Genomic DNA, 69,400 nt, shown 5'->3' with positions numbered 1-69,400 from the left:
TTGCCCAGCCCCTCCTTACATTTAAAAACTAGAGGCACGATGTGCGGGCACAAATTTTGAGTAAACCTGGTCGAACCACTAGGACCCTACGCCCCAGCGGCTATGACATTTTTTGCTCACTAGCTTGATCAGAGTCTTTGTTTCCACACTCTAAGCTTTATCCTCCACCTTCTCAGGAAGGGTTTGGAGGGGCCTACCCATGGAATCTCCATTGAGGAGAGGCTGTTAGGTCACCCAAGTCAATCGAATGGCTCGGGCCGCTGTCGAGAGATAGATACGGAAGACTGGGATGCTCGTGCTGGTTACACCGGCCCTGCCACGAATGTCAGATCAAGACCCCACATGGACATATCCGGTAAGAGCTCCCAGAACCCGTCACTCATGCCATCGAGGTAACATCACTGACCCCCACTTTTTCTTTATATGATCATTCATTCATCCATATTCATTAATACATTCATCCCATACATCAAAGCATTGTATATGCAATTGCTGCATCACAACGCTTTGCGTCGCGTCACAAAGCAGTAGTCGTCTCATTCGATATGAGTGGCGACCAACCGAGGTTCGAAGGCTGGCCCGCGAAGGGCTCGAGGCCGCCTCGCGTCAAACAGAGCTAGGGGAGAAAAACCGAGATGAGCCCCAGCGGCCTTGCCTGACCCCGCTAAGAAGTGGACAAGGATATCTCGACCTTTCTCGTTTGATTCTAACCTCGACCCAAGCCATAGAATCTCCATCGAGGGGGGTTAAGAAGTAGTGGAATGCCACATGAGGGCTCTACCGACCCCGTCAGCGGATGACGGACCCGGATTCCACTCGAACATGCCCGTTAGCGAGCTCACCGAGCGCGACACTCGAGCCATCGAGGCAAGTGTCGTTAGCTCAGCCCCTCCGGTTGTGGTAACCGAGGACTAGGTGACGCATGGAACATGGCCGACCCCTACCGAGACCCACTGGGTCTGGGGGCTCGAGCCACCTGACCCTAAATCAGGAGACCAGGGTTCGAAGGTTGGCCCGTGAAGGGCCCAAGGCCACCTTGCGTCGAACAAGAGCCAAGGGAGAAAATGTAGATGAGTCCCCGTGGCCTCATCTCGACTTTCTTGTTCGATCCTAGCCTCAAGCCGAGCCCATAGAATCCCCATTGAGAGGGAATCTATTGGAAGGCGGGTTAAGGAGCAACGGAATGCCATGCGAGGGCTTTGCCAACCTCGTTACGAACGACGGCATCGGATTCCATTCGAACATGCCCGTTAGCAAGCTCACTGAGTGTGTCACTTGAGCCATCGAGGCAAGTGACGTTAACTCAACCCCTCCGATTGCAGAAACCATGGATGGGGAGACAATCACAAAAATGAGCCGACCCTCGACCGAACCCCTGCTACGTGTGGGGGCTCGAGGAAAGTTCGACTTATAAGGAGACCGAACGCGCGGTCGCAAAACAAATAGCTCAAATCCTTGGGAAGGGGTACGCGCGAATACAAGAGATGCTTTCTCCTACTAGTTTCACTATCCTCTCCTCGACCTTCAGCGACATTCGACCCCAACAACGGCAAGGGGTCAGATCTCACTTGGGGGCTAATAAAAGTATAAATACACCCTTTTTTGAAACAGTCGCCGCGCTAGACCTCTTCCTCACGTTAAGTTTAGTGGTAAGGTTTGGGGAAACAAATAATTGAGCATGCCTGGTTGGACTACAAAAAACCTACGCCTTGGCGGCTATGGTGTCTTTGCTCACTAGCATGATCGAAGTTTCCCTCTTACACCTCGGGCCCTACGGTCTTAACGAATGGAAGGGTCGGAATACGTGAGCCCCTTTTTCGCATACAAAAAGGGAAGAAAACAAGTTCAATAAAACAAAACGAAGTTATGAAATTGTTTTTACGATACATAAGGGTCGGCACTTGTCCTTTGATTACAATAAATGATCATCCAACCTACTCGACTAACAACCCCCTCTAGCAGAGAACTATATCTTCAATTCTGTTCGCTAGGTCCTGCGCAAGAGGAGCCAATGTCGTCTCTATCTCATCCAGCTCAGAGGCTTCATAGCCAGGTGTGAAACCGAGGCTCATCATCTCTAAGTCAATGATGTCCGTGTAATGAGAGCGGGCAATTGCAAATGCTTGGTTGATCCCGATGCGAAGGGCGTTCCTTTCAAGTTGGTGCACTCGCACCATGATCTCGATGGCACGGGCCGCGAGAGAACTAGTCCCCTCCGACCGCACCACATCCAGGTCATCACAAACCACTCCAAGGGCGGTGCTCAGGATATTGAGCTCATTGCTCTCCACCTGAAGGTTCCTCCTTGCCTCGGTGAGCTCCGTGGCTAGCCCAGTAGAGATGCCCTAGGCCTCTAGCCTCCGAGTTGTAGCAGTTCCGAGCTTGGCATAGAGAGAGCCAATCCTCTGTAGCTCCTTATCGCACTCTCAGATGGCCTAGTCGTGCTCCTCGTGGGCCATGCCATGCTCCGAGCGGAGCCTCCCCATGGTTTGGTGTAGCTCGTCTCGCTCCTTGCACAACCAGGTGACCGCCTCGACATCCTGACTCACCCTCTGTTCTAGGGCTGCGAGCTTCTCCTTGGCTACTAGCTTCAGCTCTTGCTCCTTCTCAGCCTTGGCCAGAAGGTCGAGGATCCGCTGGTGGGTCTTAGCATCCCTCTAGAGTAGTTGGTCCTGCTTCCTCCTGACTCTAGCGGCCTCCTCCTCATCTTGCCGCACCCTCACCGACAAGGCCTCGAACGCCCTCTTGGTCTCCTCCTCATGCCGACGGGCCTCGGCCTCCCATAGTTAGAGATTGTCTACCTCCTCGTTAGGGGAGTCAGCTCGGCCACCCTCTGTTATGTGGTAGCAAGCTAGGCGGTCACATCCCCATGCAGTCGTGCCTCTTTAGCGAGGCGGTCCTAGTTCTCCTTCTGCTCACGAAGGAACCTGGATTTCTCCCAGCTATGAGCGATAAGGGACTGAAAAAAGATAAATGTCAGAACACCAAAATACATGAAGAAAGAAGAAAGTGAGAGGCAAGGTCAAGTTAATACCCAGCCAGTGGGAATGACAACTTCGTGCAGGGCACCCTTGGCATGGTCCAAGGCCTTCAGCACGGCCGCAATCCCTTTGTTGAGACTCTCCCGCTCCATGCTCTCAATGGCATCATCAAGGGCGAAGAGTGTCGATGTCGGGTCTTGTGGATTCATCCACCGGAGCAAGGGCTCATCCCGTGCAAGTGAATGCTTAACTCCCGAGGTCAGGGCCAAGGACGATTCCTTGTCGGTCCTCTCCACCACCATCGCAACATCCAGGGACCCCTCGGCCATGTCCCCCTCCATTCGGCCTATGTCGGGTGCCGTCACTTGGGCCGCTGGTGGCGTGGATCATGCCGCTTCCTCGAGCACCACCATGGTTGCTTCTGGTTGTGCCTGGCCTATCATAGTCATAGCCACCTCCATCTGTGTCAGCGGGGCCTCGACCAGAGGCGGCGCGCTCGCCGCGGTCATCGCCACAAGCACGGTCGGCAACTCTGTCTGCCCCATCGTCGGCAGCAGAATCACCTCCATCGCTGGCTCCTCGGTGACCTCCGAGGGCGTTTCTTCAGCCCCAGCGCCCGCTTGTCCCACCGAGGGCATGCATGCCGTCATGAGCGACGCCTGATCGACCAGCGATGCAGTCGCACCGGCGCCGCTCCCGCTCGAAACAGGTGCAACGTCAGTCGATGGCTGCCGCCTCACTTGAAGGGCGACGCTCTTTTTTGGCGCCAGCACCAAAAGATTGCGCCGCCTCAAGACGCTAAGAGAAAGAAAGGCGCGAGTCACGGTGAAAACAGAGAAAAATAGAGAAAAACAGGGGAATTGATGACTTACATCGATGTTGTTGGGCGACGGAGACATTTAGGGGGGTGAATCCCCAGACCCCTGCTCCACGTCATCAGGGCGGGGCTGTTTTGAGCCCGCCCCCTGCTCCTGGGTAGAGGGGCTCGCTTCCCTTGCATCCGGGGGCACGACGACAGAGCCACCCTCCTCCATTGGCACCTCGGGCATAGCGGTAGATCCACCCACCCCAGTTGGTTCTTGGGGCACAACAGCAAAGCCACCCTCTTCCACTGGTGCCTTAGGAGTAGCGGTAGATCTGCCCACCCCTGCTGGCTCTTGGGGCAAGCCGACGGTCTGGCCCGTCTCCACTAGTCTTGCGGACATGTCTTCCCCTCCATGAAACAGGAAGGGTCCTGACCCCTGCAAGGAAGAGTGGGTACCTGTTAGCATATCCTCGCTCTCTAGGTCACCACGCTCGGTGTCGTTGACTACCTCATTGTCATCTTCCTCATCGTTGTTATCATCACTCTCAGTCTCCTCTCCTCGCTCCTACGCCAACAATTTCCACTGCCTCTTCTTCCTCTCATCCTCCTTTGCCTTCCTCTACCACTCGGCCTCGGCGTGGTTTGCCACCCTCACGGACGGATCCCTTAACAATGGAGCCGGGTGATCCTTGAGGATGAGGTCCCTCGGCTGGTCCCCCAATCTCAATGTCAGTATCAAGGGGTCAGGAGTTCAAATGAAGAGAAGGCATGATGAAGGGAAAACTTACAAGGACAATGTATCCTGGTTTCGGCCGCATCAGGGAATGCCCCGACCCTGGGTACACAAAATCAAGGGGGGCGCTCGCGCTATCCCTAGAAGGCTCCATTGCCTCCTTGATGTGCTGTGCCACTTCAGAGGGGGAGAGCGCCCCCTCGGTGAGCACCGTCCTATCGAATGACGCCTAGGCGCCATCGCATATAGGGAAAGCGCGCGCCTCATCAGTGGCACCACCCTCCTCACATGGTAGGCGCCGATGATGCCTGACCCCTTCAAGCCCCTCTCCTTCAAGATTCAGATGGCGATGAGGTGGTCCTGGATCTTCTTATCCTTCTCTGGGACACCCCACTTCCTCCATGAGTCCGGGACCCCTTTGACTAGGCGCCTGGTGAACTCTGGTAGGAGGGCGGCTGCGTCGTTCTTGAGATAGAACCAATGCGAATGCCACCCCTTGTTGGAGGTTGACAAATGCATTGGCGGGTATTCGCCGATCCGGTTGTTCTGGAGTTGGATGCCGACGCATCCCATCGGTGTATTCAGCTCCTGCTTCTTCTCCTATTTCTTCTGAAGGGTGACGACAAAGAAGTGCCGCCATAGATCAAAGTGGGGACTAATCCCCAGGAATCCCTTAGATAGGGCGACAAATGCCGCCATGTGCTAGATTCCATTAGGATTGAGGTGCTGCAACTCAATTTGGTAGTAGTGCAGCAACCCCCGAAGAAATTTGTGAGCAGGGGTAGCAAACCCCCGCTCATGGAAGTGCACAAACGAGACGACATAGCCATCAGGCAGCGACGACATGCCCTCCTCACCAGGTAGCCGCCACTCCTCAGTGGCGGTCCGCGCGTAGAGAAGACCACGGTGGACAAGGCCCTCCATGCGCTAGAGGGTGATATCAGAGCGGCACCACGGCTCCATTAGAAAGATGGGGGTGGGTGGATGCGAACTCGATGGCGGCTGAGACGCTGATGCGGGGAGCTTAGGTGATTGGTGGCGGTGGTTGCAGATGTGAAGGCAAGGAGGCAAAGTATGAAACCCTATGGGCGAACCCTTTGGTTTTATAGGGGCAACGGATACGAGGAAACCAACCGTTCGCCTAGATCTCCATGCCTACCATGATCTGCCACAACGACACGCCACGGGATATACGCACGCAATCCCTATCCTTTCCTTCAGAAAACTCACCAGACGTTTCGCCTCCTCGGGTGGACCGGGACTCGTTATGAGTAAGAGGAATACAGATAAAAAAATGCATCTATGTCCCGTCTGGGCCTAGGAGTTCGACGGTTGGCCCATCAATGGGTCCAACAGCCGCTCCAAGCACCCCTACAATAAGGGACAGAAAGAGCTGGGTCCTGCAAGCGACCAGCGCCTAGGCGCACGAGCGCCATGGGCATCTCATCCCACGATTGAGTCTCAGCCAGGCTTACTCTGACCGAATCCCCGCGAATGGGATACTGGGACCCCAATCATACTATCCAGCTAAACAACCACCAAATCTCACGATCATACCCGCAAAGGGTCTGACCTTGGTGAAAAGAAATCACTATCTTCAAGACACGTTGTGGGCAACAATAGAGGGCCAGGGCCTTCAGAGTCCCCTCTTTTGAAAAAGCCTCCGAAGGAGTATTCTACTCCTCCATAGGCTCGGGGGCTACACCCACCGGGTGCGCTCGCGCACACCCGTTGGCAAGTTAGAAAATCCCCAGGCGATTCTACTCAAATCATCCGAGGGCTCGTAGGCTACTGTCGGGGACCAATACTAGGGTACCCGAAGAGGAGGAGCTAATGACCATCAACGTTGATTCATCCGCGTGATCAAGAGCGCGACTACACCGCTTGCCGGTCTCGCCTCGTCCGGCCACCGAGGCGGTGGGCCCTGCCTCATCTGACCCCCGAGGGTTGGCTCCGCCTCGGTGGGTGCTGCGGCTGCGAGCCCTGTCTCGCTCGACTCCCGAGGGATGGCTCCGTTTCGCTTGACCCTAGAGGGCTGGCTCTGCCTCGCCCGACGTCCAAGGGCTAGCTCCACCTCGCCCGATGTCAGAGGGATGGGTCTGCCTCACCCGACCCTCGAGGGCTGGCTCCGCCTCCTCCGACGTCTGAGGGCTGGCTCCGCCTCGCCCGACGTCTGCGCGTGACTCCTTTATAACGACGTGCGCAGATAAAGCAGGGCACTCAAGTCAACCACAATATCGAGGACCGTACCCTGCACGTCTATAGGAAAATACCGCCAGGCCCTGCCAGAGGGGTGCTTTGTGACCTTCCAGGCATGTCAGAGCCCAAACAGTATTATAGGCGTCGACATTTGCCTTACAGTGTTGTGGGCGCCGTCATTTGCCCTCGGGCTGGGTCCTTACGGAAGCTCACGACAAACACTACGGTTCAGAAGGAAACTCACATCATCCACAGTAACGGACGTGCGGTCACTATGCCGCCTGCTCCCTGCATGGCTGTTGATCAGCACCCTGGTCCGCTGCGCCGCCCGCCGAGGCAGGATGGGACGTGACAACTCGCTGACAATGCCAGGATATGGCATCATCAGCAAGTTGACGCCCAGCGCGGCCCTGTCAGGGTCAGCGGACATGTGCTCGGCGTGGAGCTATCCCTGGCACCGCCTGCCATGTCAGCGGGGCCCGCATAGAGGAAAAGGAAGACCCGGCGTCCTTGAAGAACTTCCTTTGCCTCTGGTTTTCCTTTTTTTCTCCCATCTGTAATCCCTGCTCTCTCTTGGTCTATAAAAAAGAAAGCAGGGCACCCCACTAAAGGGATCGATTCAACATATCACAGCAGAACCACTAGCATCGAACCTCGAACAGATAGCTGAGTAGCGACCTAGCTCTCGGCATCTACTCGATCTTTCCATCTAAGACTTGGGACATGTCCCTCTCTCGCCCGTTTGTAACCCCTACTATAAATTTTTCAGTGCTAATAACACGAGCAACGGCCATGAACTGGACGTAGGGACATTCTGCCCGAACCAGTATAAACCTTGTGTCTTTTTAGCACACCATCCGGGCCAGACACGCAATAACACAAATTTACTCGTTGGTGTTTACTCGAAACACCGACACCCTTAACTCTCCCTGTTGGCCAATAGAAAAAGATAAAATTCCCTTGACCAAATAGATTAAAATACTCTACCTTAGAAAAATTATATATATTTCATACAACGTCGGGTGAGGATGGTTTTACACAAAAACTTTTAACGCTCGGGGAGAACTACACGCTTCTAGTTTTGAGGTTTTTTTTTTCATTTTATGATGTTAAGATGCTCAAAAGAACAATATAAAGTTTTAGCAACATATTAATCGCGTATCAGGGCTTGTTGCTTTAGAAAAATCATATCTTTCTTATATAGCGCCGTGTTAAGATATTTTTATGCAAAAATTGTAGCTCGATAGGATCTACAACTTTTTAATTTTAAGTTTTTTTTATTTGAGATCATTGAGATGGTAAAAAAATACAAATTTTCAATAGCATATTTATCGTGTTTCAGGGCTTGTATTCTTAGAATTATTCCCGTAAGACATTTTGACTTTTTTTTAAATACATTATTTTTTTTAATTTAGACCCATCTTGCAATTTGAAATGGAGGAGTACAAAGTTTCGTCACGTGGAATGGTGCATGGCTTCCTAGTCCTAAATGAAATGAATTGGCCTCCGTAGCCCTCACGAAGTTGTGGAACGACTGATTATGGAAACATATAGTGAAAATGTCATTTTCCAACTAAGAATGCCGGATGAATCAAGTAAACGAATCGATATGCAATGCTTACAGCGACATAGGATCTCACTTTAATTGAAGTTGTTTTTAGCAAAAAAATCACGTAAAATATTTATTATATATCAGTATTTGGCATAGGGAGCCTCCAATTCCCGGGGAGGGTGGCCCTGATCAAAACACGTGAACACGCCCTGCCTTGCACAAAAGGCGCTCTGATCATATCTGACGGTGTCTGCAGAGCCACAGGCGAGTAGACCCGTCGGCCGTCGCCAACCTCTCCGGGTCCACACTGTTCAAACCGTGGCACTGCAGTGGGTTTAGACGCGAGTGCGGCCTGTGCTAGCATTGAAGTTCGTTTCTAGGGACTCTCCGTACCGTAGCCATGTTGCATCCAGAGTGGAACGAAAGGGATAGGGCTCGGATGTCCAACTGCATAACTTGGTCTCGTATAGTTGGCGAATTTTTTTTGAAAGTGTTACCGTAGTACTTTTATTGTTATTTGGTAATTAGTGTTCAATCATAGTCTAATTAGGCTTAAAAGATTCGTCTCGTGAATTTCGTCTAAACTGTGTAATTAGTTTTATTTTTTATTTATATTTAATGCTTCATGCATACGTCCAAAGATTCGATGTGACGGGGAATCTTGAAAAATTTTGCAAAATTTTGGGAACTAAACATGCACTTGTTTGTACGTTGCTTTCGTACATGTGCCCGCATCTCATCCCAAAGTCCCCCATGCCCCGTATCATATCCCATGCGAACGTCTGCGTCCGAACGCAACACCCTCGACGACCCTCACTCCAACACCAATGCCGAGGTGAGATGGAGGGGAGGGAAGGAAGGGGAGAGAGAGAGGACAGGAGAGGGCGAGACGCACCACGCGAGGGAGGAGCCGAAGCACTCCGACAGGCAGCTGTCCGTCAGCTACTGGCACCATTGAAATATGTGCAACACCCAATCTACTTTTAAAACATCCGGATGCAACACTTACAACATACGTTTGAAGACAGATGAAACATTTGAAACATGTGTTTGAACACACAATTGCAAAAACAACCGAAAACACATGAAAAACCGTTGTAAAACATACGCAACATCTAGATAAAATACTTGTAACATACATGTAAAGCATATGCAAACATCCAAATAAGGGCGCGTTTAGTTCGTGCCCAGATTCGGCGCCGCCCGAATCTGGGGCACTGTAGCGGTACTGTTGAACACTGTAGCGTTTTTGTTTGTATTTGGTGATAATTGTTCAATCGTTGACTAATTAGGCTTAAAACGTTCGTCTCGCAAAGTACAACCAAACTGTGCAATTAGTTTTTGATTTCATCAACATTTAATACTCCATACATGTACCGCAAGTTTGATGTGACGGAGAATCTTCTTTTTGCATAGTGTCAAATTCTGGAAAATGAGGGAACTAAACAAGGGCTAAACACAGTTGCAATATACGTTTGGAACAACATACATATGAAACATCTGAAACACTTGAAACATAAGGCTTGCAACATACATTTTTTACCCTTCTTCCGTATGACGCAGCGCAGAGCGGGGGAACGTCCGGTTCCGGCTAGCCGGTGACCGAGGATGGTTATGCGACCTCGTAGCGGCTAGCTGCGCCTGCGCATGGCCTACGGCCCCCTCTCCTGGGTGCATATGGTGCGACGGGGGACGGAGACGCCGCGAGGGATGGCAGCAGCGGCGCGGCGGAGCGAGGCGGGTGAGCGGTCGCACGACGAATGAGCGAGGAGTGTGGAGACGAGCACAGAGCGAGAAGATTTGATTTTCTTTTTCGGTCCGGACGGACGGGCGCCCGAGCACGAGCATTATCGAAAGTGGAACGTTTTTCTTCTTGCACTTGTGACGTCGGGGGTACCATTTTTTTTCTACTTCCTTTCGAACTCTTATTTGATCAGAGATCTGATCACCTTTCCCGATTATATTATGATAATAAATAACAATGACAAAATGGCCTATTGGAAGGTGATCGAAAAGTTCCCATTCTATATTTGTGTCAAATGGGTGTACTATCCTTGCGGCTGACTTGACTAGTCGGTGCCAGTAAACCTAAAATGATATGGCAGACGGCCTCTAAATGGCCTGAAGAAGGTTAATGTTTAGTGGCGTGCCCAGGATTGCGGGGCTGGGTATTCAAAAATGTATATTGAAATACTATTTTTTTTTCACAACCAAAAATCGATATTTGGCATGTACAATGCCGCCTACTTGAAATTGCATAATATGTAGGAAATACATAACACAAAATTGAGCATGATTTTATATATTTAAGAATTTGAGCATAAATTTAATCTGGAGAATAAGTAATTTAGGGTCTGTTCATAACTCGTTATCCAGGCTACTATAGTGCAACGTGTCTCTGTTTGGTTATCTGCACGAGCCAACACGCAGGCTAGCACTCTCCTCAAACCATCTTCAGGCTGCATCCACTATTCGCCCGATTTTCCCTTATCCACCTATGCAAAGGTTGCGTATGCAGCCGCACTGCAGCTTGTTGCATCCGCTGTGCAACATCTCGCGCCTTCCTAGGAGTGGGCTTCGCGCACGCGCAGGGGTGCGCGGGCTCCCTCGCGGCGGCAGCGGCTTCATCCTCACAGCGGCCGGTGAGATCCATGACGGAACGTCCTCCCCCTTGCGGCGGCGCGCGACAGCACGAGCCCGGCCCGGTCGCGGCATCGGAAGAGAGGAGGCCCGAGCCGAGGCCCCTGGCCAGGAACAACGGGTGCCCCTGCGAGTAGATGCTGCGACCTCCAGAGATGCCGGGGCGCGACCTTGCTGGACGGGAGGAGGTGGTGGTCGCCCGTGCGGTCGCCGGCCAGAGACGCGAGGTTGTCCTTGGAGCACGTGTAGCTCCCGCGTGTGCGTCCGGCGTGTGCTCTGGCGGTGCCCCGCAGGTTGACCTCCCGCGTGTGCTCTTGACGGAGGAGGCGGGCACGCGGGCACCCTGGTCACCATCCTAGCGTCCCGCGCCGCCACTGCCGGGGTTCACTTCCTCGTCTTCCACAGCGAGCAGTCCTCAGGGTAAGCCGCCGCCGTATATGGCTTCCTCACGGGCTGCCGGGCTTCCTCATCACCGTCTCCAGCCCAAGATGCGTACAGGCGGTACAGTGAGACGGAGGTCGGCGTCCTTGCTCCAGCAGCTAGGGTGTTTGATGAATTGCCAATGTCAATCTCAGATGCGCAGTGCAACCAAACACAGTTTATTAGATGCAGCTTGCCACTATGCATTTAACCAAACGGATGCACAAACAATACAACAGAGTAATGCAGTTCAACCAAACAACAACGGATTGTATTTTTTCATGCAGGCTAGCCTATAACGCATAACCCTTAATGCAATGCAAGTTTTATGCAAGCAACCAATCACTGCCCTGTTCACTTGGCTTATAAGCCGTACTTTTTCAGTCAACGAACAATATTTTTCTCTCACAACAAATCAGCCAACGGTACTTTCAGCCATGGTTTATCAGCCAAACGAACATGGCGCACACCCTTAGAGAAACTCAAGGTAAGGCGCTAAGCAATTCACAAATTGCTATCCTTATTCCCTAACAAATTGAATTTGAATTTAAACTTATACCACTAGAGAAGCAGAGAACTAGAGGCTCGGCCTGACTCACTCCTCGCTGCTGCTGGGGTTTCAGCAAAGAAGAAGGCCAAGGAAGCTGGGGTTATGTTATAAGAGATGATGAAGGGGAAGTCATTCATGCAGGGGCAGGGAAGATCAGAAATGCGCTGGAGGCATGGCAAACTGAATTGGTGGCATGTATTAAAGGAGTGATGAAGGCAGCGCAGAGTCTAGGCATACACAGGATGATACTTGAAACAGTTATCATGACGACTGTAAACGCTATGCAGGCTACTGATTTCAGATTATCGTCGATGGGAGGGCTCCTGCATGAGCTCAAGGAGATGCTTGCCAAGGAGTTTTCTGAACCCAAAGTTTCCTTTTCTCCACGTTCTTGTAACACAGTAGCACATGAATTGGCTAGAGTTTTTGTTCCTGGTACTCTATTAACTACTAGTTCCCAAGATTAATGGAAATGCGTGGTTCCCTTAAAAAAATGATATGAAGGCACTCTCCGCGCGAGTGGCTGCAGAACTAGAGCTTCTCAGTCTCTGTGTGGCACCGGCGTGCAATTTGGCACCATCTGAAATTCTGAATGCTGGTAGTTAGGACGTACTGCTAGGAGGCATAGGTGATCCAAGACTAAAGTTTATTATTATGTCACATCGGGTATCTAGATACTAATTAGAAATGCTAAATATAGCTTTAATTAAGCTTAATATGTTCGTCTTGTAAATTAGTCTAATTTATGTAATTAGTTTTATAATTAGTCTATGTTTAATACTTTAAATTAGTGTCAAACATCGGACTTGAAAGGGATTGAATTTTAGCAGTGGGAACCAAACACAGCGTAAAAAAACACGGCGCCGGAAGGGGTAATCATGCACAAGATCACGTGCACGCCTGGAGCCCGGCTCTGCACGGCTGGCACATGGCGGCCGGAAGCCCGGAACGGGTCGGACCGTCGGAGTCGGATTAGGCCACCACCCGTGCCATGCGTCTTTCTGTCAGGTCTCCACCAAACAGTCCCCGTCTGACGGCACCTTCCGCGGTCGCCCCGTAAAGCGTTACCGGCCGGTCGGCCTAAAGCAAGCTTATAGCGAACCAATAATCTCACTGCGCCGCGGCGATCCAGGTCAGTCGCCCACTCTCCGCTGGAAGTTGGAACTGACCCCAGACGTAGACCGGTGGCGTCCAGCGCGCCGACGGTCCGACTCCGGCGCCCGCCCGTCCATGGACATCGCGACCGGTTGCATGGAAATTTGACCGCTGTCCGATTAAATACATAGATAAAATGGAAATGGAAACTCCATACAGTTTGGGAAAACAAGTGGCAGATTTATAGTTATGTACATATATGAACCTCACCTATCTGTCCGATTAAATACAGTACTTGCAAGGTCAAGCTTGCGATGTACGCCCTACGTTCCATAAAGATTCTAGACATATTAGTGGCAAAGCAAAATGACTTAGATATACCACTCAAAAGCGCAGATGAATATTGCCGAACAGTGATGTAGTACAAGTGTGTACAGTATCGATAGAATGTCTTTTTTTTTGTAGGGACAAATCTTGAATTTTATAAGATCTTTTGCTATATTTATGTGACGGAGGGAGCTGAAAATTCAGAACGAATTCTTCTACGCTCCAAGAGAGGGACGCCGGATCGGAGGACGGAGGCCACACCACGGGCTGAAAGAGAAGATTCCTTCTTCACTTCTGGGACTCAAAGTTCCAGCGTCCATCCACGTCTAACCAACTGAAATGTCGCGGTAAGCGGCGGAGGTAGGAGTAGGAAACAAACATCAACGTCCAGCAAAGTCGTTACGTGAAAAATCACGCGAATTTAGCGAATTGTTTCCTAGTGTGATTGCAAATCAGTTGTCTGAGCCTACACACAATGCCGGGGAGGAGACCGTCGACCGGTGAGTCCAAGTCTAGGCGTATATGCGGCTCGTTAGTCCGTCACTGTTCAGCGTTTACTGTTTCAACGGGAGCATCCAGAGAGCTAATGGTGGAGCTCCAGCCGGGAAAGGAAGGGCAACGCAAGCTACTATCTATTGGATACTGATGTGACCTCAGCAAGCGCATCCCTGAGCTGGTTACTGGCTACAGACTACAGTACTCCACGAAGAATGCTAGAGCTGAGCTGAACAGCTGGTAGCTGCATGCATCAAAATGTCGAAAGCTTGGATGCTACAAAATCAGAGGCCATATATGAATTTCATTAAGGAAAAAAAGAAGTCCCAAGAACAGCGAAACCAGAAGGACAGTTGCAGTGCTCGAGGATCACCTTCTGAGTTTTGCTGTCTTCTGGACATGGTTATGCGAGCATGGTCAGTGCAGGTACTCATGGCCAGAGAGTGGATTCTGTGGTCATCAACAGCAACAAGCCTAACATTACACGTCACAAACAAGTTACAAGTTGAAGAACGCAAGGACCGCAATCCTTCCAGCACATCTGATCGCATGACAAGCCAATCATCCAGCTACTTTATTATTTTAACACGGAAGCAAAGTACCAGGAATCAGTGGAAACACACCCATCACTCACAGGAAGCATGTGATACGAAAGTAAAGAGGGCCTAAGTCAACCATAACAATGGCTCAAGTTGAAGTTGAGATTAATTTCAGAAGATATCCAATCGATTCAGTACGAGCTAAATAAAAGAAGGTATATGCTACAACTTACAAGATTACGACAGCCCCTGGACAGTCGATCGATTCTCTCTGTACAAGATGGTGCAAAAGTTGGTGATCCTACGGACTACGGTATAACTAAAAGAATAAACATACAACACACCGGTGGCAATGGCATGACGACATGACACTGACAGTCCTGAAAGCCACCCATTTCACCTACGATAACACCAAGAAACAACTCGCCCAGCATTGGGGGATTGAAACAGAAGTACCCAAAAAACACAATGAATGGCTCAGTCATATCAGTTCTTTTTAAGGAAATCACAGATGCAATTTAGTTCTCCACATGCACCCAACAACCTTTTTAGGAGACGGGTCTTTTGGTCCTTTGTCTCGTTGCCCAGAAGTGAAATACAGCCAGCCATCCCAGTATCCTACCAATGTACTCCATCCATTCCAAATTATGTCATTCCAAGAATCTAGGAGAGTCAAAGCGTCTCAAGTTTGACCAAAATTATAGAGAGAACTACAAAGATTTATGATATTAAATAGATATACTATGAAAATATAATTAATAAAGAATCTAATGATACTTAGTTGGTATCATAAATATTATATTAACATATAAATTTGGTCAAACTTTAAATACTTTGACTCTCCGAGATTCTTCGAATGACTTATAATTTGGGATGGAGGGACTAGTCTTGATTCGGAAAGGTAACCGCACAATCACACTCCATTCCTGCGGATGGAGGTTCAATAGTGTCACGATAGCATACCAAGGGCCACAACGATTTACAAAATGCGATTTTGATACATTCTTATGATCTTATCATGCTTCCTGTTACCCACCTAATTATGTACTTTTTCAGCATCATGGAAATGTAAATTTCAGCAATAGAAAGTTTAACGAGGTTAGTTGCTTTTGTGTTAAATACACAGCAGAATGCTGTTGCAATACCATCTGATGCTATTAACAAAAGCATGAAAATCCACTGACAAGAAACAAGAAATAGATCTGCAACGAGCATGCTCTTTTTCCTCCAATTTCCCATCCTTTTCTGAACTATCTTTACAAGAAACAGAAAACACAGAAACAAAGGGAACAAAATACGTACCAGCGTATCCAGATTGAACCGAAATACTTCACCAACCAACACCAAGAGAATTGTTGACATTCACCCAAGCAAATTCTATATGTGAATCTGGTTTTGGCATAGGTGGAAGTTCCTTCCAAGTCGTTCCATCATCAAGCATATAAACATTACTATACACAACCTGCACAAACAGATTGTAGTTTTTAAAAGACGGGCAATAACAAAGATAAACAAATAGTGCGAATAGGAAGGTTACTAAGAAAATAGTGAACTACTAGTACTTTTGGATTGATTCTGGTCTCAACTCAAAACCATCAATTATGGCAATGCTTGAACATATGCGATATATGATAGCTTCATACTTCAATCAAACTAAATGTCTTTAGCATTTGCTTTTTTTCTTAAAAAAAATGCAGTGCACATGATGCCACTCCACTTTCTGGTGAAATTAGGTACGCCATTATTTATTGAACAAAGTAGGTGCAGCGGGTGTCGTGCTTAGATGCTTATTTACTAGACTTAATCATGCTCAACATATGGTTAAGTTGTCTTTAACGCAGGGAATTGATCTCAGTTGATCTTAAAACATAGAGACCACATAATGTGCATCAATTAACTATATATATCAACATACCTCACTTCTTCTAACACATTTAAATATAGGAGACCCAGGCTTGGCCATGAAATCACATTTTTGACCACTGATAACAAGGAGTTTATCATTTGCAACAACACAAGCCCTGGTAGTAAATGAAAATATCTTTATAAGAACTTTAGCAACTTCTTATAAAGTTCTTTGTACGATGCAACCAAATATAGAAAACCATTTCCTAGAAGCATAAGAAAAGTGGAAGTGCAAAGTGCCAAAATGCCAAGACAGCCTAGGGCATAGGCATCTAGCAGCATGCTTTCCAATGAAAATGACAACTGCTGATAACATAGGAAGGGAAAGTTCGAGACCTATGAGGACCTCCACGCGGTATTGGTATCTCGCTCCTCCACTCTTTCTCCAATGCTTTCCCATCCTTTACCGCGAGACGCCAGTGTTCAAGCCCAGGTTCGTGCCTATCCTCCTTGCTGCCACCCATCACATGAAGTCTGCCTCTCCAAAGTTGTGTTGCTGGAGCATATCTACACAGAATAATTTTAGTTGGAAAGATATTGGGTTCAAGTTCTTTACAGCCTACAAGTTGATCAAATATTCAGACAGTATTTGCAATAGCAGGATCAGAGGCAGAGCTACGGTTAAAAATCTGGTGGTGCAAACTTGGATGCATCTAATACAAATACAATATTATATGGTGGAAAATGAAAATTTCTAGTAAATTTGTTCCATGGTGGTACCTGTGTGCCACCATGCCCTACATGGGACCAACAACTTAATGCATACATGCACAATGCTTGGATGCTCAATTTTTAAAAAATAAAAGAAGATAGTACCTAGGAACTGGCAATGGTGGCAGATCATGCCATTCTTTTGTTTTTGTGTCCAATACAAAATTTCGAGCTGTTGGTCCCCTACATTGTGGACCATACTGTCCAGTTACCACATAGATGAATCTTCCATCAGTAACCATCCCCAAATGTGAAATTGAATATATCAGCATGAGAATGCACCTAAAATAAAAAGAAAAAGGAAATTCCTTAAGGAACACAACTTGCTTAACATATTGAAATAACTCACATCTACCTGCAGTTTTTTTTTCAATTAAGAAAAAAAACCATGGAATAGAACACCAGGGTGACATTTGCATTCTGCTATTACTAAATATAATTGAAAGTCCAGCAATGTTAGTACTATCATAACAGCATGAAACTGCCATTTCTATTAATAAAGAAGAAATTTACACGTAAGTCACCTACATGGAAAAGGAAAAGAAAAGACTTTACAAAGGGCTGCCAAGCTAGGCTCCTACCACCAAAGAAGCTAAGAAAGACGCACCAAGCCACCAACAAGGCCCCAAGTTTAACCCTCCTCCCTAATTTTACTCTGATCCCATCTACATAACAAGAAGGGCGAGCCTGGTGCAAGCGGTAGAGTCTTACCGCCTGTGACCGGAAGGTCCCGGGTTCGAGTCGCGGTCTCCTCACATTGCACAGGCGAGGGTAAGGCTTGCCACTAACACCCTTCCCCAGACCCCGAACAGAGCGGGAGCTCTCTGCACTGGGTACGCCCATCTACATAACAAATAATAGAACTGCATAGAAAAGGAGCCTTCACAATGTTATTACTTGTTATGTAGATGGGATCAGAGCAAAAAATAATATATAGCCCACGTAATTCAAGTGTATTTCATTATGTAAGTGTATACTATACATGACATGAGTACATGACTGAATGGTCAGGACTAACTAGAGCTTGGCAATCTCAATAACTCACGTAACTTACTTAAATTGAATGAGTAGGGTATAATACTAGTACAATGAGTCTATTTCACAACTTGGCAACTTGGTAATACGTCCTTTAATGAATGCAAGAGTATATAAGTAGCTATCTTGAGCTATCATTCAAATCTATAGTGGCAAATCCTTTTTCTATTATGCCTTCCAAAATATAAAGTGAAATCATCATGTGCAAGAGGGTATGACTGCTCCATAGCATAAAGTGTAGAAAAGTAGATATCTTGAAACACAAAGCATGATGGTATAGGGTAATGGAAGATATCAGGCAGGTCTCTCACATGGTTAATGGTGCCATATCCAGCAAATACATATAAGAGATTCTTAATCTGTATAGCAGCGCCATCCACTCGTCATTGTCTCTTTCTTCTTCCTCTTTCTTCCTCCTCTGTACATGGATCGATCCATTTGCTGGCCGGTGGATCTCACCGCGCGGGGGAGGGAGACGGAGAGGGAGACACGCCGCTCTGGGGAAGGGGCCTGGCCGGGCGGCGAGCCGCGCTCGCGCTCGAGCCCTGGCCCTTGGCCGGGTGGCGCGCTCGCGTCGGGGCAGCGAAGGCGGCGCAGCGGGCGAGCCCCAGGTTGGCCTCCAGGAGCCGCTGCACCTCCGCCGCGTCGCCGTCCCTCGCGGCGGCCGCCAGCCGCTCGCTGAGCACCGTGCACCCCAGGGCGTTGCGCATGCGTCGTTCCCACGAGCCGGCCCGGGCCGATGCACAGGACCGTGCCTGGGCCGCTGCTCATGTGTGCCGCGCTCAGGTACGGCGGGCGGCACGGCATTTAACAGCAGGCCCGGTACCAGCCAGCGGGCTAGCACGGCCTGCTAAGGCCAAAGGCCTGCAGCCTGCTAAAAGCTCCCTGCGCCCTGTTTCCAAAAAAAAAAAAAAAAACTCCCTGCGCGCCTCCCAATCTCTAACCGGCAAACCCTAAAATCATCACCCCTCAGCGCCACACCTCCCGATCTCTAACCGGCTAACCCTAAAATCATCACCCTCAGCGCCGCAGCCGCACTCGCTACGCTCGGTGGCCTCCGACCCTCGTTCCTCGCCTCCCCTGCCCCCACTCACACGCCTTAGACTGTCCGCACCGCGCGCCTGGAACCGAGCCTGTACTAGAAATATACAGAGGAAAGGCTCGCACCGCTGCTCTCTATTTCATCCCCAATCCCTCCATTTGCTACAGGGCATCTCCAAACCTAGCGCAGTGGGAGACGAACGCTATCCTGTCCACCACACCAGCAACGCTCCTCTCGTGAGTTGGTGAGAGAGAGAAAGGGGGAGGGAGGGGAATAAAATATGGAATAGTGGGTATATAGTATGGAATAGAGATAACATGGGTGCGGAAGAAATGGATATAGAGTAGAGAATCTCGATGACTATGATAGAATATTCCTTTTAGAGTATGGAAATAGAGGTTGACGAGTACGGATAGCCTTAGGGCTTTCCCAACGCTCCATGCTGGAGTACTACCCCAGACGCCACGTCTGTGCGGCATAGCCAAATCACAAAAGGTAGTTTCATCTGACAAAAAGGGGAAGCAGTTGCTGGGGCGCGCATTGCAAGTATGGGGCAGCAACTCAGATGCAATATACGAGACTAAGGGGGTGTTTGATTCAGCTAGTAGCTACTAAATTTAGTAGCTTTTAGTCTCTTTAGTAGCTTTTTTACCAAACACCTCTACTAAAACCTCATAAACTGCTTACTAGACGCTAGTAACGAAATCGTTACTAGAACCTCCTAAAACCACCGCCGGACAACGCTTGCCCTTCATCAATGCGCACCGTACCCCTCACTCTCTCAGCTCGCTCACTCCCAGCTCGCTCACTCTCTCTCTCTCGCTTGCTCTCTCTGCTTTCCCCACTGTCGCCACCAGTTCGCTCCACGCCACCGCCGCTCCTCTCAACCCCTCCGCCGGCGTAGCACCTCCTCTGCTCACCGCTTCCGCCATGGACGACCACGGGTCCGAGTATCCGGACTATTACTCACAGCCCTCTTCTCTGGTGGATCTGAATGGCTCTGATCCGTCGCCCCCCCCCATCGCCGGCGACTTCGGCGTTTTCTCCCAAGGTTCATCATATGGGGCGGGCTCTTCCACTCGACGCGGCATGGAGGGGCTGGATCTAAACACCGACGCCACCAGCTTCCCCTACATGGGTTCTTACCAGGGGCTCCTCCAAGGTGACCTTGCTCCTAGCGGTAGAGGGATGCTTCCTCTTCGCATTGGCGCCAGATCCGGTGGTGGAGGGTTCGTTCCTCCTCGGCCGACCGCAGGAGTGACCGGATCTAGGAAATGCTCGGCTTCTCGCGCTGCTGTCCGTCGCTCCAGGGTGGGAACCGACAGTAGCCGTGCCCACACGCCGGCAGCTAGGCTACGTGGTTCAGTTGCTTCGGGCAGCTGGGCTCCTCCAACTGAAGGAATGGAGCCAGAAGATGACGACGACATCCCGCACGAGGTGAGCTTGTTCTCTGATCTGATTCGTACCTTACTCTGTTTATTATCTATGTTATGCATGTCATTTATGGTTCTGCATGTCTGTTTTTTTACTACATTCTCATACTTTTCATTTGAATTGATGTGTTAGGTTTTATTTGTTTGATGTTCAGATCTTTATTTGTCTAATATGTTTGATGTACATGTGTTTGTTAGGTTGTATTTGTTTGATCTACAAGTTTGTATGAACTACTACTTTTTACATGTTTCATTTGAATTGATGTGTTAGGTTGTATTTGTTTGATCTATATCTGTCTATATCTACAAGTTTGTATTTGTTCTCTGATATGCTTCTCTACTAGTTTGACAAGGCAAATTGGTCCGATGCAAATACATTTGTGTTTTCTTGTCTTGCTGTTGATGAAATGAGAAAGGGCAATTCAAGTAAGGGGACAATGACAAGGAGAGGGTATGATAATTTGAGAGATTTGTATAAGCAACAGACTAGCCTAAAGCATGATCTTAGATGTATGAAGAATAGATTTAGCCAGCTCAAGGCCATGTACAGTTTCTACAAGTGGGCACAACTACAAACAGGTGTTGGCCGCCAAGAAAACGGAGGGATAGATGCACCTCTATCTTGATGGGATAGGCATACCAGGGTAATCTTTGTGCCTGATAATTTGTTTGCTTGTTCTACTTTCTTGTTGGTTTGTGCTAACATTGGATTCTTGTGATTTTTTAGAAGAAGCCAGACTGTAGGAAATTCATGTATGGTTTGCCTAGATTCTTTCCTTAGATGGTTGAGCTCTTCCAGAACACTGCTATTGATGGATCAACCGCCACCATTCCTGGGCAGTCATGCCATGACCAAGACACAGGGATAGATGAGGATGATGAAGATGGTGCTGCTACTCCAGAGAACTATGACTTACAGCCCAGTTCACCAAGTATCACAAACAGCCGCAAGAGGGCAAGCAGCACAACTAACACAGCATCAAGCCCTGGCAAGAACAAAAAAGTTCCAATGAATGTTATCATGCAGGGACTGGTCACTCAATTGGAGATTGCTGCTGAGAACGAAGTCAATGCATTAGAGTGAATAGCACAGAGCAAGAGAGGGGAAGCTACAAAAGCAAAGCAAGCAAGAGCTGATGATGTTGCTAGGTGCCTCAGTTTGGCTGTTGAGGCTAGGGCAGACAAAGCTTCAAATGAATACTTTGCTGCTACCATGTTGTTTAGAAGTACCTACAACCGGTTCATCTTTAGTGGTCTTGATACAAATGAGCAAAGGATGGCATAGCTAAGGAGGGTTGCCAAAAATAAATGAGGACAATATGATAGAATGGCAGATGGAGTCTCTAGTTTGGCACCCTTAATTTTATTTTACTTAAGACTTTAAATTTATGATAAACTATGTAATCGTAATGAACCTTGTATTGCTTGGTGAATAATGTAATGGGTGTAGCTGCCATTGTTGTTGATGTTGGTGTAGGGGCTGCCATTTTTTTCATGTTAACATTCAATGCTCTTTTAACATATATTTCTTTTGATGACCAGGCTACTGCTGGAGTGGATGCTGGTGTAGGGGGTGCTGGAAGAGTGGATGCTGGTTTAGGGGCTTCTGCTGGAGTGGATGCTGGTGTAGGGGCTGCTGCTGGAGTGGATGCTGGTGTAGGGGCTGCTGCAGGAGGGGCTGATATTGATGCTGGTGTAGGGGCTGCTGCAGGAGGGCTGATGTGGACGCTGGTGTTGATGCTACTGGACTTTTTGATGATGATTTGTGGAGAACTACTGATGATGATTGGTCAGATGAAGACTCAGATGACAAGTGGACGACTGATGATGATTGGTCAGATGTTGATGATGAAGGGGACTTCACTGATGATGAGGAAACAGCGCTGCTGATGTATGTTGCTAGGTGTCAGTAGAAGAGGAGAAGGATTGCTACTGCTGTCATGCTGCTAGGTATGTACCACTATGACAAGTTCATGAACAAGGCTGGTTATAGAGTCCCACATGAAACTGGATATCAGTGGACTATGAAAACCCTAGGAAATAGGACACAATGCTATAACATGTTTAGGATGCACAGCGATATTTTTTATAGCCTTCACACTTTGCTAGTTCAGAGATATGGTCTGCAGTCCACTACAAAAATGACTTCTATAGAGGCTCTAGCAATGTTTTTGTGGATGTGTGGTGCCCCTCAGTCCATGAGACAAGCTGATAATAGATTTGAGAAGTCACTAGGGACATGTAGCAACAAGTTTGATAAGGTACTGTCTAGTGTGATCAAGCTAGCAATTGATATCATTAGGCCAAAGGATACACAATTTTCAACTATTCATAGAAGGTTACAATCTCCTCGGTTTACTCCGTATTTTGATAAATGCATTAGAGCTATAGATGGGACACATGTACTCGTCACTGTGCCAACTGAGAAGGTAGTCCAGTACACAGAAAGGAAAGAAATCACCACACAGAATGTGTTAGCCGTATGCGACTTTGATATGAGATTTACTTTTGTTCTAGCCGGATGGCCATGATCAGTTCATGATATGAGGGTGTTCAATGATGCACTTGAGAAATTTGGTGACAAGTTTCCACATCCACCTCTAGGTATGTGTCGATGAAATATGGTCGGCAGTCCACCGAGGGGGGTGCCCGTGGTGGTAGATTATCGGTAGGATGCGTGTAATCAGGAACCAGATGGTGACACAAGGCGCAGAGACAGCAATTTAGATAGGTTCGGGCCATCTGGTCGACGTAATACCCTACGTCCTGTGTCTTTGGTGTATTGTATTGAGATGTATCCTGATTAACCTGTCCTCTAGGGGACCCTTGTCTCTCCTTATATACTCCGAAGAGACAAGGTTATAAGTAAAGTATCCAATTTGGTACTATTACAATATTTAGTACAACTTGTAATCTTGATGTGCACGCCTTGATCTTATGGGCCAGGCCACCTCGGGATGGTGCGGCCCATGTACCATCTTGTGGTACCCGGGGGTATATCCCCCACAGCTAGTCCCCGAGCGCCATGTATTCTGATGCGACACGCCGTTTCAACCTTCTTCGAACAGTGAGGCTTGAGTTCTTGACATCTTCGACCACCGTTGTCGCCGGAGAAGTAGGTTGTCCGAAGAATGTATGGTGCTCTTAAGAAGAAAGAAAAAGATTTCCGTCCTGGGAAGTGTGCCCACTTGTATTTCTGAAAAGAAATGTAAGTGCATCTTGAAGCGTAGCGTCCTTGATCATCAGAGGCGTAGAGGTCAAAAAATAAACACATTCACCGCAAGGTGAAGTGTGCCCACTTAGTCCCCGAGCCTGGTGGTAGGTGATGTAGGCACGTGGTGCCAGGGTCTAAAAAGAATTCCCAGTTAAGTTGAGAATCCAACCGTCGTACAGGCGATACAAGATGCACTGGCAGGTGCATCGTACCGATGTAGTCCCCGAGCTTGCTGGAAGGTGAGGTATGAGCCTTGTAGCAAGGTCTAAGTGAGAAAAAATATCCCAACTGTATGCGAGTTGCCAGTCACATGTAGTCGAGACGCAAAGTCCCCGAGCTGTGGTCAGAGAGTGGTCGAGGCAGTCCCCGAGCTACGGTCGAGGAGCGAGACGCAAAGTCCTAGAGCCGTGGTCGGAGAGTGGTCGGAGCACAGGTCGAGGAGCGAGTGACGAAGTCCCCGAGCCATGGTCGGAGAGTGGTCGAGGCAGTCCCCGAGCACATGTCGAGGAGCGAGCGACGAAGTCCCCAAGCCATGGTCGGAGAGTGGTCGAGGCAGTCCCCGAGCACAAGTCGAGGAGCGAGCGACGAAGTCCCCGAGCCGTGGTCGGAGAGTGATCGAGGCAGGCAGTCCCCGAGCACATGTCGAGGAGCGAGCGACGAAGTCCCCGAGCCGTGGTCGGAGAGTGGTCGAGGCAGTCCCCGAGCACAGGTCGAGGAGCGAGCGATGAAGTCCCCGAGCCGTGGTCGGAGAGTGATCGAGGCAGGCAGTCCCCGAGCATAGGTCGAGGAGCGAGCGACGAAGTCCCCGAGCCATGGTCGGAGAGTGGTCGAGGCAGTCCCTGAGCACATGTCGAGGAGCGAGCGACGAAGTCCCCGAGCCGTGGTCGGAGAGTGGTCGAGGCAGTCCCCGAGCACATGTCGAGGAGCGAGCGATGAAGTCCCCGAGCCGTGGTCGAGAAGCGAGCGACGAAGTCCCCGAGCATAGCTCGAAATTCCTGCAATATAAATATGTAGAATAGTAGTACATGATGTATAAAATAATAAATTATGGAGAAAAAATCAGCGGTGAAGAAACAACGCTCAGCAATCATTTGCAAATGAGCATGATGTGATAAAGCAGTTGGTGCTTTGTAAACATCAGTGTTAATATGAAGTTTGTGTTTATACTTAATATAAACCGTCCGACCAGTTAGTATATAGCTGAGTCTCCAGCCCTAGTTAGCTTGTTAACCATAACGCGGGGCGCGGAACCCGTGCACGTGTAGGAAGAACAAAGCATCGCTAAGGAGCCGCTGCCGACCACCCATAACGCAGAGGGTAGACGCTCGTGCACGTGTAGGGAGAAGCCGGAGACAGGGCCGTCTCTGGAGGCGTTCGAGCATCAACGTGACTGGTCGAGGATTTGCATTCAGTATAGATGTATGTTATATTTAGGATGGTATACATGGACAAACATTATTGGAAGAATAATCATGATGAGGACGTTGTGGAGAAACGTCGTAATGAAAATTATATTAAATATAAATATTAGAAGTGTACTTATCTTTGGATAGAAATCTGATCGGTGGCGATGAAGTTGTCCGGTCCTCGAGCTTTCTGATCTGTCATCATGACCGTGGTCGCGGTTGTCGTAGCGCCGTTCTTCGCGGCGATCATCATTGCGACATGGTCTGGTGGTCGATGTGGTCGGAGCTCGGCGGAGCTGCTCGGGACGTGGTCGTCGTGGTCGTGGTCGGAGCTTGGCGGAGCCGCTCAGGACGTGGTCGACGTGGTCTGGTGGTCGGAGCTCGGCTGGTCGACGTGGTCTGGTGGTCGGAGCTTGGCGGAGCCGCTCAGGACGTGGTCGACGTGGTCCGGAGTAGATGCAGTTTAAAGAGCTCAGCGTAGCTCGCTTGACGGCTCGACGTGGCTCGCTGATGGCTTGTGCGGCTCGACGTGGCTCGCTTAGCGGCTCGCTAGTCGGCTCGATATGGCTCGCTGGACGGCTCGGCGATGGCTTGGACGGCTTTGCCTTCGGTTGTTCCACGAGCACGGTATGTGGCCTTGACGTTCCGATCTGTTCTGTGCGCCATCTTCTCCGAGCTCCGGCGGCAGGCATGCGCGCATCTTGCTAGCTTTTGGGCACGTTGACAAGTCGTGCTGGCTTTCTGCATGATCGGATTGCTCGCATGATGACGAGTACGTGCGTGTAGCTTGTACGGCTCTTGATAATTAGCTCCCTTTTTGCTCGCTGGCTGAGGATAACGTGGATGCATGTATGACCGTGTAGATGCATGCATACTCCTCCATGCAAATCCGTCTTTGTTTGCTTATTGATACGTGACTCTGAAAGCTAGCTTGCATGGCCTTGCAGATCGGACGTGGCCTTTGGTTTGATGAGTCTGATCAGTCGGCTCGGCTATTTCCGGGACGTGGAGGAGCGTGTTGCCGGCTGTCGTCGAGGCTGGTAGTCGCCTCTCATAGATGGATCACGACGACATGTTACGCGACACGTAGATGGATCTTCTGGCTTTTCTGCAAGATTGGTTGATAACACGCCGCCATGATTCGTAGTCTCGGGATGTCGAGCCCGTAGGGTTGAAGGGTGATCTTGAGATCCCATCTGGTTCGCTATAGATCAGCGCGCACAGACCCCTAAAGGAGCCCCCTACCTGGCGCGCCACTGTCGACAAAATATGGTCGACAGTCCACCGAGGGGGGTGCCCGTGGTGGTAGATTATCGGTAGGATGCGTGTAATCAGGAACCAGATGGTGACACAAGGCGCAGAGACAGCAATTTAGACAGGTTCGGGCCATCTGGTCGACGTAATACCCTACGTCCTGTGTCTTTGGTGTATTGTATTGAGATGTATCCTGATTAACCTGTCCTCTACGGGACCCTTGTCTCTCCTTATATACTCCGAAGAGACAAGGTTATAAGTAAAGTATCCAATTTGGTACTATTACAATATCTAGTACAACTTGTAATCTTGATGTGCACGCATTGATCTTATAGGCCGGGCCACCTCGGGATGGTGCGGCCCATGTACCATCTTGTGGTACCCGGGGGTATATCCCCCACAGTATGTATGGCCTTTTATATTTCTTCATTGTCTTTGTCATAGTATTTGTCATGTTACTTACACTAGTATTGTGTTGTGTAGATAAATTTTATCTTGTTGACTCGGAGTACCCAAATCGACCGGGTTTTCTTGCACTGTACAGAGGTACAAAATACCATGTGCCTGAATGGAGAGAAGGGCCAGCACCTAGAGGTAAAAAAAGCTCTTCAATTACACATATTCTTCACTTAGAAATGTTATAGAAAGGTCTTTTGGAGTCCTAAAGATGAAGTGGAGAATTTTATTGGATTTGCCTAGTTTTTCCATGGCAAAGCAAAGCAAAATAATAATGGCATGCATGGCACTGTACAATTTCATTAGACAGAGTGGTATGATGGATTACCTATTTGAATTGCGTGATCAAGATGAAAACTATATACCAACAGAGGAAGAAATTTCAACTCAAGCAACTAGAGGCACCGCACGTTTTGGAGACGAAGATGAAAACATGAATCAATTTCGTAATTGGATAGCAAATGGTTTGTTTACAAGATCATAGCATCGCTATGGTTTGTAAACCATTTGAACATTATTTGAACTTTTTTGTAAACCATTTGAACATTATTTGTAAACCTGGAATGGCGCTGGCGTGCAGCAAGGCTGTTTGCTAAGCAGATAGCAGAGCATGCCAGGCAGAGCAGCCAGCCGTGGAATTGGCGCCAAGGCCACACGCGGGCGGCGCTAGCAGGAGCCAGTAGCGCGGCACTGTTGGCGCAAAAAGCTAGGAGTACCCAATTAGCATTAATGAGGGATGTTTTGGTTCTTATAAACATAAACCTATCAGTTTTAGTCAATGAATTAAACATGATCTTACTAAATTTTAAGAGATATTTTAGTTGACTGATTTAGGGCACTCCCAATGCAGAAACCACTATAGTTTCTATGGGCATTAATTGTACTGTCACCTAAGCATTTTGCTGATGTGGCAAGGTAGTTATTGAAGAGAGAGAACAAAAATCATAGAAACCGGGTCTAAGTTAAAAACCATGTCTACACGAGAACTAAGACACGAAGGGATGTGATTGGTAGCGAATGGAGAGAGAGTATATGTGATTGGATAAAAAATTATTCTGTAGAAACTATCCATTAAAACCATAGTTTCTATACATAGTGTCTATAAAAATTAATAGATATAGAAACTATATATATAGTTTCAGCCAAGGTCCTGAAAATAGCAGGCTGCAGAGCACCAGCGCGTTGTGGACATTGATGGCTCTATTTTCTGTAGTCTACGTGGAGACCAACTTTTCCCTGGGGCAGTTAATGCGTACTGCCTGCAATGGTGGTGCCCTCAAGCGGGCCGCCCCATGCGCGCCCCTCCGCGTGGACTGCGCCTCCCCAGTCCCCAGCCGGCTAGCCCCATTCGCGTGGCGCCCCCCTCTCCGCTCCCAACCCCTCCGCAGCTACCGCCGTTGACCCCAGCAGGAGGCCGCCTGTAAGGTCGAGCAGCCGGCGGCGCCAGCGGAAAAGTCGGCCTGGCGAGAGAGGCGCTCCCGGCCTTCCGCTCGTCGTGCACGCCCGGTCGCAGCTCGATGCTTCACTGTAACGTGGCGGGTGGCGGCACTCCCCCAGGAGGCCTCGGCGACAGCTCCTCCCTCCGACCCTCCCGCTCGCGGCGGCGCCATGGAACTGGAGGCGCTCCCTCTCGTGGCCTCGACAGCTCCTCTGCGACGCGGCGGCGGCGCTCCCCCATGGGGCCACGGCCCGGCATGACCTACTAGATTGGTCGTGCTTACGCCCTGGCAGCACGGCGTACCCTTCTTGCCGGCCTGAATGGTCATCTATACTCCCACGCCCTCTGCTGAGACTCCGTCGCTGCCGCCGTTCCCTCTCGCACTCTGGTGTTGCAAAACATGGATCTGGATTCCGTTATTGATGTCGTCGTCAGTGCCGTTATCCTTATTCCGACAACACAGCCAATAGAAACATGCCAGCTGTCAGCGGTGCTCCCGTGGCTGGAGGCCTCTCCCACGGGTGGTCGTCAACCTTCCACAGCCACAAACCGGCGCAGCGGCCACGTCCTCCCCAGCTCTCCTCCTCCCGTCCACCGCACCGCACCCCTGCCCCTGGACGTCGCCGCCAGCAACACCACCAGCACCAGCAGCCAGACAGACGACCTTGCTTTGCTAGTTTGCTTGGAGGAGAGACACCGCAACCGCATTGCCATGAGAGGGAATGGGGCCTTGCTGCTCGTGCGTCGTCTGAATTAGCTCGCTCACGGCCGCCCCCCGGCCCAGGTATGCATGCCAGAATTCGGTCATCATCTGAATTGAAGATGGCGGCAGCAGCATTCATGGCGGCCCGTGGCGGCGCGCTCGTTGCGAGCAGCAGGCCGAGCAGGAGGATGGGTGGCTGCAGGGCGGAACCACCGCGTTTCTTGGTCGTCAGCTGCGATGTGAGGACAGCGGACGTCTACTCCTCCCTGGTATGTTTTGTTTTACTCTTCCCTAGTGAGTGCATTCTGATTGATTAAAATGGAGTAACTAGCAACTAGCATGCATGTCGATTTGATATCTGCAGGCTGCAAAGATTTTGGGACCTCCCATGACCTTCAATGCGGCAAAGCTCAAGGTGAAGTTCGCCGGAGAGGACAAGCAGCGTCCTCCTTTCCCCAGAGTCTACACTCTGACCCACTGCGACTTCACGGCGAACCTGACGCTGGCCGTGAGCGGTCCCATGACCAGCGAGCAGCTGCGCAGCTGGCAGTCGACGCTGCAGAGGGACGACGTGGTGGCAGAGTGGAAGGAGGTGACCGCCGCCGCCAGCGCAAACGCCGGGGAGAGGGAGATGACGCTGCAGGTGCATTGCTTCGTCAGCGGCGCCAACCTCCTGCAGGAGCTGGCCGCAGGTTTCAGATACTACGTCTTCTCCAAAGAGCTGCCGCTGGTATGTACTACGTTGCTTGCATTCCAAACAACTGGACCCTTAATAACCTTATCTGCTAATAAGCTGATGATGGATCTTAATTCTTAAGGTCCTCAAGGCGGTGGTTCATGGCGATGCGGCTCTGTTCGCGGAGCGGCCGGAGCTGATGGAGGCCAAGGTGTGGGTGCATTTCCACTCCACCTCTCGCAAGTACAACCGGATAGAGTGCTGGGGCCCGCTCAGGGAGGCCACCAGGAGGAACCACAACCACCTGCTGGGTCTGGATGGCCGCCGGTTGGACCAACAACTGCAGAGCGCCATCACCAAGAGCAAGCGGCGAAGGAAGTGGGCGACCCCCGAGACAGTCTTCAACGCCCTGCTCGCCCTTCTCCTCTGATTTGATTCAACTGCCTGCTGTGCCGCCTTTACACGGACTATAGAGTGATCGAGCAAAGCATTTGTGACCTGATTCATATATACGTACTCCTACAGACAACCAAACCATTGTCAAAGAATTTGGAAAGATTGTTCATACTTTGCTCTGCTGATGCTTGTATCATCTTCTGGTGTTTTTTTTTTTGGAAAATGTATCACCATCTTTTCCTTGCAGAAAATGTTTAGGTTGCCAATTTCTAATGCTAGCGTTACTTTGTAGTTCTGATGAACAGCACCGCGGCCTCTTTGAGCAGTACAATTGCTATTTCTTTTAAAAGGCGGGAGAAAAACATTCAGTTTCAGTAACAGGCAGCCTGGCTGGTTTCAGAAGTTCCACTACGTAGCACAGGGCCATCCATACGGCGCGCACAACTGCCGTTGCGATTTCAAACCTTGTGCCGTTGTGCGCTCCAATTTTAGGGTGGCTAGCAGTTGCAGGTAGAGGTAGGCCATGCGCGCAATCGCAAAAGCTAAGCAACAAACTTTTTACCAACATAATCGCTATATGTATTGAAACGCTCAAACGCACAAAATTAATTTGTTGATTGACTTTTTTTGTACAGCCTGTAGAGATTGACAGCGGGCACTTTAAGCTAAGCACGACTGCTTTGGTTTCGATTGCTTCTCTCTATATCTATATCTATATCTATATATATATATATATATATATATATATATATATATATATATATATATAATACACGCCTTCTCTCTCTCACACACTCTCCACAACAAGAAAGCAAGGAGGAAAGGAGAGAAGGCTTGCTCTGCTCGTTCTTTCACTGCATTGCTTCTCATCAGTTGGTGCCAGTGCCACCACACCAACATGGGCACGTGCGTGAGCAAATTCTACCCCTGTTTCCCCTGTCATCCTTGCAACAATTCCATTTCCACCGCCGACGACTCACAGGCTTGTCCTGCCGTGCACCGGCACCCATCGCCACCAACCACACAAACAAAGGTGGTTCCTCCTGCCGAGCATCCGCACCCATTGGTAGGGGAAGCAGGATCAACAGCTTCTCCCGTCCCACCACCTCCTTCTCGCTGTCACTAGTGGCGTCGACTTCCTTGTGCGCCTCCTCCTCTGGCTCCTCATCGTCTGCGGCTTCATCCTCCTCCTACTTGTGACAGCCGCGTGAGCTGGTCCTCTTACCCAACGCTGCCACCAGCAGCAGCAGCAGCATGTTGTCTCAGGAGTGGGACATTATGGTGCTGTACCCCAAGTTGAACGTTGAAGTCGTCCGACTCCGACCGTTGCAATCCCATCATCAGTGGCAGCGGCAGGCACAGACTTGCAACACCCACGCCCGAGCGCCCGCGGTCAGTGTCCCCTTGTCCACCCGCTTGGCACCAGGCTCCTACGAGAAGCAACAGCAGCAGCACAAGAAGGAGAGGTAGAACAACGGTAGGCGGAGCACGACGGCAACACAACAGGAGGTTATCGTGCTCGCGCAGGCCAGGACCAGGAACAAGGACAAGAAGACTAAGGGGGTGTTTGGTTCTTTAGTCGCTCCTAAAATTTATATCACATTGAATATTTAGATACTAATAAAAAGCATTAAATATAGATTAATTACAAAACCAATTACATAGATGGAGGCTAATTTACGATGTGATTTTTTAAGCCTAATTAATCTATCATTAGCACATGTTTACTGTGGCATCACGTTGTCAAATCATGGCTTAATTAGGCTTAAAAGATTCGTCTCGCAAATTAGTCGCGAGTTGTGTAATTAATTTCGTAATTAGTCTATATTTAATACCTCATGCACGTGTCTAAACATTCGATGTGACAGGAATTTTAGGAACGCCTGTAGAAACCAAACATGACATAAGGTGAGCCAGAACCAAAGCCTGAGGAGGAGGGGAGTGGAGACCAAGACCTCATCATCAGCTCATGCAAATTCTAATGTTAATGTTGCGTCCGCGCGGGTGACGGCGGAAGATGACCTCGCCAATCCCATCATCTCCATGTATTGTTTCATCTTCCTCTGATGACTGCTTCTCATTTCCATTCATGGTCCATGAGCATGGATGCAGTGCTTTTGCTTTTCTTCTAGGGACACCTTTTTCACTTAATTGTGATCAGAGTCTGACTGCCTGTCTATAATCGGTGATGATTGACTTGTTTGGGGATCTGTGCTATTGCCCCGATCTGTCGATACTCATCGGAAAGACAGAGAGATGTGAGAGATGGCATACAATAATGGGAGAGTTCGTTGCTGGATTGATGTTACTGATGTCGTCGTTAGTGCTGTTATCCTTATTCAGCCAGGACAACCAATAGAAACATGCCAGCTGTCGGCAGTGCTACCGTTGCTGGATGCCTCTCCCTCGGGTGGTCGTCAACCTTCATGGACCATGAACGGAAATGAGAAGCAGTCATCAGAGGAAGATGAAGCAATCCATGGAGATGATGGGATTGGCGAGGTCGTCTTCCGCCATCACCCGCACGAGCGCAGTAGCAGCAGTAGAATTTGCATAGAGCGACTGACGAGGGCTGATACAGTGATGCATAATTGCATAGACATAATGGGAACTCCACACCGTTTGCGACTGCGAGCGAACACAAGTGGCAGAATTAGGGTCTTGTACGCCGGATCGGAGGGGCCTGAAAGAAGGTTCCTTCTTCACGTTCTGGGATTCAAAGTTCCTACATCCATCCACGTCCAATCAAAATCAACCGGGCTTAGTCCAACTGAACTGTCGCGGTAAGCGTCAGAGGTAGGAGTAGTAGGAAACATCAACGTCCAGTAAAATCACCCGAATTTAGCGAATTGTTTCCTAGTGTGATTGCAAATCAGTTGTCTGAGCCTACACACAATGCCTGGAGGAGACCGTCGACCGGTGAGTCCAAGTCTAGCGCATGTGCGGCTCGTTAGTCCATCACTGTTCAGCTTTTACTGTTTCATCGAGAGCATCCAAAGAACTACTGGTCGTCGTGGTCCAGCTCCAGCCGGGAAAGGAAGGGCAAGGCAAGCTACTTGGATAGTGACGTGTGTGTTCATCACACCCTGATCTCAGCAAGTGCATCCCTGAGCTGAGCGAAGTATTGGCTACAGTACTCCACGAAGAATGCTAGACCTGAAAAGCTGGTAGCTGGATGCATCAAAATGTCGAAAGCTTGGAATGCTACAAAATCAGAAGCAATATATGAATTTCGAGAAGAAGAAGAAGAAGAAAGTCCCAAGAACAGCGAAACCAGAAGGACAGTTGCAGGTGCTCGGGATCACCTTCTGAGTTTCGCTGTCTTCTGGATACGGTTATGCGAGCGTGGTCAGTGCAGGTACTCATGGGAATGGATTATGTGGCCATCAACAGACAACAGCAACAAGCCCAGCATTTCACGTCACAAACAAGTTACAAGTTAAAGAACGCAAGGACCGCAATCCTTCCAGCACATCTGATCGCATGACAAGCCAATCCAGATACTTTATACTTTATTATTTTAACACGGGCGTAAAGTACCAGGAATCAGTGGAAATACTCTCATCACTCACAGAAAGCATGTGATGCGAAAGTAAAGAGGGCCCAAGTCAACCATAACAATGGCTCAAGTTGAAGTTGAGATTAATTTTAGAAGATATCCAATCGATTCACTACCCACTACAGACGAGTGCACGAGCTAAATAAATGAAGGTATATGCTACAACTTACAAGATTGCGACAGCCCCTGGACAGTCGATCGATTCTCTGTAGTCTGTACTAGATGGTGCAAAAGCTGGTGATCCTAGGGTATAACTAATAAAAGAATAAACATACAACACCCCGGTGGCAATGGCTTGACGTGACAGTCCACGAAGCCACCCATTTCACCTAAGATAACCAAGAAAGAACTCGCCCAGCATTGGGGGATTGAAACAGAAGTACCCCAAAAAAAAACACAATGAACGGCTTAGTCATATCAGTTCTTCTAAAGGAAATCACAGATGCAATTTAGTTCTCCACATGCACCCAACAACCTTTTTAGGAGATGGGTCTTTTGGTCCTTTGTCTCGTTGCCCAGAAGTGAAATATAGCCAGCCATCCCAATATCCTACCAACGTGGTCTTGATTCGGAAAGGTAACCGCCCAATCACACTCCATTCCTGCAGATGGAGGTTCAATAGCGTCACGATGGCATGCCAAGGGCCACAAATCCACAATGATTTACAAAATGCGATTTTGATACATTCTTATCATGTTTCCTGTTCCTCACCAAATTATGTACTTTTTCAGCATCATGGGAATGTAAATTTCAGCGATAGAAAGTTTAACAAGATTTTAGTTGCTTTTGTGTCAAATACACAGCAGAATGCTGACGCAATACCATCTGATGCTATTAACAAAAGCATGAAAACCCATTGAAAAGAAACAACAGCTACATCTTCAACGAGCATGCTCTGTTTCCTCCAATTTCCCATCCTTTTCTGAACTATCTTTACAAATAACAGGAAACAAAGAAACCGGGGGGGGGGGGGGGGGATGTACCAGTGTATCCAGATTGAACCGAAATACTTCACCAACCATCACCATCTTTTTAGTTATTGGGTGCTTCTCTGTGCTTCCTCCAGCAATAACAAGAGAATTGTTGACATTCACCCAAGCAAATTCTATATGTGAATCTGGTTTTGGCATAGGTGGAAGTTCCTTCCAAGTCGTTCCATCATCAAGCATATAAACATTACTATACACAACCTGCACAAACAGAATGTAGTTTTTTTAAAACAGGGGCAATAACAAAGATAAACAAATAGTGCAAATAAAGTTCCTTCCAAGTCGTTCCATCATCAAGCATATAAACATTACTATACACAACCTGCACAAACAGAATGTAGTTTTTTAAAACAGGGGCAATAACAAAGATAAACAAATAGTGCAAATAGGAAGGTTAGAAAATAGTGAAACTAGAATGTCACATTTAACTAGTACTTTTGGATTGATTCTGGTCTCAACTCAAAACCATCAACTATGGCAATGCTTGAATATATGCGATATATGATAGCTTCATAGTTAAATCAAACCAAATGTCTTTATCATTTGCTTTTTTCTTAAAAAAATGCAGTGCACATGATGCCAATCCACTTTCTGGTGAAATTAGGTCCTCCATTATTTATTGAACAAAGTAGGTGCAGCGTGTGTGGTGCTTAGATGCTTATTTACTAGACTTAATCATGCACAACATATGGTTAAGTTATCTTTAACGCAGGGAATTGATCTCAGTTGATCTTAAAACATAGGGACCACATAATGTGCATCAATTAGCTATAAGAATGAGTTGCATATCAACATACCTCACTTCTTCTAACACACTTAAATATAGGAGACCCAGGCTTGGCCATGAAATCACCTTCTTGACCACCGATAACAAGGAGTTTATCATTTGCAACAACACAAGCCCTGGTAGTAAAAGAAAATATCTTCATAAGAACTTCAGCAACTTCTTATAAAGTTCTTTGTACGCTGCAACCAAATATAGAAAAACATTTCCTAGAAGCATAAATGTTGCCCGGAGCATAAGAAAAGTGGAAGTGCAAAGCGCCAAAATGCCAAGACAGCCTAGGGCATAGGCAACTAGCAGCATGCTTTCCAATAAAAATGACAGCTGCTGATAACACAGGAAGGGAAAGTTCGAGACCTATGAGGACCTCCACGCGGTATTGGTATTTCGCTCCTCCACTCTTTCTCCAATGCTTTGCCATCCTTTACAGCAAGACTCCAGTGTTCATGCCCAGGTTCATGCCTATCCTCCTTGCTGCCACCCATCACATGAAGTCTGCCTCTCCAAAGTTGTGTTGCTGGAGCATATCTAAACAGAAGAATTTTAGTTGGAAAGATATTTGGTTCAAGTTCTTTACAGCCTACAAGTTGACCAAATATTCAGACAGTATTTGCAATAGCAGGATCAGTGGCAGAGTACAGTTAAAAATCTGGTGGTGCAAACTTCTATGCATCTAATACAAATACAATATTATATGGTGGAAAATGAAATTTCTAGTAAATCTGTTCCATGGTGGTACCTGTGCGTCACCCTGCCCTACATGGGACTAACAACTTTCAAGTGCAAGTAATGCATGGATGCCCAATTTTAAAAAATAAAAGAAGATAGTACCTAGGAACTGGCAATGGTGGCAAATCATGCCATTCTTTTGTTTCTGTGTCCAATACAAAATTTCGGGCTGTTGGTCCCCTACATTGTGGACCATACTGCCCAGTTACCACATAGATGAATCTTCCATCAGTAACCATCCCCAAATGTGAATGTGCCATGTCCTTGGGCATGTCAAATCTTCCACCCCATGTATCATCCGAGAAATTGTATATATCAACATGAGAATGCACCTAAAATAAAAAGAAAAAGGAAATTCCTTAAGGAAGGCAACTTGCTTAACATATTGAAATAACTCACATCTAACTGCAGTTTTTTTCAATTAAGAAAAAAAAACCCATGGAATAGAACACCAGGGTGACATTTGCATTCTGCTATTACTAAATATAATTGAAAGTCCAGCAATGTTAGTATTATTATAATGGCATGAAACTGCCATTTCTATTAATAAAGAAGAAATTTACATGTAAGTCACCTACATGGAAAAGGAAAAGAAAAGACTTTGCAAGGGGGTTCCAAGCTAGGCTCGTACCACCAAAGAAGCTAAGAAAGATGCACCAGCAAGGCCCCAAGTTTAACCCTCCTCCCTAGTTTTACTCTGATCCCATCTACATAACAAACAATATAATTGCATAGAAAAGGAGCCTTCGCAATGTTATTACTTGTTATGTAGATGGGATCAGAGCAAACACTAATATATAGCACAATAATTCAAGCGTATTTCATTATGTAAGAGCATACATGAGTACATGACTTGAATGGTCAGGACTAACTAGAGCTTGCTAATCTCAATAACTTCAGGTAACTTAGCTTAAATTGAATGAATAGGGTATAATACCAGTACAATCAGTCTATTTCACAACTTGGCAACTTGGTAATACGTCCTTTAATGAATGCAAGAGTATATAAGTAGCTATCTTGAGCTATCATTCAAATCTACAGTGACAAATACTTTTTTCTATTATGCCTTCCAAAATATAAAGTGAAATCATCATGTGCAAGAGGGTATAACTGCGCCATATATAAAGTGTAGAAAAGTAGATATCTTGAAACACAAAGCATGATGGTATAGGATAATGGAAGATATCAGGCAGGTTTCTCACATGGTTAATGGTGCCATATCCAGCAAATACATACAAGAGATTCTTAATTTGTATAGCAGCAACCATCCCAAACGGGGCCACAGGTGCTTCAGCCATCTCCTCCCATTTTAGTTCTGGAGCTGGCAAGTCCGCAAAAGTTGCATTTATGTCAGTCGAACCTACAGATTTCTTGTCCTCCTTAATCTGTACAAGATTATAAAAATGACTAGTCTTGAGAGAGGCCATGTAGCAACTAGGCAACATGACAAGAATAAAAAACGAAGTAAAGTTGCAAATAGAATCCAATGTAACAGACTTTTAGACCAAGTGATAACTGACAATTCCTCACGGCATATGTCATTACATACAAAAAATAATGCAAAACGTCCAATCACGTAACAGAACTTTACACATTGTTTACTACTGTATGATACCAAATGATCCGAGCAAAAACTGGTGTGATGCCAAAGTCATGTCAACTAGACATATGCAAGATATTATATACAGTTGTTATCATGCTAAATTAATGTCATCTAGGCAAAAGTATGATAACAAATGTGAATGGACAATATATTTCTTCTTCTGCACATGGAAAACTGAAAAGATAACTCTCCTAGTTTTCTGGTCAATGTACTCTACTTTTACACATAGGACCTAGATTTCAAATTAGATTGCTGTGAAGTGTTGAATATGCTTATAAAAGCAAAACGACATGTTCCTATGGCAACCTATGGAAATTATAAATACTACACTACTCAAGCAAATGTGCAGCAAAGTGCAGGTGTTATGCTAATTGAAAACTAATGCGCATAATCCACAAGCAGAAGCTGTAGCATTGTAGGAAAAAGGACTACTATAGCCAAGGATCACAACCAGAGTATCTCCATTCCTGTGAGGCGTGAAATTCAAATGAACCCACAAATCTATCGCTAAATTTCACGCATAACACGTAATGGCTGCAAATATATGGACTGCATTAGGTCGAGCAAATTCCCCAGTCAAGCAAGCATGTTCAGCTCAGCTGATCAACACGCATACGTTTCCCAATTCCTCCCTGATTCCCACCAGATCTCTCCAATCCCGTACGCGCGTCGGTAATACGCTCCCCAGCCCTACCACGGAGGACTAACGCTTGAGCCCAGCGGCAAGCCGGCAGCAATCTCGCATCCCTAAGCATTGGGCTTGAGAAAGAGGGAGGCTTCACCTTCTTCGCGACGGGCGGCGTCGAACTGGTGGGGCTGGTGTGGAGGTTAAGCCTGGAGGACCAGACTGCCGAGGACGAAGCCCAGAGGTAGTCGGCGACGAGGACGAGGCCGAGGATGGCGACGACGGCGAGCGCCACCAAGTGCTTCGACGCCCGTGCCTTCGCCGCCGGCCGCGCCATCGGCGGGCGGCTACGACGGAAGGACTAGAGAAGGTGGACGCAGCGGGGACGTGGAGGGGAGCGCGTCGGTGGCATTGACGGCGGATCGGCGTTCGGCGCGGCGACTTGTAGCGAATTGAAGTGACGGTGCGAAAAGAAAGACCGGTGGATGGATGCTGGATACGCGTGCGTAGAGAGAGAACGAGGAAAATACGGTAGCACGACGACGTTCTTTAGATTTTGTATTAGGGTTAGGGGAAGCTCGTAATATAATATGATTTTTTCAGATAAATGTACTATGATATATATATATATATATGTGTGTGTGTGTGTGTGTGATATTTTCTCTTGTTAAAAAATTTGTTGTGGACGTCTATGAAAATTTTATATATATTCACGACATAAAATTGCCCATGGCTGAATTCATTACGGAATTTTTTTAATGCTCATGTATTTTTTGGAAGTCAAACTAAACAACTTTGGCTGAGGACAAACACAGATGAACTTTAGGTAACTATTTGATTTTTTAAATGTAACTATTTGATTTTGGCTGTAAATATAGATGCAAGTTCTAATTACTTGGATCATTAGATCGATCAAACACTTGTTCAAATAAATTAGAACATTTCGCATAATTTAAGTGAGTGGAGAAATAAACTTTAATAGTATTTAACCATACTTAGTTAACTGATAAAAAACTACTACTGTATATCCACTTGCATCCTTACCAATACGCATTAATTAATTATTACCCTTTTGTATAGACAGAATATGAGTATTTACTCTTTTTGATTGATAACCAATTATCCGCACCTTCTAATCCATTTTCATAAAAGGTATCAGTTCTCCTCTCCCCCCTCTAAAATATATAAAAAAAACTAAATTGTCCTAAGTTAAACTTCTCTAAATTTGATAAGTATATTAAAAAATATAAAGTCTACTTTTTACCATTAAACTATTGCCAAACCTAGTTTTAGTTATCAAACTCCAAGACCGGATATCTTTGGTCATCAAACTAGCAAAACCAGATAATTTTAGCCGGGTTTCAAAGATGATTTTACTAATATATTTAAAATAATAAAATATAATTTAACATTTAAAATTTATAGAAATTTATTTTAAACTTGCCAAATAATGCATGGCGGGACCATATTGCCTATCTCAATAGCTTGTCACCTACCTAGCATGGCCAGCGCTGCTGGAAAGCTGTGTACGGGGAAAGTGGAAGATAAAAAAGTATCATTGTGTGGATGACATAGGGATCACACACGTTTGTGTTCATGGTGCACCATTGTACAAGTTTAGTGATTTAGAAATAGTTTTCGGAGCTCACAAACCTAGGTGGTATATTGTGAGAAGTTTATGGGCTATCGATATATTTAACTTGGGTTTTTTTTGTGTTCTTGCCCCTTATTTTGAAGTGCAATTATGATTTTGCTCTCGTTTTTTTAACTTTATGATTTTGCCCTTCACTACTAGCAAGTCAATGCGATTTTGCCCCTGGTCTTTGTGAATTTGCCATTGTTTTGACTATTGACTAGGGGCAAAATCGGGGCAAAATCGCATTGATTTGCTCGTAGTGAAGGGCAAAATCACAAAGTTAGAAAAACGAGGGCAAAATCACAATTACACATCAAAGTAAAGGCAAGAACACAAGAGCCTTATTTAACTTTGTAAGAAGAACTAAACAAATAATGAAAGGCCATCAATATTATTTGGCGCATACATATGTACATATGGATCATTCATTTCACGTACTTCATTTGTTTCGAATTGTATTGATTCGCCTTGATTCAAACTTGTCTAATTTTAATTAAGTTTATAAAAAAATATATGAACATCTATAGTATCAAAATGTATCCACTATCGAATATAGTTTGATGTGGTAAACACGGCAAAAGTTAGAGATGTTTGATTTAGAATAAAATTAAAACAATTTACAATTTATAGAATGGATAAAGCAACATATTAGCATAGAACCAACGACGAACAACAATTGTGCGTCTTACAGAAGTAAATGACTTGTGGCAGATTACCTAAACAGTACCTCCGGCTCAACATGTTGTGGTTTCATAATACGTTCATAGCTGGGCAAATTACCATTTTACTTCAGTTAAGTTTTTAAAGTCTATATATCTATTAATAGATGCACGTCTGCTACTTGGTGAAATGCACCAGAAATGATAATATAATAACATTAGTAAAGAAGGATAAGAGTGGAAGTAGTTAGTTAAAGTCACCTCAAAACCGTAGAACGACTGGACAGGGTGTATTTTAAAAATAGAGAAGGAAAGCTAAAATGGCATCATATTATGAACGGGGAAGTGGCTTCAATCCACACTCACCCTGGATTCTCACGTGACACGCACAAACGCACTACTATCTCGGTGTGGGAGCGTGCACAGCCCACGAAGGCCCACGATAGGCGCGGACGAGAGTCGACGAGGCACCGAGCAGATGGCCCAGTTGGTAACCTCGCGGCAGCCGTCCAACGTCGAACGTCACCGACGCCGCCGGGGGCCCGAAGGCCACAGCGCGGCGATGCCCAGGCCGCGCCCCCACTCACCGCTGGCGGGCACGCCACACGAGACTAAGCCTGGGTAAAATACCCGATACCCATTACTCATACCCGAATTATCCGAACCCGGACCCGAATTACCCGAACCCGAGGTACCCGATCCCAAATTCGGATAGCGATTTTGATTACCCGAAATTAGTTTGGGTAATTCGGGTAATATCCTCCGGTACCCAAACTACCCGAACTACCCAAAGATTTGTTTTTGTCTTTGTATTTATCATGTGTTGTTAGCTGAACCATTTAACTTATCACTTTATTAGAATATAATTCTCTCTATTTGAATGAGTGACTGTAATATATTATTCTCTACAAATTGCTATTGAAATTCTATACAAATTGCTGCTGAAATTATGTATAGATCGCTACTGAAATTTAGTGTAGTTGGTTGTTTTCTGTAAATTTAGGTATATCGGGTAATACCCGAACCCGAACCCGAATTATCGGGTACCCGAATTTGCGGGTAGTGTTTTTTCGGGGGTAATATCGGGTAGCAATTTTCATTACTTGAATTTTGAATTACCCGAATTACTCAACCTGAAAAAATCAGGTAACCCGAACGGCCAGGCTTACACGAGACCGTCCCGTCCGCACCGCGCCGTGCTTGCCAAGAAAAGTTGTCACGTACGCAGGACTCGTGCAAAGCTCGTCCCGGCCGGCCGAGCGGGATATCTGTCCCGCTCCCGCCGGCCACACCGCATAGGCAGCGAGCGAGAGCGAGCAACTCGGACCGGTGGGTGTTGTCAAAAAAAAAAAAAAAAAAAACTCGGACCGGTGGGCTTGCACCACGACGCCACCGCGCCACGGCTCTCCAGCTACGGCTACGCCAACGCCAACGCCATACTGGGCAGACGGATCGGATAAGAACAGGAGCAGAAGCGGCCAACTGCGGCTGGTAGAAGTTGAGCCAACACTCCTGCTCACGCCTCACGGTGTGCCGGAGTGATAAGCTACGCCTACACACACCCATGCTTATCCCTCGTACGCTGACGCGTGCATGAGAGGGGCCTTATCGTAACCACCACCACGTTGTTGCCATGCTTCAGCTCCTTTTTCGTTGTTTCTCCTTTGGAATGGACGGCTCGTCATTCTTCACTGTACACTTGCTTCATCCATGTCATCAATAATTCGGCGTACCTACGATCTCTGTCACGCATGACGTCAGCCTGCTGTTCGGTGTGGGGATTTCTCTCTGGGGACGGTGTCACTAGCACGAGCCGCCGGCCGCCAGACGCAGTCCCGGGCGTCACCATGCGGAAATAGAAGATCGCTACACATTCACTCCTGCGCTCTCGCCTCTCTCAGTCTCTCACCATATATATCGGCTCTCCCTGGACACCAGAGAAAAACACGCGCACACTTCAAGTTCGACACGAGCTGCACGCTCCTCAATTCCCACTCCCATCACCACCCAGTGCTCTGGTCTGCTCACGCCGAACGCTTTCGATGGCTGCGAGCACCGCGGCGGCGCCGGCGCCATGCTACGACGCGCCGGAGGGCGTGGACGTCCGGGGCCGGTACGACCGGGAGTTCGCGTCCATCCTCACCCGCGACGCGCTGGCCTTCGTGGCCGGCCTGCAGCGCGAGTTCCGCGGCGCCGTCCGCTACGCCATGGAGCAGCGGCGGGAGGCCCAGCGGCGGTACGACGCCGGCGAGCTGCCGCGGTTCGACCCAGCCACGAGGCTCGTGCGCGACGGGGACTGGACGTGCGCGCCCGTTCCGCCGGCCGTGGCCGATCGCACCGTGGAGATCACGGGCCCCGCCGAGCCGCGGAAGATGGTCATCAACGCGCTCAACTCCGGCGCCAAGGTCTTCATGGTAAGCATACACACGCGTGCAAACTTGGCTCTGGCTGGTGTACGTACGGGTGAATGGATGAAGCACATGTGATGTGTCGACCGTTCTGAGCTGAGAAAAAAACGTGGCAGGCTGACTTTGAGGACGCGCTGTCGCCGACGTGGGAGAACCTAATGCACGGGCAGGTCAACCTGCGGGACGCCGTGGCTGGCACCATCAGCTTCCACGACGCGGCGCGCGGGCGGGAGTACAAGCTCAACGACCGAACCGCCAAGCTCTTCGTCCGCCCCCGCGGCTGGCACCTCCCCGAGGCGCACATCCTCATCGACGGGGAGCCGGCCATCGGCTGCCTCGTCGACTTCGGCCTTTACTTCTTCCACAACCACGCTGCCTTCCACGCCGGCCAGGGCGCCGGCTTTGGCCCATTCTTTTACCTGCCCAAGATGGAGCACTCCAGGTACGTGCGTGGCAGTACGTGCCGCACGCCGGCCCATATGAACACGTGCCTCGGTGGTGCGTGCACGGTGCACCACACACGTACATGTGCGCAGCAGTGACGTGACTCATTGGACGCTCGCTCGTCGTCTGCTGCAGGGAAGCGAGGATTTGGAACGGGGTGTTCCAGAGAGCCGAGAAAGCTGTTGGGATCGAGCCGGGGAGCATCCGGGCGACGGTGCTGGTGGAGACGTTGCCGGCGGTCTTCCAGATGAACGAGATCCTGCATGAGCTGCGCGAACACTCGGCGGGGCTCAACTGCGGCCGCTGGGACTACATCTTCAGCTACGTAAAGACGTTCCGCGCCCACCCGGACCGCCTCCTCCCCGACCGCGCCCTCGTCGGCATGGCCCAGCACTTCATGAGCTCCTACTCCCACCTCCTCATCCACACCTGCCACCGCCGCGGCGTCCACGCCATGGGCGGCATGGTAAGCTCACCGTATATCCCCGGCGGCGGCGTCCACGCATGCGCGCGGTCGACGTCACGTGACTAACCGTGCAACGAACGAACTCAATCGCACGCAGGCAGCTCAGATTCCGATCAAGGACGACGCGGCGGCGAACGAGGCGGCGCTGGAGCTGGTGCGCAAGGACAAGCTGAGGGAGGTGCGCGCGGGGCACGACGGCACGTGGGCGGCGCACCCGGGGCTCATCCCGGCGATCCGGGAGGTCTTCGAGGGCCACCTCGGCGGGAGGCAGAACCAGATCGGCGACGCCGCGGGGCACGAGGGCGCCAGCGTCAGAGAGGAGGACCTCATCCAGCCGCCGCGTGGCGCGCGCACCGTGGACGGCCTGCGGCTCAACGTCCGCGTGGGCGTGCAGTACCTCGCGGCGTGGCTGGCTGGCTCCGGCTCCGTCCCGCTGTACAACCTGATGGAGGACGCGGCCACCGCCGAGATCAGCCGCGTCCAGAACTGGCAGTGGCTGCGCCACGGCGCGGCGCTGGACGCTGGCGGCGTGGAGGTGCGCGCGACGCCCGAGCTGCTCGCACGCGTCGTCGAGGAGGAGATGGCCAGGGTCGAGGCGGAGGTCGGCCACGAGAGGTTCCGAAAGGGGCGGTATGCGGAGGCAGGCAGGATCTTCAGCCGGCAGTGCACCACGCCGGAGCTGGACGACTTCCTCACGCTCGACGCGTACAACCTCATCGTGGCGCACCATCCAGGTGCTTCACCGTGCAAGCTCTGAATACACGCATATGCTTTTGTTGGCAGTGCAATCACTTTCAGAAATAACATCTCGCTGTATAATGCAGCCATCACAGCCATCGAAATAAGGACGGATGACCATCAAACATGATATAGATATGAACTGCCTTGTAAAGCACACTGCATATTATCTGCTCTGGGAGTCTGTTTGCTTTTATCGTGCTTATATATGATAATATGGTGGTCTATGCAATAAACTAAGGTTCAGTTGAACCTGGAAGGACAACTGCACAGACCGGTATGAGAGTACCGAGACTATCTTTCACCCTCAGAACTACCGCTCTAAAACGTGGGTCCTTTTAATTTTATAAATCAAATTTCTTTAACTTTAATCACGCTTATAGAGACTAGCACCCGGACGTCTACATCCACGCTGCATTCCGTTTTTCGCGCGCCGACAATCCATGTCCACGCTCGCGCCAGCACGCCCCTGCCAGCGTCTGTGTTTCGCGCGCCCACGCTGGGCCATGCCGTCCGGACGCTGCCCGCGCCACCGGACCACGTGCGGGGACCGCCCGCGCCCCTTTCGCTTCTCACGTGCATTCCAACATGTGCAACACCCGTTTTATTTTTAAAATATTCAGATACAACACTTGCAACATACGTCTGAAGACGGATGAAACACTTAAAATATGCGTATAAAACACTTGCAAAAAAAACCCTGAAAAAATATTTGAAACCATTGTAAACATACGGAAGATCCAGATAAAACACTCGCAACATATGTGTGAAACATATGCAACATCCAGATAAACACACTTGCAACATGCGTCTGAAAAAACAAATAAAACATTGGGAGCAGAAGCTTGCAACATCCGTGTACAACCATTACAGCATATGGTATATCCCGATATACTTTTGCAACATCCATATGAAACACTTGAACAAACCTATAAAACGTCTGAAACACTACATACGCTTCCAACATGAGTTTCTCACCTATTTTTCCAGAGGACGCAAAGCAGAGCGGAGAACGGCCAGTTCCGACGGCCGAGGATGGTGGTCCGGCCTGGTAGCGGCCAGCTGCGCCTACGCCTAGCTTGGGCCTGACCAACGACTGCCCCCTCTCCTGGCCGCCTGGCCACACACGGCGGGCGACACCTGCAAGTAGAGATGGAGGATGAAGAGGGAGGAAGGCGGCCGCCGCTGCTCGGATCCGAGGAGATGGAGGATGGAGGCCGCTGGTTGGATGAGCGTGGTGCAGAACATCGCTGCGAGGCGGTCGCATAGTGGGCGGGCGAATAAGCAGCCATGACGCGGCTGACGGATGAGCGGAGTGAGGATTTTTTTTTTTTTTGAGAGACGGGCCGATCATGCGCATGTCTGAGAGCCACGTCTGGACGGGAGTCACGGGACAGACGCCCGTGGCATATCATCATAAATAGAGAAAACAAATATATTACTGCATCAAATTATATACACTATTGGGGAGCGAGGACCAAACTTGTTTAACGTGTTCTGTCAAGATGTTTAATTAAAATTTCTTGCCAAAGAATTCCTGATCAAAACAGAGTAAATGAACTCCAATATACATACATCACCTTGTCAATTCATACAAGGTTTGTCTAGAATCTGGAGCTATCATGAATCACTGTAGAAACAAAACGAACAATGGCATCACCCCGCAGCTTGAGATATCAATGAACCGCACTAAAGAACCTAAAAAGTACTCCATCCGTTTCAAATTATAAGATATTCTGTCTTTTCTAAATACATATTGTAAGCTGTTTTTTTGTTGAATTACAATAAATTGTAAGCTGTGCTGCCTTTTCTAAATACATAGCTTTAACTATATATCTAGACATAATGTATATTTAGATACGTAGCAAAAATAACTTGTCTAGAAAAGCCAGAATAACTTACAATTTGGAATAGAGGGAGTATAAAGCAAATGTGGTTGCATGGGATCGACCATACTGATCACTACTGCAAAATGATCTTACTGCTGCTGATTGTATAACAAAGCTTCCATTTCACCGTGGTTGGAATTGAAAGTAAGTAACATTTTCAGATTTACAGCAACCAACTCGAGCTACAGCCTGTATCCTACAGTCCAGATCTAAATTCGGTTAGAACTTTGTCACTATCAAACACTTGGGCAACCAGATTCAAGGGGAGATCATGCTTTCATGCTTTATAGCCATCACCAGCGAGATATTAGGTTATCATCTGTCACGACATCCAGGAACAACATTTGACTAAGACCTCCCGAGAGCAAAATGCATAACGACAGCCATGAGGATTCCAAGGATGCAACCGGCCACAACCTGACATGTCCAAAGAAAGAATATATTACACCTAGAATGTTGCATGTACTATCTGATTGTGTCTGCTGTCAAACTGCTGTGTCAGACTATTAGAAGAGAAGTTCAATCATCAGAGGTGATAACGATGGTATATAGGATAAAGGAAATAGGCACATCTTGTTATCTGCACATGTGAAAATGTTCTTAAGTTCATTTGCATTTTAAGCAATTTTCAGGATAGTGAGGTTTTTACACGCTGAAACTGATTGTCGACCACAGGTTAGGAATGCTGTAGCCTATAGTTACCAAAGTGCATCTAGCATCTCATATATCCATTGTTTGAGTGACATTGAATAAGTTCATTATACAATGCCCTGAAAAAGAATGGACTCTATCTTCATTGAGTACGGATTGTCTTTCCTAACCGGTAAGGCCACAGAATAGTTAAAACATCAAGGGAGGTAAATATGAAGCATTTAACTCAACCTGAGGAACAGTATGTCCAAGGATTTCACGCAGTGGCTTTGTCACTGATAATGGGTGTTCCTCTGGCAGCTCATAGACAATTTGATTCAGCACCTGAAAGGATTTGCATAAACAGCACAAGCATCCATCTTGCCTTGTTACAGGAATTTGAAAATATCATTTAAAATGAGATATTATATCTTCAAAATTTTAACCAAATAAATTTGACATGAACTGGTGACAGCGCATGTAAACAGGACAGAAGTATCATTTCATAAGAAAACGTTACTTCATGCTAATCACATTTGGATGTCAATGAAGAATTTCAAAAGTACAATTTTCATTCAATTTTGCACGCATAAAAGTGAAGTGTTTTGACAACAGAACATCTCAGATAAGGATACTCTTCAATGACTTATTTATTAAGTTCCTCATGAAAATGGCAGATATCATCCAGGAAAATATACAAATTTTTATGCCAATAGCAGAAAACTTATCAATGTAACTAAAGCCAAATAGCAATTTTGCAGAAAATGTTGTGTTCTCTTTAAACACAAGGCCATATATGAGTATTAGGGTGACGGTGGCAAACCTCTGCCTGCTTTCCGGCATGTAACCGAACTCCAAAAGCATCATGCATAACCTGCAAACAAAAGTAAAAACTAAGTCAAATCAAAGGTTGCATTCATAAGAAAGCAAGATATCCACATCCTTGACTCACTGCAAGAAGTAGATCAACCCTGAGTACTGTTATCAAAATGCAGTTCAAGCAGTAGTTCAATATGAAAAGACATGCAAAGTACCTAAATGCAGAAGAGCTAAATCAAGCTAACAAATTAGAACAAACTAGTCCAGTATTTTGTACAACTAGACAAACAATTAAAAAAATGAATAAATAACTTCAATAATGTTCGCACCACACATGCAAAGATTAGTGCAGTTGCAAATGTTGCACTCCGAAAGCCTTCTTGGATTCCCACAGCCACTGCAAGTGCTATCACTGTAGCTGAGTGGGATGATGGCATCCCTCCAGAAGCTATAAACTGTCTGGCATCCCACCGACCATCTTTGTACCTACAACAAAGCATTGTGAGGATAAGAGTCAGGAAAACATTTGAAACAAATATATAAACAGAAATAGACAGCCATCATCAGAGTATACACTACGGTGATATGGACCAAAAATCTATCATATCTGAATTTGGTTTGATTTAGGCATCATTACCATTCCTATGCTAAGATGGATTCCCTTGCACGATACATAAGGATTTAAATATGTCATTTAAAATACATATAATTAATTTATTGATGTCTGTGAGTTTCTTCACTCCTTTTTCTCCAAATGGATTATGGTCATGTAATTACAGCAGAGAAAATCTATTCTTAACAAACTAGCTGAGATAATGACAACAAGGTATATGAGACCAAATCCAGTTACATAGTGCGCCCAAAATTTTTGCCCTGATGCCAATTAGGTGTTTGCATGATTGCGTCATCAAACGGTCACCAAGCAACCAGTTTTGTCAACAATATCGGACTTGTAAAAAACATATCCTTATGGTACTGTGCAGCTAAAAACAGTGAGACAATTAACTCCAATGGCAATGGCAGGGCCTATTTTCATGCACCAAAACCAGATAGCAAAGCTACCATCTATGTTGACCTAATCTTCCAATGTTATCAAGGAAGAACAAAAGTTGTTTAGATTAGTTACCATATATACCTACAACTGTTGGTTGTAACTAACATAAACAGTATGTGACCAAACACAAGCAAATTGACATAACCAAGCTAGTGCAACACTGAACAAGCTGGGATATTTGTTTTAGCATTCCAAATAGAACCAGAATAACTGTTGTTCCAATGCACTTCATACCTAATTTGGCTAGCACAAATATGTTCTCAGATTACCAGGAAAGCCAGATAACTAATAATCTGGTGAGATAATCTTCCAATACTATCAAGGAAGAACCAGAGTAATTTGGATTGCTTACCATACTTACAGCCATTGTGCCCTTATAACCAACATAAACAGTATGCAAACAAACACAAAAAATCCAATCTGCTCCCATTGAACATACTGGGATACTTGATTTAGCATTCACAATAGAATCAGAATACAGGTTATGGGCAGTAGAGCCCTGAATGGCGAGCAGAATTCTGGATTCCAAAGTGCTCCATACGTGATTTGCACAACACTAACATGCTCTAAGTGCTAACAGCAAAAACCAAAAAAATAATAATGTGCTCCCAAGTGGTGTCTCCACTACTTCTCAGTACAAAACATCAAAAGAAAAAAGAAGGATCGCAAAAATTTCTATGGGGGCAATAAAATGGCCGTCCAACTCCCACACCACATGCATTTGGTGTTTCTGTTACCTCTCATATACAAAATATCCTATTCATACTTCATGATTGCATATTTTGCAAGAGCAGTGAAGCGGGGGGGGGGGGGGGGGGGGGGGGGGGGGGGGGGGGGGGGGGGGTGGTGGTGAAGGAACTACAGCTATCATATGATCTGCGGTCTAGCGTGCAAACCGAGCAACCGAACAAAAAATTACCTATAAAATCACTAGACACAGGCAACCATGAAACATCTATGTACTTGGCCGACAATCTACGAACCGCACAACCACGAAAATTTCATAAAATTCCCTTGGGCTAAGTATTGCTCGCACGGGAGCACCGAAAGCATAAGCAACAGCGACGCGCCCACCGGAGGATCCAAATCACCGCACAGAAATGCAGCGGCGGGGCGGAGGCACGAGCGGGGGACGGGGCGGAGGGTGTACAACTGGCGGGTTGACTCACCAGGTGGTTAAGAACTTGGAGGACTGCGCGACGGCGAACGCGAGGAGCGCCGCGACAAGCGGGTAGTTCACCAAGCCCGGTGCGGCGGCGGCCGCCCCCATCTCGAAGCTCCTCTCGCCCTCTTCTCCTCCCTCCGGCAGGAGGAGTACCCTCCCTGCCCCGGAAGATGCGAATCCGCCGCGAGGAAGCAACCGCGAGGGAGGGAGAGGGAGAAAGGACGAGGAGGCTTCTGGGTTTAACGATTGTTTGACGAGCGCCTCGCTGTTTATTCTTTCGTCGGCGCTTTTGGCTTCGTATCTATTATCTGCGTGGAGCTCGTAGCCTCGTAGGTTCTTCTTGTAGCAATATCCTTTGTAAATACACGTACCGCGTATTCTTCGGGAAAATCTTCTTCCCCTTTTATTTCTCTCTTGTAAATACACGTACCGCGTACGACGGTACGAGCTACGACTGTCCAGCCTTGTAGCAATATCCTTTGTAGTACGCCATGGATGAAGATCGTCCACGCAAACGTAGGTACCAACAGTCGATTACTCGGATTGTTGCCAAGCGAAGCTCTAAGAAACATTTCTCAGATCCGCGCACGTAAATGTTTTTGTGTTCTTCTGGGGCCTATTTTCTTGATTCCTTCGAGTTGGGTAGGTGTACACGTACACAACAAGTATAAGCGCCTCCGTGGTCCTGGATATGCTCCTGTCGCTAGATTTGGCTTGAAGAATATGCTGTTAACCTGCTTTTCCTGCTTACTACTGCGACCCTGTTCGTATTACCATTTTAGTAAAATAATAGTATTTTTTTCTCATAACAAATTAATATCAATATTAATCGTTTTTTTAGCGAGCCGAACAGACACCATCAACAACAAAACGATTTGGATGTGCATCTGATCGTTCCACCAGCTGACAAATGATATCATCCCATCCGTGAAGCCAGACGCCGGACAAATTATGGGCATGCACATGGTAAGCGGCCGCCTTGCTGCGTCTAATCTCATCCATCCAGATAGACAGACGCAGGTCCACAGCCGTGCCACGCGACCGGTCGAAAGATGCAGAGTGTTCGCCTCTTCGGCATGCAATCAATTCCGGACCAGATCTAGCGAACAGGAACTGCAAGACCCACCAGCCGCTTTGGACCGGGTGTCTTGCAACGAAACGAAGAAGACCGAATTCCTTGCGAGCCATTATAAGTTCGGCGGACGTCACTGTTCTAATTTTTTCCCCTCCATATCACCGTCGTCAGATCAGGCTCTAACGATATTAAACTATAAGTGTGAAAAGTCAAAAATACTCTTAGATCTAAATATATCATTAATTTTTTTAGCATCTTAATGACTTCAAATGAAAAAACTTAAAACTAGAAAATTATAGATCTAGTCGACATCTATAATTTTCATGTAAAAATTATCTTTATTTAATTCGGCAAAAAAGATATGATTAATATATCTTAGAAAAATTGTTTCTTTTTGTGGTATTAAATGAAGATAATTTTTATATAAAAATTATAGACCTCGACGAGATCTACAACTTTCTAGTTTTGAGTTTTTCTATTCGAAGCCGTTACGATATAAAAAAGTTAATGGCATATTTAGACTTAAGGGTATTTTCAACTTTTCACACTTTCAGTTTGACACCGTTACAGCTCAATCTGACGGCAATGGCATGAAGAGAGAAAAAAAAAAAAAAAGAGGCACTGAAGCCGACTGAACTTTTTTATTGACTCATAAGGAATTACGATTTTTTTTTAATAGCTCACAAGTAATTCCCTCAGTGAAGAATTGCGATCGATGGCATGTGGCACGAAACTTGCCCTGGGCCCTGAAATGGCCAAGCATTGATCGTGGCCGCGTAAAGCAAACCCAAGTACCGAGGGCAGTGATGGATGAACGATGGATCTGGAACTCTTGATCGCACACAGCTTATAATCTCCAGCCGTGGTGAACAACATATTCACAATCAAGCATATACCACCTCATCAATCGCTGCCTTTGATTTACAGTGATGGGTGATGGCTCTGCGTCATTGCTTCCTGGACACACCTACCATCGTTTTCCCCCTTTTCTTCGCGCGGCTCCCTACTAAACCTTATCAGACACGGCAGAAGTCTAGCCAGCAGCCAGCTTGGTTGACATTTGGCAGCATCAGCATTGCTTGAATAAATATTACTGCCCAGCACACATTCAGACAATCAGACCAGACCTGGCTGATGCTTCATTTCAGGAGGTCCAATCCTGCTGGCAAACGATAGCGGTTCATGGCATGATGCATAAGCATTTAGAATGCCTGTGTACCAACTGCGGACTAGCTGGAAAGAAGGCACGAACCTGTGGTAGCTCTCTATCATTTGGTTGCAGCCAGCAAACGTTCTACTCGGTACAGCACACGCGCCCAGTGAACTAGTGAAGGCAACTGTTCCTATTACCGTGCCAAGGAGTACTACCGGGTCCATCCCAAATTATAAGACATTTAATTTTTTTACCCTACATTTGACCATTCGTCTTATTTAAAAATTTATGTAAACATAATTAAATTTAAGTCATTCTTGAAGAACTTTTATTAATAAAGCAAGCCACGACAAAAGAAGTGATATTTTACATAAATTTTTGAATAAAACGAATGATCAAACTTGATATAAAAAAATCGAACGTCTTGTAATTTGGGATAGAGAGAGTGCAATGCTACTCTCCTTTTCCCACGAACTTGACTAGTTCGGCTTTGGCAGCTTCCATGACCACTGGGAAATCAACCTCCACATAGCGCCCCCTGCCAATCAAAGTTTCAGTCGGTGAGATACATAAATTGGTGGGAAGGAAAAGATAGATATGAGATGGAGAGAAGAGAGGAGAGACCAGAAGTGGTTCTTGGACCAGGTGGCAGATGGAAAAGCCGGGCTTGATATGCCATGCATAATCCTAGCAACGGCCCTTGGCGTGAATTTCGCAAACGAATTGCTTTGAAGGAACACCTGCAGTGAAGGTGTTATCATGGCAAATTGCTACAACAACAATAACAACAACATGACCTTTCAGTCCTAAGCAAGTTGAGGTAGACTATAGTTGAAACATACCAAGAGCCCCAAGTCACGGTTCAGACACTTCAATAGCTGCTTTCCAAGTACTCCTATTCAAACATAGATATTTAGGTATATCCCAAGCTTTCAAATCTCTTTTTATTGCCTCCCCCTATGTCAATTTCGGTCTTCCTCTACCTCTCCTTATATTATTAGCTTGGCTTAAGACTCCACAATGCACTGGTGCCTCTGGAGGTCTCCTTTGGATATGGTCAAACCATCTCAACCGATGTTGGGCAAGCTTTTCTTCAATTGATGCTACCTCTAGGCGATCACGTATATCATCGTTCCAAACTCGGTCCATTTTTGTGTGACCACAAATCCATCGCAACATACGCATTTATGCAACACTCAGTTATTGAACATGTCGAATCTTTGTAGGCCAACATTCTGCTCCATACAACATAGCCGGTCTAATCGTCATTCTATAGAACTTCTTTTAGCTTTTGTGTTACCCTCTTGTCACAGAGAATGCCAGAAGCTTGTCGCCACTTGATCCACCCTGCTTTGATTCTATAACCAACGTCCGCATCAATATCTTCATCTCTCTATAGCATCGATCCTAAATACCGAAAGATATCCTTCTTAGGCACTACTTGACCTTCCAAACTCACATCTCTCTCCTCCTGTACAACTCCGTCAAAGTCGCATATCATGTATTTGATTTTAGTTCTGCTCAATCTAAAACCTTTAGACTCAAGAGTCTGCCGTCATAAATCTAGTTTTCTATTTACTCCCGCCTGGCTTTCGTCCACTAACACTACATCATCAGCGAACAACATACACCAAAGGATATCCCATTTTATGTTCATGATAACCTCATCCATTACCAAGGCAAATAGATACGGGCTTAAGGCTGACCCTTGATGAAGTCCAATTTTAACCGGAAAATAATCTGTGTTACTATCGTTTGTTCGAACACTAGTCACAACATTGTTGTACATGTCCTTGATGAGGGTCACGCACTTTGATGTGACTTTATGTTTGTCCAAAGACCACCACATAACATTTCTTGGTATCTTGTCATAAGCCTTCTCCAAGTCAATGAAAACCAAGTGGAGGTCCTTCTGCTCTCTAAACCGCTCCATAACCTGTCTTATTAAGAAGATTGCTTCTGTGGTGGACCTTCCGGGTATGAAATCAAATTGGTTTGTTGATATTTGCGTCATTCCTCGCAGACGCTGCTCGATGACTCTCTCCCATAACTTTATAGTGTGGCTCATCAACTTAATTCCCTGATAATTAATACAACTTTGGATATCTCTCTTGTTTTTGTAGATTAGTACCAATATGTTTCTTCTCCACTCCTCAGGCATCTTGTTCGATCGAAAGATATTGTTAAACATCTTGGTTAGCCATACTATAGCTATATCCCCGAGACATCTCCACACCTTGATTGGAATACCATCAGAGCCCATCGCTTTGCCCCCTTTCATCCTTTTCAAGGCTTCTCTGACCTTCGATTCTTGAATCATTCGCACAAAGCGCTTGTTAGTATCATCAAACGAGTCGTCCAGCTGAACGATAGTGTTCTCGTTCTCACCATTAAACAATTTATCAAAATACTCTTGCCATCTATGTCTGATCTTATTCTCCTTCACCAAGAGCCGCTCTCTCTCGTCCTTTATGCACTTGACTTTTGAAGTCCCTTGTCTTCCTATCGCGAGTCCTAGCCATCCTATAAATGCCATTCTCTACTTCATTCGTAGTCAAACGTCAGTAAATGTCCTCATAGACCCGCCCCTTTACCTCACTCACTGCTCGTTTTGCAGTCTTCTTTGCCACCTTGTACTTCTCTATGTTGTTTGCACACCTGTCATGATACAAGCGCTTATAGCACTCCTTTTCCTTAATAGCCTTTTGCACATCTTCATTCCACCACCAAGTGTCTTTCGAGTCGCATCCGCTCCCTTTGGTTACTCCAAGCACCTCTGAAGCATCCTTCCGAACACATGTTGCCATCTTCTCTCATATGTTGTTTGCATCGCCTTCATCATTCTAAGGGCCCTCTTCAATGACCTTTTCCTTAAAGACCTTTGATGTCTCCCCTTCTAATTTCCACCACTTCGTTCTAACAACCCTAGCTTGTTTGTTCCCACGAGCTTGCACCAGAAAGCGGAAGTCAGCCACCACCAGCTTGTGTTGAGTGACTACACATTCTCCAAGTATCACCTTACAGTCCATGCATGTTCGTTTATCCCTCATTCTTGTAAGGACAAAGTTGATTTAACTAGAGTAATGGCCGCTACTAAAGGTCACTAAATGGGACTGTCTCTTACGGAAGAAAGTGAAATTGCTACAAAGACAAAATCATGATAGAAAACACAGTGATTACCCATACCTTTATATCAGCTTGCAAGAATGGGCTGCAGGACGCAGAATGAAATGCCGAGTCAAATAAAGATCTAGATTAGAGTAGTTCAAAGTACAAGCAAATCACCGTTGTCTGTTTGAATTGGAAAGATGAAGCGCACAAACCTGCTCTTGTGTGGCTGAGTACAGTGGTCATTGTCTGAGGTGTAGTTCTTACTAAAGTGCTGTATGATCTTCTTTTGAATGCACGAAGTGTGCTGGGAGCCAGAACAACCATCAGTCCTTTGGCACCCCTTGACAGCAAAGTTTGCTAGATCAAACATAGCATCCAGTTTACTGATCTGTACAACAAAGCACCACAGATTGGTTAAGACAGACTAGGAACAAGATTATATCTTCAGAAGTATATTGGCAAACAAAATAAAAAAAAATCCTAGATACTCGAATAACTTCATTTAAAGTTTGGATAAGAAACAAATAGAACACTATTTATGGAAAAGGGGAGGGAGCATTTGAAGGAGACTTGCAGTGCACCTTTGAATTTTCTACTTCAGAAAGCCATTTTGTGATATTTGCTGAAAGTGCGTTCAAGTCATCTGGCTTCTTTAAGATCACGTAAATGCAGGCTGGATCTTTTAATTCAAATGAAATTTCTCCAGAGAACTGAATGGAGGAGAAATAGAAATTAAAACGAGTCAACATAGAAACAACTCTACACATCTGAGGCAGAAAAGGAGCTAGACAATGGCTAAAAAAAGGCACAACACTAGCAAGTCAACATTCTTAACTGCTAAACATATTTTACAACATAATCAATCTTTATGCTCTCAATAAAAGGGCAACAGCCACAACTCATTGAAGTGTAACCGTGCGATTGATATGGATAAAAATTAATAAAAGAACATGAAGGTGCAACTAGACAAGACAGAATATATAGGACCACCAGGTTATATCACAGATCAGCAGGTACGAAGTCATGTATATATGTATTTTCTTAAAAACTAGATGCATTATCTACATGAATTCCTAATGGTAAACAAAGTCATGTAAAATTTACTGGGGTAATCGTTATTCAATATTTTATTGGCATAACCGTAGTCTAATAGCTATTCTTTCCCACAGAATCCTATTTTTGGTACAGATGATGTGATGCATTACTTCAAAAAAGAACATTCAGACTCAATTGCTGAAAAAAAGGCAAGAAATTTTAAACATGAAACACTGTTCACTAAGTTAATTAAGAGTCCATCCTCATGCGTGCAGTGCACCAAACATAACTCAGCAATTCAATTCCGAAGATACAAAAATTCATTTAACTAAAGGTTAGCCTATCCTGCATTATCAATTGTGTATTGAATAATGGTAGGCAGCTTGCCATGAAAAGAATTGATGAACACCTTGACAACATTGGTATTAATAAGAAAAAAGAAGTATTAGGTTCAGGCAAACCTTTAGCTGTTGCAAATGATAAAATACTTCATTCACTGTGATGTTCAGATCATTAGCTACCTTTGTCATGTCAAAGACAAAATTTCCACCCTTAGTCTCTGATCTGTAATTCAAAATATGGAGAATCAGAATATCAGTAGTGTAACAGGAAAAAGAAGGACAAAAGCAGATAGTGCTTACTTATTCAGAACTGATCTAACTAGTACATCTTTGTCTGCAAGCAACTGTGGTGACGTCTGCATCGATGTAACTGAATGGATCAGGAAAAGTGAAATAAAAGGAGGCAAGTATGATAGATTAACAAAATAACGAAGCACATGGTATACTTCTGGTGATTGAATGCCTGGGTGAAGGTGTCCCTTTAATAGTAAAGAGTCATTCTTCAATTACTACCATGGTGATCAGCTGAGCAAACTAAGCAAGATTTTGGTTTATAGTGTACCAGTTATAACAAACCAACTGCATCCAGAATTCGAGACAATGGGATTGCTCTACAAGCATTTGATGTACCTTATGAAAATACAGTGTGCAGGTAACACTGAACTGAGGAAGTAAACGGAGATATTGCTGACCACCGATTTCTAGCTGTGTTAGGACAGTCAAGAGCACCTGCAGGATGAAATGATCAAGTTTGATACTGACATCTGAAAATTAGATGGGCTATTCAGAATTTCATATTGGATATCAATGCATTGCAATGTTTTCAAGTCGTCCGATTAATCGAGATTAATCACGATTAATCGTCCTAATCGGTCCCTGCTGACTGATTAGGGGTACCGTCGACTTGTACAAGTCATCCGATTAATCGTGATTAATCGTCCTAGTCGGTCCCATGGCGACTAGGTTCGACTGGACAACTTGAAAACATTGATGCATTGGAAATGAAAGACACTTTTAGGGGATAAGAATTCCAAGTGCCTAAAAGATCAGAGGGACAGAGTGCCTAGATGTGCACAAGGTGATTGAATAATTGTCTTTGGTAGCACAGGAAACAGCTGTCATGGTGATCATGATTGCTCTATAAGTTTACACCTTATTACCATGCAAAAGTGATTTACAACCAAAATTGTTACGAGCCTATGACTACAACAAATCTGTAGCATGAAAATTTAAAGTTTATGATAGAATATAGCGACACAACTGCCTGAAATGCAGTATGAACACATGGAAAAAGAAACTAGGTGCACTAAGCTGATAGCAGATAAGGCCATAAGGGCATAAGGCAGATGCGAACCTCCTCTTTTATATCAAACTTGCGTGAAGTCGACTCTTTAACCAAGGAGCAAATGCGCCCCACTGAATTGTCACATGAAAATACCTGGCAAAGAAATTTGCTCATAGCATATTCGTCAACACCATCACTGTAAAAAAGAAAGGTTGATTGAAGTCATTACCATTGGAAACTTAGAGCAGCTTGATCATGTAAATTACAAGAAGATATTTTTTTTAAACGACAAGTAAATAAGATTCACCTGTGCGAAAGACTACGGCTCTTATAGAATGTTGTTGAATCAAGAAGTAGATGACAATATGACAATCGCCCATCCCTCCCAGCACGCCCAGTTTCCTGGAAAGAGCACAGTAAGATGTCTAGAGCAGAGAAAAGAGAATGGAGAAAAAAAGCATTACACCTGAAGTATACCTGTATGTATTCTTCTAAGCTTTCTGGCAAGCTATAGTGAATCACCTTTAAAAGGGGAAATGCTTGAATCAGTCCAAGTGATAAGGAGTGTAACTTTGCTTAAAGCTATAGGTTGTCACATTTGAATTTTCTATGCTAATCATACCCCTTCAACGTCACTCTTATCAAGACCCATTCCGAATGCCACTGTTGCAACAACCTTCGGTCACAGGGAGGAAGATAACAAGGTTAGACATTAACAACTGCGTAATGCAGTTGATAAAATAGGTGCTGACAAAGAACTGCCATTACCACTCTTATTTTGTTAGAGCAGAAAAGCTCCTGTACACGGCTCCTATTCTTCATAGGAAGTCCACTGTGGTAGCTCTACAGAACAGAGTCCGATGTAAAGAAACAATAAATGCAATAAATTTTAGTGAAGGTGAATACCAACCTTAGCAGTAATGTTGTTGTCACATAAGTACTTTGAAACATAGTCAGTTTCTCCCTGTCAAGAAAAAAAAAACTGTTATATCTTTGCAGTTGTATCAGAAAGATTTAGGTACTGGACATATGTGTGAACATCTTGAGGAAACAGAAAGGAGATCACCTGAAACTTGCAATAGATAATTATACTTTTCATGTCAACAAAAGGTGAAGACTTCAACAACAGCAATAGATCCTTCACTCTGTTTTTTAAAAAGGACTGGATCAACATGTGCTCACAGAAAACAGGTGGCATGACTTCTTACATAGTTAAACCATATTAAACAATCCAGTGTTGTCATCAAAATTCCCCACGGGACCTACCTGTTATTGCTCGTGCTGATAGACAGCTGCAGATTGTCCCTTATTTGAGATGTTTTAATGAGGTTATCAGATGGTATTTCTAAGGCAGTCACTATCTCCTCCAAGGTTTGAGTTGTTGCAGTTGCAGTCATTGCAAGAATACATTGAACATTAAGTTTTCTTCGAAGTAGTGATGCGCGGAGCCTTAGATATGATGGTCTAAAATTATGAGACCTGCCCATTGTTCAATATCAAGACATAAACATTGTTGAACTAACGATAAGTAATGAGCAGAGCAGAGCAGAGCAAGCACATAATAAGCAAGAAGAGAGAAGAACAACAACAATCATAGGATGTGTCAAAGAAAACAAGCAGATAGAAAGTGGAAAAGAGAAAAGCTTTGGTACTAACTGCAAAGAACAGCATGCAGTATATCAATTGAACTACAAGGACATATCAACTCACCATTCAGAAATGCAGTGAGCTTCATCAATAGCAACTAGAGATATTGGTAGCCCATCCCTAAATATTAGCAGAAATTCTTCATTCAAGAATCTTTCAGGGGAAACAAAAAGCACCTGATCATAAATAGAAGGGAATTAAGCATAGCTAAACAGGTCAGTACAAACATCATCAACACAAAGGATATATGAAGCACAAGATCAGATTGGGTTCATTTTCGATATATTGAGAAATCTGTCTATCTTAGATTCAATTTTGACTTCCATAATTTTTCATCAAAAGATCCTGTTGTGTTAAAATAGCATAGATAGCCAGGATTGCTCACTAGTTAGGGGAGCATCAGGGCTGGGTTACTGTAACTAAAATTGGCAGAGGATGCTACATTAGTAGTCATAGTCATAAAACTAGGAGTCAAACCAATGTACCTTTATTTCTCCTCCACGCAACCTTTGTAATGTCTCATGAAACTCATCGCTTGTCTGAGAGAATTTCATAGTGTAGAACAATGATCAGAATAAGGATGGCTAGGATTCCCATAAAAGAATATGTATGCATATTATTTACCTGATTGCTTGCAAGAAGGCCACCTGGCAAAAATGCAGGTAGCTTCCTCAGTTGATCCACCATTAAGGAGAGCAGGGGGCTTACCACCAGTGTTAGTCCAGGCAAAATCATAGCAGGCACCTAGAATATAGCATTATTGTCACTTCAGAACTGACCCAAAATCAATATCTCAAAGTTCTCTCCAGTCACCACATGTCCACACCTGATAGCATAGTGACTTGCCCGCACCAGTAGGGAGCACAAGCATAGTTGACCTCTCCTGCAACAACCTTCTGGATAGCCTCAAGCTGCCCCTCGCGGAAAGAGTTGTACCCATAGACAACTCTGAGCAAGCTCTCAAGATTCTGCTCAGATGGGTCCTCTCTCGCTGCTTCGACGGCCTCGAGGACACCAGCGTCACCTACTGACCCCTTCTTCTCCCGCTCTATCAGAGCTTCAGCCACAAGATCCCCTTCCTCGTCGCCGCAGCTTTGAGGTTTCGCGCCGCCATGTCGCTGCTGCCGCCAGGAGCGGTATTTCGTCGGGCGCCTAGCTTGCGCGTTCCTGAACGTCCTCCTCCGACAGTAGCCATTTATGTTGAGCCGCACAAAGTTTCCTTCGGCACCCCCTCTCGGCCGCTTCGGTTGCTCTGCCTCCGCCGCCGCGGGGGCCACCTCCGACACCGAATTGGGATGCACCCGCTTGGGCCTGGTCTGCGGTTGAGCGTCCGGCGCAGGGCACTGCGCTGCTGCTGCGGTTGCTATCTCGGTGGGTGCCGGAGTGGGCGCGGGGGTCGGAGCGCTGAAGGCGGCGGCGGGATCGAAGGAGGGGTTGCGCGACTGGACGAGACGGCGGAAGGAGGAGGAAGAGACGGTGCTGGTGGCGGCGACAAGGCGCGGGAGCAGCGGCGATGCGCGAGACGAGACCGTGCGGGTCGGAGAGCGCGGCGGAGGGGAGGGGAGGCGGCGAAGCGGCGGCGGTGCAGGCGGATGCTGCTGGCCTGGGCTTTGCCTTGGACTTGGGGGGTTTGGGCTTGGGCTTGGGTTTCACGGTGGCGGTGTGCTTGGGGTTGGGACGGGGTTTGGGCGGCGGCGGGGGCGGGGGCGGGGGCGGTGGCGAGCGGCCGCGGGGCGGGGAGGCGGAGACGTCGGAGATCAGGGAACCCTCCGAGTCGGAGTCCCCGGCGAGGAGTTGGGAGTACATCGGCGTGGGTGGGGAGCTGGTGGCGGTGCTCGTCGCCGTAGTCGTGGACGGTACGATGGAGCCGGAGCGGGGAGAGTAGCGGGGCGATTTGGGGGGAGAATTGGAGGGTTCCCGCCAAGGCAGTGGCATCTGTAGAAAGGAGCTGGGAATCGGATCGCGATCTGCCCGTGCCCAGGCAGGCAGGGAACGAATCGAGCGGCTCTCCTGGCCGCCAGCCCAGCCCATCGCCTTTTCCCGCTTTTCTTGCCATCGAGGAGGTATTCATTTTCTTCGCCGTTGAGTTAAAAACCCATTTTGAACATTTGCAGGGGCGAAGCCAGGCTAAAATGGCGTCGGGGTCAGGTCTAGTGCACGTTGAGGTCTTTGTCTTTAGAGAACAGTGTAGAACAATAATTCTCACTAAGTTTGCACAAAATCACCGGGGTCAGCTGGCCCAAATAGCAAAGCGTAGCTTCGCTCCGTGAACATTTGTATATGGCCTTCAAAACGGCGACTTTAACTATCATCTGCTAAAGATAACCATAATTTGTGACGAATGGAGTAGTTTCTATTGTGAATTTCAGGAAATGGTATGTTTTGAGGAAAAATATGAAACTCTGTAACTCTTCTTCACTACTTGATTAAGAATAGATTACATAAATACTTAGATACATGCATTTCTAGCGACTAAGAAGAGAGAATGCATTCTCATAAATAAATCAAATAAATCAGTGGTAATGTGAAAGCTCGAACGCTAGTGGTACAAGAACTCATAAATCAATGCAGTTAATAAAAAGAAAAACAGTTCGGCCGAGTGGCGACATCCGAGACCAGTGCGTGGCCCACACCCACACGACCGTTGGGCGCGCCGGTCCGGCCCACCTTTAAAAGCCCCCGCACCCGTCAACCACCGTGCGTCCACCCACCAGAGCCGGTCGATCCGTTCGAAAACGCTCCGAAAAGACCCCACGACTTCTCCCATCTCCCATTCCCACACCGCGCTGCGCCGCCGCCGCTGCACTAGCCGTTGCTTCTCCCCTTCCCTTCCGTTCCCATTTCCAAGGAGTTATCCTCGCCGGCGGATCCGGGGCGCCGCCGCAAGAGGAGGAAGGAGGAGGAGAGGATACCAGAATGGCGTCGCGGACGGCGTCCAAGGATATCATCACGCTGCGAGGCTCCGCCGCCATCGTCAGCGAGTTCTTCGGTACGCACGCGCCGCCCTTCCCCTCTCCTGATTGCTAGTTGCTTGCGCCCATCGGGTGTTTGACGAAATGCTTCGGTTCGCATCGCAGGATACGCGGCGAATAGGTACGGTACAGTCCTACAGTGTCCGGCAGACGACGGCGGCATCGGTGCCGATCCATCAGGGATTAGACCAGTGAGGAGGGTTCGGGGTTTTGTATTGACTGATTGATCCGGTTCCGTTTGGTTTTTGGTGGATTGCAGCATCCTCTACAACCGCGCGGTGTACCCGGAGGAGAGCTTCACCAAGGTGAAGAAATACGGGCTCACCATGCTGCTCACGCAGGACGAGGGGGTGAAGAACTTCATCGCCAGCCTCACCTCCCAGCTCTCAGGTCGGTTTCCTCCCACCCACCTGAGATAGATCTCTCCTTCCTTGATCGCTCGCGAACTGAATGTTGCATGTGCTGATTGGTTTTGTGTCTCTGAAACTCAATGTTGCAGAGTGGCTGGAGGCCGGGAAGCTGCAGCGGATTGTGCTGGTGATAATGAGCAAAGCCACCAGCGAGGTTCTCGAGCGATGGAACTTCAACATCGTCACTGACGCCGAGGTCGTCGAGAAGGGGTGCGTCACACACCATCTTCACCCTCTTCCTGCGACCCTAGCCAGTCCAAAGTAGCCGGTGCGCATTGTATCAGTCATGGCTTGATTGTGCGTCTTCTTCTGATGTTCGTCAGGGCCATCAAGGAGAAGAGCGACAAGGAGATCATGAGGGAGATTCAGGCCATCATGCGCCAGATCGCCTCCTGCATCACCTACCTCCCCTGCCTCGACGAGCCATGTAAGGACAGCAGCCGGCATCCAATCGCCTAATTGACCTTCCTCTCCTGTATTTCGGCTTCCCTTTGGAACTGGGGCTGCAAGTCTGCAACTGCAACCGTGGCTGACTCTCTCGTCTCCTGCCCTCCCGCGTCGGGCTGATCAGGCGTGTTCGACGTGCTGGCCTACACGGACACGGACGTCGACGCTCCGGGCACCTGGGTCGAGAGCGACGCCAAACTCATCGACAACCCGCAGATGATTAAGCTACACTCCTTCGACACGAAGGTATGCCCACGCAGCAGACGCGTTTATCTGTTCGGTATCAGTATCACCGATCTGGTTCTCGACTGGATTGCTAATTCACAGTTCCTGTGCTGGAGTGGGGCAGATTCATAAGGTGGACACGCTGGTGTCGTACAAGAAGGACGAGTGGGACGAGGAGTGAAGTTCCTGAGCACCAAGTACCCTTATTGCTAGAGCTCGGCGTGAAGGCAGTGTGAATCGTTCATTCACGTCTAGTATACTGCTACTGCTACTTTGGGTAGAGAAAAGTATGAGATGTGCTCCTACCATGTAGCCATTCTTGTGTGTTCCCCTGAAATCTCTGGAGCCCCGTGAGCTATGTAATTCTGGGTTTGAAATGCGACCATTTGCGATCTTTTTATATGCTATTTTAACTTTTATATAATGTAACATGTCACTGACAAGCGCCAGTGCGATATAACAACTATCTTCCCCGTTTACATTCACTGGTCACGCTGGAAACTGAGAAACAAGTACAGTATTGCAGAGTACATTGGCTTCACTTGCACATTCAGATTTACTGCAAGGAATCGTAGAACAATCTAGTTATCTGGAGGATCATTCGCTGCAACACTCCAATTGCACATTTATACATTCTAGTTACCAATGTCAGCTACATTTACATATATATCCGAGAATAACGGATGGCCTGACTTAAAATTACACTAAATGGCAGTGCTAGCAATTCCACTTCGACACGATGCCTTGCCCAAGGAAGATGATGCAAAAATCAATCACCAGGCGACCGCAGCCCCTGATACATCACACCAGGTCGGAGATCATCAAGGCTATCGACGTTTCTATAGCCTCCGTACTCCCTGAGAAATGTCCAACCACGCCGTGAGAGGAAATCTCGAAAGTCCTCTTCAGTGTAAAATGTCTTGTCTTCTGGCGTCTGCATGCGGTTTCCATCACAGAGTTTGATTGTCATCCCTGAAAAAAAGGATAACCCCAAACTTCAGTAGTTAAATGAAAAGCCTCTCTGAGTGATAAAGCCCTGTGGATTGTCCCCGTGTCTGGCCAAACAACAGTTGGAGAAAGTAATGTCAATGACATTGTACTTTTGTAACCTCATGTACTAATCTCATCCATGCACACAAATTTTTAGGAGTCTATGTTCTATTATCCATGCGGAAAAGGAGTTTGAAAATAAAACAAAGTATTACTATGTAGTGATTGACTAGTTGCCCATGATATTCTATGTTCTAATTTTCACATTTCCCTTAACAGGGCATAACATCACTACATCCATCTACAAATCTAGTTATTCATAAAGTAAAGAATTTAATTGTATGGATAAGAAGAGAGTTTACAGGTACCATCATCAAGATTAAGTGTGTATGTTCCAATTGGCATGTCCCTGTCCAAGGCTCGAACAACCTCATCTTCATCTTCAAGCCAGAAAGCACGCCTTGTTCTTAATCCAAATGCTGATTTGATGGCTTCCTTAATTGCTTCAGGAGTACCATCAATTCCAATCCTTTTAGTGTAATCACCCCACTTCACTAAAATGACTCTCCCACCAAAACTGCCATGATTATCTCCACCTGTATGTATTTACGCAGAATTCCAATAGGAACAATAAATTAAACCAAAAAATACTTTAAAAAAAACTTGCACTGAACTACCCAGTTTTGAAAATGGCTGCTAGAATTCAGTTTTGTATAATTTAAGTAAGAGCTACCCAATGTTAAGCACTTTGAAGGAAACAGGATCTTAAAATACAAATTAGAAGAGTGTTTATCCCTCTAGGTAGTTGATTTATGACCTCTGATGTACTACGTTCCAAATTATAAGTCGCTTTGGCTTTTCTAGGTACATAATTTTTGCTATGCACCTAATATAGGGTATGTTTAGATTCATCACAAAAATCATGTACCTACTACCTAGAAAAGCTAAAACGACTTATAATTTGGAACGAAGGAGTAGAAGTTTGAATGAGAGCAGTTAGTACACAGAAAGTTACAGGTCCCTGCCACCTGACAAGAACTATAGCAATGAAGATCATAGGTAAATCTAAGATAGTAAGATCTGAACTAAGGTTTGGTCAAAGTTGAGGAGCTTCAAAACCTTTTGTTTCCATACGGTTTAACAGAACAGGGGGCTAAACTGAATTTAGTTCATACACCACACAGTGAGATAGCAATAATTCAAATTATACCAATTTATCAGCAGTGAGAAGTTAAGAGGCTACTCATTCAGAGGTATTAATTTAACTTGTGATGTGAAGATTAGTACCATTAGTAGAGGTGTCTCTCCAATTCCACGGGTTCACACCATTGGTTGCAACTGCATCAGCAGCTGTCAAGGTAAGCGGATGCCTGTCATCCTCCAAACGATCATCGATACTCAGTATTGGTCTACCATTTGCTAGAAATCATGAAAGGGTATAGTCAACAACAAATTTGCATAGTCACCACATGAATTAAATTAAGAAATAGGTCGTGATTGTTACACACGTAGGAGCTCAGTACCTTCCACAGGACCAAAGGGAATGTTAGCATCCTCAAAGCCTAGATTGAATACAGAGAATATTAGTCCATGAGCTAACAAAAAAAATACTGCAACCACAAAACAAATAAAGCACAGAGTCCAACAGCCAGAAAGCATGATAACAAACTATTATTAATGGAGCAGGTAACTGAGACATATGAAAGTATGAAACCACACACCATATAACCCCTAAAGCTACCAGACATTGACACCCTACGTCCCTACAGTCACCACACTCTCAAATTGCTCGATAAGCTTGAACAATTTAACAAGCCTTATAATTTGGGCACATCTAAATACCAATGGTTCGCCATAGCATACACCCAAAATCGTTATCAAAATACCTGATTCGTATCAAAAACCCAAAGCTTTGCATTTTCAAAATCTCTTATGTGGAATTCAAGACATGTCTAGTAATCGTTTCATCTAGCAAAGCATGACAATCTCATCTCAATAATAACAGAGGCCAACCGTTATCTGTGGTGAACTGCAGGTAGGACTCGATCTTGGAATTGGATGTGGGGCTCTTCCCGGCAGCACCACTGCCAACGCAGCCGCCACTGCCGCTTCCCGTCGCCTTCCCGCGGCGCTTGAGCAGGTCGTCGATCTCCTTGTAGTACGCCATCTTGGCGTTGCCGTTCCCTCCAGCGCCGGAGCCGACACCGCTGCTCCGAGAGTGGCTGCGCGCCTTCTTGAACTCCTTGAGAAGGTTGCGCCACTTGTCGGTGCACATGGTCGGGGAGCGGTCGAACCCTTGGTCCCGCATCCGGGCGGAGATGGCCTCCCAAAGGTGCTTGTTGGACTTGGAGGTGTTGAAGTGGGCGTCCATTTCCCGGCGCAGCGCGATGAGGCAGAGGGTCTCCTCACGGACCCAGGTCTCCGCGCGCCTCTTCGGCGCCGATCCAGCCGCTGCCGCCGCGCGGGAGGAGGAATCGTGGCCGCCGTCCTCGCCGCTGCTCTCCGGGAGGAGCAGCGGTGGGGTGGGCGCCGCCGGCGGCCCGGAGAGGAGCATGGCCGCGACGGCGCGGGCAGGACGGGGGTGGGGGGGGGGGGGGTGGCGGGGGAGGCGGGTGCCTGGTGGCGCTTGGGGTTTCGCAGTGGCAGTGTGCTGTGACCTGTGAGAGGGAGGCGAACTGTGGTGTGGTGTGCTGTTGTGTTGGTGAGGGGACTGGGAAGCGGCGATGGGGGCCGATGCCCGACGGGCGCGATCGGGGACGACGGGGCCGGGGCCCCGACAGGAGCAACATAAAGATGGCAACGGGGCTCATACCCGATATCCTACGGGTACGTGGTCCATTAAGAAACGGGATAGGATCGTATTTTTATCCGTGGATATCTAAATAGATAAGAATCTATCCCCGATGGATATAGCGGGTATGGAAACATTTTCTGTTTATCCGTCCCCGTTATCTGTTGGTGAACCCGACTATTTAAGCTGTCATAGGAGTATTAGACCTAAAGAAGCTCAATATAGGTATTTTGACTCAAATTTGAACAATCATATATATAGTTTGTGTATTCTAGGAACCCTAGTTCAATATTTCCTCACCATCTCCGTCAACAGCACAAGCACGCCTGTCTCACGAGCGCTCGTGCCCCTCGCTTCCTCAGTTCGGTCTTTCTGCCATATTTGCTCGTCCTCCTCGCAACCTCGCTTCTTCTTCTCGGCATCTCCGAGACTCCGACACTTATACCCGGGTGAAGAAGAAACGTCTCCGATTGCAAAGCTGCGACCCCAAGTGTCATTGTTTATCGGATATACAATACCCGTCGGGTATCTATTACCCTGAAAGGATCAAGATGCCTAAGAGAGAGTGAATTGGGCTAATTCTAAATTTTTTTCAATAATCAAATCCTACGGTTAGCTCAATTAACCCATTGTGCCTAGAAAAGTGTTTCTATTAATCTAACGCACAAAGGACTTGCAACCTATATTCCAAATTTACTCTAGTATGACAATTCTATGAATGTAAAAACAAGTATTGAATTGCTCAAAGTAAATGCTCAAAGTAAATAGAGAGAGAGGAATGTGGCGATGTTTTGCCGAGGTATCGGAGAGTCGCCACTCTCCACTAGTCCTCGTTGGAGCACCCGCGCAAGGGTGTAACTCCTCCTTGATCCGTGCAAGGATTAAGTGCTCTCTACAGGTTGATTCTTCGACACTCCGTCGTGGTGAATCACCCACAACCGCTCACAACTTGAGTTGGGTCACCCACAAGCTCTGTCGGGTGATCATCAAGCTCCCAATCACCACCAAGCCATTTAGGTGATGGCGATCACCAAGAGTAACAAGCACGAACTCTCACTTGACCACTCGAAGCCTAATGAGAACGATAGATACACATTTTGCTACTCTTAATTCACTAATGAGGCTACTCTTTTGGATTCTCAAATCTCAATCATCTCATTAGGATCTTGCTCTTCTTGACACTCATAAACGTATTTCTCAGCTATTGGAATGAGCAAAAGTGACTCCACACACGAATGGAGCTTCTATTTATAAGACAGCCTAAAAAACGAACCATTATGTGCCTCTGTGGGGTGACCGGACACTCCGATCAGTTCAACCCGCACACCAGTGATTAAGTGGTGACCGAACGCTGGTAGGGTTCGATCATCACTGACCAGACGCGTCCGGTCGTATTAAACCCTCACTGAAACCTTATTGTACTCGACCGGACGCTGAACCCCCAGGGTCCGGTCAGTACTGACCGGTCGCGTCCGATCGCAGAATTCCTTCTCTGGAACCTTACTGGAGTCGACCGAACGCTGGTCCTCAGTGTCCGGATCACTCGACCATTCAGCGTCCTGATCGCACCGAACGCAATCTCCTTGGTCAAATGAACTGATCGACCCTGCAGCCAGCGTCCGGTCCAACCGGAGCCAGCATCCGGTCAGCATTTGACCCTCCATTCACTTCTAACTCTCGAACATATGTGAATGAAGTTTGCTCCTATAGGATCAT

At 47.0% G+C, this 69,400-nt stretch overlaps 6 protein-coding genes and 2 pseudogenes across 8 annotated transcripts; 3 read left to right on the top strand and 5 right to left on the bottom strand.

Moving 5' to 3' along the window:
* Positions 1 to 14,495: 14,495 nt before the first annotated feature.
* On the bottom strand, positions 14,496 to 18,736 carry LOC136496988 (kelch repeat-containing protein At3g27220-like; annotated as a pseudogene).
* A 9,383-nt stretch (positions 18,737 to 28,119) lies between these two features.
* On the top strand, positions 28,120 to 30,182 carry LOC136497396 (protein STAY-GREEN LIKE, chloroplastic-like). The gene is made up of 3 exons (XM_066493183.1): positions 28,120 to 29,202; positions 29,298 to 29,663; positions 29,752 to 30,182. The coding sequence occupies exons 1-3, from the start codon at positions 28,705 to 28,707 to the stop codon at positions 30,037 to 30,039; spliced, it is 1,152 nt and encodes a 383-aa protein (XP_066349280.1). The 5' UTR covers positions 28,120 to 28,704; the 3' UTR covers positions 30,040 to 30,182.
* A 3,465-nt stretch (positions 30,183 to 33,647) lies between these two features.
* Positions 33,648 to 38,811, bottom strand: LOC136496760 (kelch repeat-containing protein At3g27220-like). Its single transcript, XM_066492523.1, has 7 exons — positions 38,452 to 38,811; positions 37,269 to 37,451; positions 36,169 to 36,398; positions 35,695 to 35,865; positions 35,351 to 35,456; positions 34,548 to 34,754; positions 33,648 to 34,165 (listed from the first exon to the last, which is right to left on the bottom strand). The coding sequence occupies exons 1-7, from the start codon at positions 38,629 to 38,631 to the stop codon at positions 34,001 to 34,003; spliced, it is 1,242 nt and encodes a 413-aa protein (XP_066348620.1). The 5' UTR covers positions 38,632 to 38,811; the 3' UTR covers positions 33,648 to 34,000.
* Positions 38,812 to 42,519: 3,708 nt separating this feature from the next.
* LOC136497476 (malate synthase, glyoxysomal) lies at positions 42,520 to 45,111 on the top strand. Its single transcript, XM_066493282.1, has 5 exons — positions 42,520 to 43,003; positions 43,114 to 43,439; positions 43,577 to 43,907; positions 44,005 to 44,641; positions 44,732 to 45,111. The coding sequence occupies exons 1-5, from the start codon at positions 42,632 to 42,634 to the stop codon at positions 44,773 to 44,775; spliced, it is 1,710 nt and encodes a 569-aa protein (XP_066349379.1). The 5' UTR covers positions 42,520 to 42,631; the 3' UTR covers positions 44,776 to 45,111.
* Positions 45,112 to 46,531: 1,420 nt separating this feature from the next.
* LOC136496690 (uncharacterized) lies at positions 46,532 to 50,545 on the bottom strand. Of its 2 annotated transcripts, XR_010769108.1 has the most exons (6): positions 50,207 to 50,545; positions 48,313 to 48,469; positions 47,988 to 48,038; positions 47,417 to 47,509; positions 46,832 to 46,951; positions 46,532 to 46,730 (listed from the first exon to the last, which is right to left on the bottom strand). XR_010769108.1 is itself a non-coding variant. In XM_066492429.1 (5 exons), exons 1-5 carry the CDS (start codon positions 50,305 to 50,307, stop codon positions 46,883 to 46,885), a joined length of 471 nt encoding a protein of 156 aa, XP_066348526.1. In that variant the 5' UTR covers positions 50,308 to 50,544; the 3' UTR covers positions 46,532 to 46,882. The 2 variants fall into 2 exon arrangements, 1 of the variants encoding a protein (XP_066348526.1); XM_066492429.1 differs by having other exon boundaries at positions 46,532 to 46,951; positions 50,207 to 50,544.
* A 2,214-nt stretch (positions 50,546 to 52,759) lies between these two features.
* On the bottom strand, positions 52,760 to 61,849 carry LOC136497376 (ATP-dependent DNA helicase Q-like 5; annotated as a pseudogene).
* A 716-nt stretch (positions 61,850 to 62,565) lies between these two features.
* Positions 62,566 to 64,379, top strand: LOC136496555 (mitotic spindle checkpoint protein MAD2). Its single transcript, XM_066492262.1, has 7 exons — positions 62,566 to 62,838; positions 62,927 to 62,942; positions 63,081 to 63,211; positions 63,321 to 63,441; positions 63,555 to 63,658; positions 63,803 to 63,924; positions 64,028 to 64,379. Exons 1-7 carry the CDS (start codon positions 62,766 to 62,768, stop codon positions 64,082 to 64,084), a joined length of 624 nt encoding a protein of 207 aa, XP_066348359.1. The 5' UTR covers positions 62,566 to 62,765; the 3' UTR covers positions 64,085 to 64,379.
* A 124-nt stretch (positions 64,380 to 64,503) lies between these two features.
* LOC136496554 (trihelix transcription factor GT-1-like) lies at positions 64,504 to 67,634 on the bottom strand. 2 transcript variants are annotated; one of them, XM_066492261.1, is made up of 5 exons: positions 66,907 to 67,634; positions 66,402 to 66,455; positions 66,181 to 66,312; positions 65,262 to 65,489; positions 64,504 to 64,875 (listed from the first exon to the last, which is right to left on the bottom strand). In XM_066492261.1, the coding sequence occupies exons 1-5, from the start codon at positions 67,445 to 67,447 to the stop codon at positions 64,673 to 64,675; spliced, it is 1,158 nt and encodes a 385-aa protein (XP_066348358.1). In that variant the 5' UTR covers positions 67,448 to 67,634; the 3' UTR covers positions 64,504 to 64,672. The 2 variants fall into 2 exon arrangements, with proteins under 2 accessions (XP_066348358.1, XP_066348357.1); XM_066492260.1 differs by having other exon boundaries at positions 66,417 to 66,455; positions 66,907 to 67,523.
* Positions 67,635 to 69,400: the final 1,766 nt, after the last annotated feature.

The sequence above is a fragment of the Miscanthus floridulus genome, chromosome 12 (assembly GCF_019320115.1).
Source record: "Miscanthus floridulus cultivar M001 chromosome 12, ASM1932011v1, whole genome shotgun sequence".
Taxonomy (NCBI): Eukaryota; Viridiplantae; Streptophyta; class Magnoliopsida; order Poales; family Poaceae; genus Miscanthus; species Miscanthus floridulus.
The sequence above is the reverse complement of the archived record's forward strand: the minus strand, read 5'-3'. Positions and strand labels throughout refer to the sequence as shown.

Coding starts and splice junctions, on each gene's coding strand:
- LOC136496760 (XM_066492523.1), bottom strand. CDS start 38,631: ATGGCGCGGCCGGCGGCGAAGGCACGGGCGTCGAAGCACTTGGTGGCG. Junction 37,452..38,451: donor CGCCGCCCGTCGCGAAGAAG/GTGAAGCCTCCC, acceptor AATCTTGTACAG/ATTAAGGAGGACAAGAAATC. Junction 35,866..36,168: donor CCACCATTGCCAGTTCCTAG/GTACTATCTTCT, acceptor TCTTCTGTTTAG/ATATGCTCCAGCAACACAAC.
- LOC136496555 (XM_066492262.1), top strand. CDS start 62,766: ATGGCGTCGCGGACGGCGTCCAAGGATATCATCACGCTGCGAGGCTCC. Junction 63,442..63,554: donor GCCGAGGTCGTCGAGAAGGG/GTGCGTCACACA, acceptor GATGTTCGTCAG/GGCCATCAAGGAGAAGAGCG. Junction 63,925..64,027: donor TACACTCCTTCGACACGAAG/GTATGCCCACGC, acceptor GGAGTGGGGCAG/ATTCATAAGGTGGACACGCT.
- LOC136496690 (XM_066492429.1), bottom strand. CDS start 50,307: ATGGGGGCGGCCGCCGCCGCACCGGGCTTGGTGAACTACCCGCTTGTC. Junction 48,039..48,312: donor CACTAATCTTTGCATGTGTG/GTGCGAACATTA, acceptor TTTTGTTTGCAG/GTTATGCATGATGCTTTTGG. Junction 47,510..47,987: donor ATGCCGGAAAGCAGGCAGAG/GTTTGCCACCGT, acceptor AAATCCTTTCAG/GTGCTGAATCAAATTGTCTA.
- LOC136497396 (XM_066493183.1), top strand. CDS start 28,705: ATGCCAGCTGTCAGCGGTGCTCCCGTGGCTGGAGGCCTCTCCCACGGG. Junction 29,203..29,297: donor CGGACGTCTACTCCTCCCTG/GTATGTTTTGTT, acceptor TGATATCTGCAG/GCTGCAAAGATTTTGGGACC. Junction 29,664..29,751: donor TCTCCAAAGAGCTGCCGCTG/GTATGTACTACG, acceptor TTAATTCTTAAG/GTCCTCAAGGCGGTGGTTCA.
- LOC136496554 (XM_066492261.1), bottom strand. CDS start 67,447: ATGCTCCTCTCCGGGCCGCCGGCGGCGCCCACCCCACCGCTGCTCCTC. Junction 66,313..66,401: donor GGAAGGTACTGAGCTCCTAC/GTGTGTAACAAT, acceptor CATGATTTCTAG/CAAATGGTAGACCAATACTG. Junction 64,876..65,261: donor CACACTTAATCTTGATGATG/GTACCTGTAAAC, acceptor CCTTTTTTTCAG/GGATGACAATCAAACTCTGT.
- LOC136497476 (XM_066493282.1), top strand. CDS start 42,632: ATGGCTGCGAGCACCGCGGCGGCGCCGGCGCCATGCTACGACGCGCCG. Junction 43,440..43,576: donor CCCAAGATGGAGCACTCCAG/GTACGTGCGTGG, acceptor CGTCTGCTGCAG/GGAAGCGAGGATTTGGAACG. Junction 43,908..44,004: donor TCCACGCCATGGGCGGCATG/GTAAGCTCACCG, acceptor AATCGCACGCAG/GCAGCTCAGATTCCGATCAA.